Genomic DNA, 60,948 nt, shown 5'->3' on the forward strand with positions numbered 1-60,948 from the left:
TAATAACAGACGTAGAATTCAAGTCTAATCGGATGGTAATTATAATTATAATTTTTATTACATTGCACTTGCTCAGACAAACAACCTTTCATAAGATATGTAATAAACTGTTTTACAATGATGATCAAATTGAAGATCTAATAGGTGAAGCATGTGTTATCTTTTATGATAAGCATCGTAAAACTACAATTCTTCATTACAATTGTCACTTGTCACAATAAAAGTTAAGAAACCAGGAAAAATTAAATTCAAAGAGAAAATTATAAATAGTCAAGGAAACGAAACCAGAAAATACAATTTAGTTTTGAAAGAAAGTATACAACTTTAACCTTTCCATAATTAAAAGGTATACATTGAGAGCTTTGCTGTATCTATATTACATCAGATTTTGTCTCGATGTGTTTGTGAAAATGTAATACGGAAATATATGCAGTTTTTATAATTATTTTTACTAGTTTAACTTATACTTTGTATTTCATATTCGGATACTCTAATAGGGGTTTCAGTTCCCGTATTATTATTTATGTGTATAAAACAAAGTTAGACCTAACGTACTAAAGTTTTCAATGTGAAAGAAATACATTCAAAATCATAAAACAGGTGTCCTACTAAAATAGGCACTCGATTAGTAACTCGATAAAAAACCGAGGCGAGGTCGATGTTAACAATCATATTTACGAGGACACATCTGCTCTATTATCCTTTTGACAATGCGTTACTTGATTTATTATGGTATTTTTTAAAGGAAATAATAGAAAGTCACGAAGATTTGAAAGGTTTACTGTGTGCGTATTACCTTAAAACGCTCATGTTTTGGATATCAGAAGAATAAGATTTGTCTATCTGGACACCATGCAATATAATACCCTGCTTCAAGTTGTGCTTACGTAGACTTTTATACTGTATCAAATATTCAACACTGCTTCACTTTTTTAAACCCGATAATAATTTATTCTATTTACGAACAGAATAAGACGACCTTACTAAGTCTCCTTAAAGATGCATACAACGAAGATATCAAATGTTTCTCGTCATCCAAAACTTGAATGACTATCAAAAATACGTCACCGGAAATTTTGATAGATTCAGCATTATACCAGAAATTATCGAAATATTTTATAAATTATTCGTGTTAACGTTTATTATTCCATTTTAATTGTTATTTGAAATAATCTTTTTTTTTCTTTTTTTATATGTTATTTTTAATTGTTGTCTTATCAAATTATTGATTTTTGGTTGCTCACCACGAGAGGGTGCCATTGAAAGAAATTATTCTCGCTTAATCGGTTGTTAGATAGAATAGGTAGAATAAAAAAGGAACTTCTGAATCAGTGACAACTCTATGACATATTTTTCAATGAATCACCAGTAATGGTGATACAAGGCTGAAAAGACGTTTTGTAAATATAATTCGTCTAAATTATAGCCCAACCCAAAAATGTTACTAGATCTGTGAACTTGTTGATGCCATTTATTTTTCTCCTCCGGCCAGGAATCGAACTCATGCTTCTTAGATTATAGTGGCACCAAATCGCCTTGTAATATGCCCGACGCACTAGACCACTCGACCAATTAAGGTATCTCTATATATATTTTTATATGATATGAATAACAAAGCACTATATGTTTCACAAAGACACCATTTGCTTCTTGTGTAGTAACATTGGGTTACAATCGCTTACAACAGTAGTTGGACCTTTTCAGATTTAGCAATATCTGCTAATCAAACAAATTAACATTATCGTCGTTATATTTTTGTAGGCACGCACATCCATAAACAAAATGGAAGAGGATAGAAGAGAGTCGTTGCTGTTTTACAAATACTTATGTCACAAAATTGGAACACAAGTCGATGTAAGGACGAGAAGACTGAGTTTTATTATTTGCGATATCCACAACAACCCACTTAAACGTAATGCATTTAAATGTTTTCCCGAAATAAGCAGCGGAAGTAGAGCCGAAGGACTGAATTTGAGTGGAAGTGATGTTGACATAATGTTAATTGATAATCGTTTTGAAGTTTATGAATCCGAAAATGAAGCTGTACAAGGTCGGGAGGTAAACCTGATAATGGATACAGAAGATACACCACATTGTTTTTCAAAACTCCGTGTACTCACAAATTACAATCGTATAGAAGATAACAATGGTAGATTCAAACGTTTCCTACATTTTGAAGGACCTACGAGTCTATTATCAAGTGAAATGTACAAAGAGCATAACTTAAATAGGATAAGGCAAGTTGCACCAAGATTTGATACAATTCATGGTCCTTGTATATCAGACTATAATGAACGTTATGATTTTGCACATTGTCTTAAATGTGCCAAGTGGATATCTCTGGCACAACCATGGATCCATAGAACACGTGCAACATGGCCTAACGCTAAAAACATTGAAAAAATTATCAAGTGTGGCGTTTTATTTGTTCCAATTGGCTCCAAAGGATCTAGCATTGAAAACCTTCAATGGCGAATATCATTTTCCGTAGCAGAGAAAATTCTTATATTTTCATTCAACCACACCCAACTTTTATGCTATGCTCTGTTGAAGATCTTTCTAAAAGAAATAATAGACAGTCATGAAGATTTGAAAGGTATACTGTGTTCGTATTTCCTGAAAACGCTCATGTTTTGGATATCAGAAGAATACGATTTATCTATCTGGACACCATGCAATATAATACCCTGCTTCAAGTTGTGCTTACGTAGACTTTTATACTGTATCACATATTCAACATTGCTTCACTTTTTTATACCCGATAATAATTTATTCTATTTACGGTTCAACGAACAGAATAAGGCGACCTTACTTAATCTCCTTAAAGATGCATACAACCAAGGTATCAAATGTTTCTCGTCATCCAAAACTTTGAATAATTATCAAAAATACGTCACCGAAAATTATGATAGATTAAGCATTGTACCGGAAATAATGGAAATATTTTCAACTGCCATTGCTTCTTTAAACTACGGAAATATGTTCTGTCTACTGAGATATTTCCTATTTCATTCGAGAAGTTCTTTATCGAGAGATGTTTTTACTTTGTTTCTATCGCATGCGAGCAGCTGTGAATCACAGAATTTACAATTACACATCCATCATAATAAGCTTCAATACTTCACGTACAGACGTATCATCAGTCAACTATTGATAAGCGTGCATTCAGATGCTGTATCTGGGTGGCTGATATTAGCCTCTTTTTTCTACAACCAGAAAAAATACAAAGCGTCTACATTGCTAATAAATTATGTTTTATCGAAATGCACCGATGAAAAGGTAGAAGCTCCGAACGGTGTGTGGCTAGGTTTTAATAGGAACCAAAAGGTAATATTGAATTGGACAAAACACGAAAATCTCATAACTGTTCTAAAGGCATTTACAATACAAGAACTGAGATTTAGTGAAAATTCACAAATGATTCCAGTTGAACTGCAACCAATAATAAAGTGGAATAACAATATCATTATCCATCCAAAACCATTTGCACATTTTCTCAGTTTTTTATGCTATTATCATTTACATGACCGATCATCCTGCAGACGTTCTATGTATCATTTAAACCAAATAGTCGAAAATTGTAAATCTTTTCAGTCTTGTCGTATTGGCAATACTATTCAACTTAAATATTCTCAAGATAGTAGACATTTATCTTTTTGGGACATGTTTTTTACTGTGAAGTTTTTGGAAATTTCACATCAAATGATTGGCAAACCTCTCAGTAACATAGCACGACAGTATTCCAAAATATTTAAAAATACAACTGCATTGTTTGACAGTAATTAAACTACAACAAAAAATCCTGTTTCGAGGCCAGTTCCCGGGAGAACATTTCAGGGATTTAATGTTCATATTATATTGCATCATTTAAGTAATGAAAACAGGTTACTTTACAATACTAAATTCTGTGAAAATGGTAATCAAACAATAATTATAGCAACTGTTTATTTACAAGGAAATCCTCTATTTTAAAACATTATGATCACATAAAAGACAGAAGTAAAAGCTTTTGAGAGCTTTAAAAAGATATTTACTGCTTTTGATTTGTTAAAAGCTCCAACATATAACGCGCATATGACCTCATTTATATATGAGCAGATATATTGCTGAAAAGCCGTGAAATCAGATACACGTAAACTAAAAAAAAAAACCTAATTCTATGAAAATCTGTACACATAAAACAAAAACTTATACAACATTTTTATTTATATTGTACTTTTTATTATCTAAAACGTCGGTATCATAAAATGTACTTTTTATTATCTAAAACGTCGGTATCATAAAATGTACTTTTTCTGTACTTATTTCCTATTCAACTTTCTTTTTTGTATAATATACAAATAAGGAGATGAGGTATTATTGCCAATGAGACACCTTTTCACAAAGTTCTAATGAAGCGGATGTTATCAATTATAGGCAATTGTACTGGCTTTTTGGTTTCACTGGTCAGATTTATCCGTACTTATGTGAAAAAAACGGGGATTAATATTGCTTCTCCGTTTAGGAAATTTTACTTTTTAGGTAAATATTTAATTGTTTATGGATATTGAAAAAAATAACAGCATTATAAATATGAAAGCAAATATCTATATATGTTTTCAATTTTTGAACATATTCAAGTTTAACTTTTTAATATGATTAGTGTATGTATGTATGTCAATAATTGTTGTGTTCTCTATGGCGTTACGCGCGATGTTCGAACAGTTAACGTTTTTGCATGTTTTGTGAGTAAAACTGCCCTGCAGTTTGCGATTAAAGCAAAGATATCAATGTGCTGGATATAGATGTCCTTGTTCATTTATCACGTCAGCTTTGAGATTGGAAATGTGAGAAGAGAAAAGGCATAGAAAACATCAGAGAAAGGTATAAACAATATTACGAAATGAAAAAAAAGACAGAATGAATGCATTTAAACAAAAATGTCACAATTGCAGTTATTCCGAAACTTCCGCGGCCAAGAGAAAAAGGAAAGAAAGGCTGTATAAAGCTGATAAACGACTTTATGAAACTGAACGGAAGAAAAAAATATAGGAAAACTCAAAGAGGGCACTCCTTACAACACCGAAGAAAAGAGTAGAACGAACTTGATAAGTTTCAATCGGAAGTGTTTAATTACTTTTGTATAGATAATCTTGAATCATAAAAATGAAACAAAGAACATTTGAGAGATTAAAGCCGTATTTTGTCCGGTCAGCAAGACTAAATGATCGTGTTACGTGCTGTTGTCTCTACCACGTAGAATCCAGATCTTTGTTTCAAAAACAATGGAGTTTAGAAAAAAATATACGATTCTGAACAAAACTTGTACCCTGTTTATGAACACCTGTCTAATATTGCCGTTGCTACTCTATGTGATAAGGACCAAGTTAATATTTCTAACTCGAAGGCGCATTTAAATCGTGAATGTAGTAAATGTGGATATTCGTTAATATAATTTACGAACGAAGAGTTGAATGTTTCGAATGATGCTCCAAATCAATGTATCTTGGGAACGGTACGAATGTATCATTGTAAATTCTAAGAAAAAAATTAAATTTGTCAGAAAATGCACTGAACCGGGTGATATGTTTAATAACTTTAAAGACTTTTTAGACAAATTCGCTGGACATCAGTTTCGTGCACAGTGGAAAAATGCACAACTTAAATGTTTAAAAGAAAACTGATTGCCTAATCACTGTATTTTGATTCATGACTATTCCGAAAACTACGGTTGCAAGCCTGGATGAGAAACATATCCAATTGTTTACCCAAAAGTTTAAACCCTTGTCAAGGAAATTGAGATTCGATTTGATATGATGTAAAAGTTATTCACGAGTTTACTGACGGTCACAAAAATTACACAACTTATTATGATGTTAGGGACCGCGGTGGTCGCGTGTCTGAGGTACAATGTAGTTCATCTTAAAGTTCATGTTGCCTTTCGAAAGGGCAGAAATCCGTTTTTTAATCCGTAGTTGCGACGGATATTTGGACGCTTAGATTAAGACGCATAACATGCCATTGTTGACACATTGAAATGGTTACAAGAGTACATTGGGATATCTAGAATGCATTTAATCAAAAGCTAATAAATTGGTTCCTTATAAGATATGCAAAAGTATGAATATTGCGTTCCTAATTCTGCAATAATTACACGTTGGTTTTTTTCAAAACCAAAGGGAGTTAACTTTCCAAACCCGAACAACAGTGAAAATGCTGGTACATGGCATAAAATAAATGCTATACATTTTATTTATCAGACTGCCATTCATTACTTTTGAATGACACATCTGAATCATGAATCTTTGACTAACCAGAGAGGGTTGGTCGGACTTTTCGAATGACGATGTCTAAATTATAAGACATTGCTTCTCCAGATATATTTTTTATATATTATTTTCAAGTATGAGGAATTAATTGCACTACCATACGGGATTAATTTTAGTAGTTTGCACTGCGTACTTTTAAAAAAAAATATGTTGGTACTTTATTTAATTTGTCCTTCTTGTAACTAAATAACTGTCCGTGGACATTTTTAAAAGTAAATTATAAGGGTCATTACTTATTGTTGTAAATGTTTGGACTGATTACTTATATGTTAATCATGAATCATGTACATATACTTATTATATATCTTGATAATGTTGTGTTCGTTGTTTATAAATAAACTCATCTTTAATACCAGGATTGACATTTATATTTACGCCAGACGCGCGTTTCGTCTTCAAAAGACTCATCAGTGACGCTCGATTAAAAAAATGTAAAAAATGGCTAAACAAGGTTTAATCCACAAGTGTCTGCATAAGACAATGCTTGTACCCAGTCAGGAATACGACAGTTGTTTTTCAATTCGTTTTGTGTGTTTGAGTTTTTGATTTTGCCACTTGATTACGGAGTTTCCGGTATTGAATTTTCCTCGGAGTTTGGTATTATTGTTTGTTGAATTTTTTACTTTTTATAGATATAGGAAGATGTGGTATGAGTGCCGATAAGACAACTCTCCATCCAAACTACACATTTATTAAAGAAAATCATTATAGGTCAAGGTACGGTCTTCAACACGCCGCCTTGGCTTACACCGAACAACAAGCTATAAAGGGCCATAAACAAATACTAATGTACATTTCAAACGGGAAACCAACGTTCTAATCTATATAAAATACGAGAAACGAGTAGCACTTGTGAACGACATCAACAACCGTCAACTACTGAACATCATATTCCTGACTTAAGACAGGTGCAAACAATTACTTTTGTTTGTATGTCTTATTTTGATATTTGGAGAGCTCGGGTGGTCGATGTGATCGTTGTGTTATGCGGTCTTTTTCTAACTACCTTTTTTTATCTCTTTTTTGTATGAATTATTGAAATAATTGTAAACATGAAGCTCAAGATAAAGGAGATACGGGAATAAGTTAATTCGAAATCAACGCAATTCTAAAAGTAATGAATCATTTCCAATGATATCATTGCAATTGAGATATATCGGAGTGTACTTACTGGGTTTTGCTTAAGAAACAGTATTACTCCATAGCCTCGTGACAACCCATGCTAACGAAAATATATGTCATATAAATTTCTTGTTCAACTAGCATTTTTACACCACTGATAGGTGAATACTGTCCACTAGAAAAGTTGAAATAGGAATATTGTTTATTGGCATTGATTCTTTCTCCGTGTGGTTACATAAGTGATTAGGCGCATTTAAGTGCAGACATTGTTCAAATGATGGGCACTAAAGGTGGTATTGGAGTCTAAATTAAAAATTATAGAGTTTGTTTATACTTTGCCAAAACGTAGTATATATTGATATATGTTAAAAAATATAATAAAAATGATTATGTGATTAGAAGCTAAACTAAATGATAGAATTCTACAATAAAAAGAGAGCTTTTAGAAAATTTTGTTGAATATCTAAAGAAATGAAAGGATCACCGTGCATTTTCCAGCTAAATTACAAAATATCAAAATTCCATGTAGATTCCTTCAGGAAATGCACTTTTTCAGAGTCACATGCCCTTAAAATACCAATCTTAAAAATCAAGCAGAAATAATCAACACTTGTAAAAATATTAATATTTATAAGTTATAATCTTATAAAAATGTTCTTTTAAATGCAATTCACATAAGTTATCTGCATTCCTGCATCAAATTATGTTAACTTGATTGCAAATCTGGACCTTAGAGTCTCCGGATTTTTTTACAATCCAAGATGGCAAAAGACACCCATACCACCTGAAACGTTGTTCTTTACATCATCTAGTTAGTTTTAAGGGAGGTCTTTGTATAAAAATACTTCTGTTTTTTCTTGAGGTGAATACTGCAAACAAGTGTTATCAGATGAGGGAATTAGAAATCATAGATAATTCTTCAAGGTTAGTAAAATGGATTGTTTGCGTACAATGGCAGTGAAATTAATAAAACGAGGTAAAGCAGAACATATAGTGCAAACAGGTCTTGTTAAAAATTGTATTATCTTACCCTATATCTTAACTAAAATCAATAAGTATAAATATAAAAGTTTATATAGTCATAAGTAAAACACATTCGATAAATTATATGATAAAATACAGAAATCTTCCTTATAAAGGAAAATTCTTTTACACTTTATCTTGATAATGCACCAACATTCACATTTTAAACATTCATAAAATGTGAACAAATTAATAAATGAATAAAATTTTGTCTAGACTTTTAAACAAAAGACAAATAATTAAAACAGATGACTAGAAGTTTAGGCATGTTGATGATATTATGCAAGTTTTCTTTCATAATTCAAATGATATTAAAATGTATAAGCTGAGATCAATTTAACTATGCATCCATAATTTCAAATGAGACCTTTGTCTTATGTATGTACGTTATAATGGTGATGTCCTGATGAACTTTTTTCGTAATCACTTTAAAGTAATATCATTTGGCCTATTGCAAAAGTGTCTACGTTGAAATCCTTCCTCGTTTAAGTCAACACATGGCACACATCTTTCCCATACATACTTTCGGTGATCGAGCTTCAGATTTTCCACGCATTTGTTCTGAAAATAAATGTTAATAAATAATCAATTCAAACCCGTTTCTTCAAGGAAGAAAGAGAGTATAAAAGTATTATAGTCTAAAGAAATAGTGAAAATGTCTTTCTTAAATATCGCAAATCTAATAGTTGTATATAATTATATTTCAAAACATTATATCAGAAGTGTATCACAGAGTTCAATATTAAGATAAAGCAAGTATAAACTATTCCATATTTATATATGGACGCTAATAAACTTAAATCCACAGTTATCTACAAGCGAAAATTCAGGTTTAAATCATGAAAACTGGAAACTCGATGATCGGGGTATAAAATAAAATGAAATTTGTCAAGCATAAAGTTATTAAATAAAAACAAATGTGGTATGATTGCCAATGAGAAGACAACTCTCCACAAGAGACCAACATGACACAGAATGGTCACCGTACGGACTTCAACAATGAGCAAAGCACATACCGCATAGTCAGCTATAAATGCCCCGAAATGATAATGTAAAACAATTCAAACGAGAAAACTAACGGCCTTATTTATATTTAAAAAAAGGACGAAAACAAAAAGGTAGCACATAAACAGACGACAACCACTGAATTACAGGCTTCTGACTTGGGACAGGCACATACATACACAATGTGGCGGGGTTAAACATGTAAGCGGGATCCCAACCCTCTTCTAACCTGGGACAGTGGTATAACAGTACAACATAAGAACGAACTATAAAAATCAGTTGAAAAAGGCTTAACTCATCAGATGGAAAAAATTACAAGTGGCAATCAAGCTATTGCAGTAAGAAAAAATGCAGTATACTTCTCATGTGCCTCTAGAATTAAAAGTAAGTTTAATAGTTTTGAATATGAACCCCTGTAGAGTGATCAGAATTCAAATAAGTTTTGACATCTGCTACATATAGAAATTTTACCAAGATAATAACAAGATATATTTTTATACATGCTTTAAGGATACTATTCAAACACATTTCTTCCACATTATCATTAACGCATACAACTTCAAATGAATTTAATATATCAAAGGATATTTATATCCATTTTTTTGTTGTTTAAATATTATCATTCCTATAAATCACTGATCACTTTTTAGTGAAGATGAGAGCAGAATACAAGTGTTTCGACTTACCAGCTAAACCACGGCGATCTATGGCGACTAATGCTTCAAATAAAAGTTTTATTACGTTTTCATCTTTCCGCACTCCATGAAGCCAAATCATTAAAAGTCGAAAACCATGCTCTCTGTGACTATTTGTACCTACGAATGATAGATTAGATTTATAAGGAGAAAAAATCAATCGACAAAAGATATTTTTTATTGTATAACTTTTTTTACTAGTATAAAAATGGACTTTGGCGTAGAACCATGTCAGATCTGGATTAAATTCATATTAAAGAATAAATACACATTGTCCGTAAAGATAGATTAAAAAGTAAAATCACAAAAATACTGAACTCCGAGGAATATTCAATCGGAAAGTCCCTAATCACATGGCAATATCAAATGACAAAACACATCAAACGAATGGACAACTGTCATATTCTTGACTTGGTACAGGCATTTATAAATGTAGAAAATGGTGGATTGAACCTGATTTTATAGCGCTAAACCTCGCACTTGTCTGACAGTATTCATAAATCATTGAAAGTGAATATTTAAAAGTGACCAAACACAAAAAATGAATCAGTACCAGTGGGGAGTATTTATTTCCTTCTAGATATGTACAAGGCCTAAACGCCAGTTTTTTCTATAAACGTAGTAGGGTTGATATGTAAGGGAAACAATTGCAAAGTATTTATCAATTCAAGCAGCATATTCTGAACAAGTTTACGTACATTGTTTATTGTTTTATATTCAAATAAATGAATTGTATAGTTGGTTTTAATTCAACTGATTAGTGCTTTTATGGATTATATACTACTTATTGTTTAACTAATTTGATATCAAAAACCTGAACATCATAAAATGTTTTTTCATATTTTTTTGTCTTCTGTACATTTTCTTGATTTTTACAACAATTTTCATCAAAACTTGTGCACTTTTAAGGAAAATAACTAACAAGATATAAAATAAGGGGTCAACAATAAAAACAAACATGACCCTGACAAGATACATAACACCGTAGCATAAATAGAAATGGTTCAACATGATTTGAAATTATGCATACACTGATGAGACACAATGCGTTTATATTTTCATGTATGCATACACTTTAAAAATCATGAACCTAACTGTGTCATTTGCGATACCATTATTATTTAAAGACATACCAGTGTACTGGTGTTCAATACATCTTATATGATCTGAAGTGAACTTCCAGTGAACGGCCAATTTTTTCCAGTCGCCTGGTTTTAATTGTTTTGTAGCAAGTTTCCACAAAATGTCTTTCATTTGCGTTGATGATGGATGTTTTGGTGTCCTTAGGTACTGGTGTGGGTCAACATAGTCCAACTCCTGTTCCATGTATTCCTGTAAGAATATGATCTTAAAGTACTATGACTGTTATTTACTAGTTTACACAGCTCTTTAAATTTTAGTAATCTAAATTAAATGAACATAAAAATTAATTTTATATGTTTACTGAACAGGCACTTTACTATATGATCCTTATACAATTTATGCCTAGGTAGTTTGTTGTGTTTTGTTTTGTCCTTCAGGTATGGTTTAAAACAATAATTACAATTATGTGAAAACTTGGACAATTTACTCGCCCGCATGCCGATGAATATTTTAGACATGTTATTTTATATAATTTACTCATAACAGATCATTCGTTGTGTTCCTTTTAAGAATACGTGCAATGTCTTATAAATAGTTACTTAGTTTAAATAGAATTTAGGGAAATCGAAACTTGAAGTGTCAGATCTAATTAATGTTTAGAAACATTTTTTTGATAAAATGAAGAACAAAACCCACAAAAATCGGTAAAAGATGAATATTTTAAAATAAGGTAGAAGTACCATGCATGGTGATCATAGCAAATACATTTTTGATAGTAAACACAGTTTTAAATAAATACAAAGTTAGCCGACATTAGTTTACAAATGTTAAAAGCTCGTACATCGATGAAGAAAAGACAAATAAAAGTAACAAGTTACATTGGCTCCGAAAGGAACGAGATCATGTGCGTCAACATTGTTAATGTTATGCCATGCGTGCATCATCTGCCATACTCAACATTTCTTTAAAGAACACAAATCGTAATACAGAACAGACGACTCCACTTGTATCAAAAGATTTTAAAACCCGATATCGCTAATATGTTGTGAATAAATAAAGGCAACAGTAGTATACCGCTGTTCAAAACTCGTAAATCTATGGACAAAAAACAAAATCGGGGTAACAAACTAAAACTGAGGGAAACGCATTAAATATAAGAGGAGAACAACGACACAACATTAAAAACCCGATATCGCTAATATGTTGTGACACCGACACACGGTTTCAGACAACACTGAAGTATAAAATATTGGTAATAAAGAGTGTTTTGATTGCTTGCTTGCTTGATTGATTAGGTGTTTTTTTACGTTTTATGCGATTTTCAGTTCTATTTTCCGTGTTGGGACAGTCAGTTTATATTGGCAGAAGAAGCCGGGGTACTATGAGAGAACCACCGTCATTCGGGAGGGAAAAAAATGTTATCCTGGTCAACTCTGAAAAGAATTCAGCATGCCTAGTTCAAACAATAGCTTTCGTTCTGCTATACATGTAGCAACGAAAACATTCAAATTTGTAATATCTCTGAATTGACAGGGGAAAAAACCACAAAGGAAATATTAAGAGAAGAAAAAGCAGATACTAGTCTGGTATAAGGTTAAGTGTTGTTATATTCAAATGTTCTTACCAGAAAATCATTTTTTGAACTAGAGTTACCTACCGTTTATCATGTTCTCGAGAAATAAATATGTTTATGTAAAATATTTTTTAAGATCGATCATACTTAAAAAAAGAAATTAAAGCAAATATAGACAAAGGACCTAGTAAACAGAGTTAAATGCCCATTCTTGCCGTGAATGCAGATACTTCTTCTATAGATATTGGCCTTTTTTATAACTTAATAACTTAGCAAAAATATAGTTTGCATACAATCTTAAAAGAAGAAGTTCGTTCAATGATGAAATGATCTGAAATGTTGTGCAGTCAAATATTTTTAAAATGTACATTATGCATAGACTCGTCTCGTTTAAGATACCAAACTTAAGAACTGTATACGCCAGAAGCGCTTCTCGTCTAGTATTCAAATATTGTGACTATTTTTATTTATTATGTCTGTTTACTTTCACGCATCATAGTAAATATAACGGAATTTGATGAGACTGTCATCAAATTGAGAGGTTTAGCGCTATAAAACTAGGTTTAATCCACCATTTTCTACATTTGAAAATGCCTGTACCAAGTCAAGAATATGACAGTTCTTGTCCATTCGTTTTTGGTGTGTTTATGGACTTTCCGATTAGATTTTCCTCTGAGTTCAGTAGTTTTGTAATTTTACTTTTTTCTAGAATAGACTCATCAGTCAAATAAAGTACAAAGTTGAAGTGCATTGAGAACCCAAAATTCGAAGAGTTGTTGCAAAACAAAGGTAAGATTTACCTCGCAAATATCTTTAGTATTTCGAAAAAAACACAAAGTTTTGTAAACACTGATAATTCCTGTCAACATAGAATATAGCTTACAGCGGCTTGTGATACCTTCGGACATTATACTCTTTGAGGAAGAGAGAGAACGATGATACAATGAAACATAAAACTCGGGACTGATACCAAATATTGTCGAATTCTGGAATGGACCTTTTTGCAAAATTATCTGGAATCTCCCTCCAATTTATTTTTAAGTTTTTATCGCAGCATAGTGTTTAAAACAAACGGCCATATAATTATATGAAGTATGTAACGAACTAGGTAAACATAAAAAGTTTAACAAAATCAATTAAATTTCCATTTTGTTAAAAGTCATTTTGAAAATTTCTAATCACAACTTAAATTTTTTTCTTATTTAAGAAGTGTTAGAATATTAGCTATAACTGAAGACTCTATAAGAACACTATGCAAACAAAGAATGCTCACATTCAATTTTCAATAATTTCTTCAAATATTTAAAAATCAAAAGCTTACCCTTGTAACCGCATAGTATCTTTCAGCTTTGATTATCATATCTACAATCGCAACAAAACTTCCTCTAGATGCCAGTTGTAGCGGTGTTTTTCCGAGCTTTAAATTGAAGAAGAAATATTCAGTAAAAATTTATATATTTTAGTTTTTATTTCTTTCGTGTACTAATATTAAAATGATTGATTGTATGTTGCTCTTTTTTATGCATGTTGCGGAGGATGCTCATATGGGACTATATGTGATAGTAATTGAAGTTCTAAAAAGTCTGCCCTAGACTTGTCTTATACTTTAATCTATTAATACTAGATTACGTTTTTTCATTTCTTTTCTATTTGTTTGAAATTAGGAATTTTTTATCTGACACCAAACTATGAATTCGTTAAAAGCTGCTTTTTTATTGATGATTTTTTACAGTCATATCTAAATTCGTTTATAATTCGTTTTGAATAAGTAGTTTGTCCAATTGCTTTGACATACTACTTATCAATTGTATGTACATTCATCAGCATTATCGAGACAATATTTTAGATATAGTTGCTATTTGGTTGAATTCCTTTTTATTTTAAACGTGCTTATTCAACACCAATAACTTGTGGAAAAGGATTACCATTGTAATTGAGTCTTGCTTTTTCTCATCAATTGTTTTTATTTCAGACATTCCTTCATACGATTAAAATTACCTTTTCACGACGGGAAAGATTAGCACCACCAGCCAATAATACTTCAACAGATTCCTGAAACCCATTTTCTACAGCTACGTGTATTGCAGTTTGCTGTCGCTGTGAAGACAGAAAAAGAATCTATTACCTGATATTATGATACATAATTGATTCATAATATTGACCAGAAATCAATTTCTAAAAACAATGATACGAACTGAATATTCAACTACCAATGTAAAATACACAGCTGGGTTTATTAAATCATATCCATATGTGGTTAGATAGATTGTGGGAAACTGAGACTATTTCCTATTCATTTACTACTATGGTTTACCTAGCTGTAAATTAGCGTATTCATCCAATTATCTAATATGTAAGTCGAACTATTAGTGTGCGCATTCGGTCAGGAGTATTGCCATACAGTGTATTAATCTTTTTTTCTCCATTACTTTATGTATCGTTTTTGTTGTTATCGCGGTAAAGTTTAATATACTACTTAAAATCGCTAACAAGTAAAAACGGTATGTATACTAATAAAGTTACTATGTTGTGTCCTCTGTACTATTATTTGTCTGTTTGTCTTTTTATTTTTAGCCATGGCGTTGTCAGTTTGTTTTCAATCTATAAGTTTGACTGTCCCTCTTTTAAAAGTAACTGACACACATTAAGGTACTCTGTTAAATACGTTAAACAAAATTAGATAAATGTTAACTTTCTTTTTGTGCAGGCGCCATTTAGCATGCAGACTCATTTCTTTAGGTCAACGTTTTTTAATGTCATAACTTATGTGTTCGTGTTGTTCATTCTTTAGTTTTCTATGTTGTGTCGTGTGTGCTGTTGTTTGTTTGTCTTTTTCATTTTTAGCCATGGCGTTGTCAGTTTGTTTTAGATTTATGAGTTTGACTGTCCCTTTGGTATCTTTCGTCCCTCTTTTATGGTTCAAAGTATGTAAGTTATTTGCATCAAAAAAGATTTCGGTGATATTGCTGTGTCTTTTATTTTATCAATTCAATAAGTCAAGTAAGTGATACCCAAGGCATTACTTTATATTTCTAATAAATCATGCCATGTTAGTCTCATTTAAGAACGTCTGTATATATCTAAACTTGTAACGTTGTAAATGTCATATCAGTGACGTTGATCTGATTTCCGTCGTAAATTTGACTCCCGTTCTCTATAATGTATACTATAATTAAATTATGTACGAACAATTAACTATTTTCTCTTGTCAGAGGCATAGTTTCAGATGCGTCCATTTTGTCCTTGACATACTTACATTGTTAGCTATGTTGATGTCACAGTTAGCTTGGATCAATATTTCTATAATGTGGCGGAAATTTCCTAAAGTTGTCAAATGAAATGGAGTGTTTCCTTGCTAATGAAATAAATTACATACAAATTTAAGCAAAAATTTTGAAAAAACACTTTAAACGTACAGTGTTACTCTGAAATGTTAGAAATTGCAATACTATAAGTTTTAATTTTTAAATTGAATATATTTGAAAAAAAAATTCCGAACACGAATACCAACAGTATGTATACGATTTAGAAAAAAATATTTTGATAAATACAAAGTTTGAACCAATTAAGGAAATGTGCTGTATTTAAGAATGTGAAAAGAAGATATATCATTAATGAAAAGGTAATTGGTCTTCATACAAAACTTTACCACAGAGAACAATTATCATTGATATCGATCTATCAATATGTTTGCTAGAAATTATGAAGATAGACAATAACAAACGACGGAAACAAGGAGTTGCTTTACTTTTGTTTTATATTTATGGATTTATTTTATATTTTACACATCACGTACACTTTAAAGTACAAGTGAAGGTGATTTTATTTTCTTAAAATCGAATTATAAAATAATTTGTATCGTTTTAAAATACCTTTTACGAAACTTTGTTATATGATTCATATACAAACCATAAAGAAGATGAAGAAACGTAAAACAACTACGATTTCTTTTGAGTGTAAATTTATGTGTCAAACTGTTCTATTCAACGACGTACTTGGCCTTTTTAACTCTTTGATTCTAGCGTCACTGTTGGATTTTATGGACGGAACGTATGTCTGGCGTACACAATTTCAATCCTGGTATCTATGATAAGTTGAGTTATACTAACAAAATTCTGAGCGTCAATATAAGCACCATTTTTTTATTATGGTCATAACTACTTCGTCATGGCCATTTGTTGCTGCAAAATGTAATGGGGTCATTCCTTTCTGAAAAATCACAAATTTCGTGTTAAAATATATGTATTAAGGTATCACATGTAAGGGACTGAGAGAACATTATATTTATGTAAAATATGAAAACTGTTCTTTATTATCGATTGCATACATGTCTGCAATTACAAAATAGGCGGACGATTCCAAAAGGAAGAACAAAAACACATAAATTACATATATAAAATTGAGAAAGGAAATGGTGAATATGTCAAAGCGACAACCACCTGGCCATAGAGCAAACAACAGCCGAAGGCAACCAATGGGTCTTCAATGTAGCGAGAATTCCCGCACCCGTAGGTGTCCTTCAGCTGGCCCCTAAAATATGCATAATAGTACAGTGATAATGGACGTCATACTAAACTCCGAATTATACACAAGAAACTAAAATTTAAAATCATACAAGACTAACAAAGGCCAGAGGCTCCTGACTTGGGACAGGCGCAAAATTGCGGCGGGGTTAAACATGTTTATGAGATCTCAACCCTCCCCCTATACCTCTAGCCAATGTAGAAAAGTAAAAGAATAACAATACGCACATTAAAATTCAGTTCAAGAGAAGTCCGAGTCTGATGTCAAAAGATGTAATATATGTCGTTGTCAGTTTGTGTATGACTTTTAAGTTTGAATGTCTCTTCGGTATCTTTCAATGTTTTTTAAAAATATTTAGAAATTAAAAATAAAAACAAGCACTCTGGATGGGCATACTATTCAAATCTACTCAACTGTTGCCTTATCTATATAGATGCATTGTTTGTTGTGTAAGAATTGTTGGTTTTTTCTATATTGTTATCGTTAATTTCTAGAAGAATCAAATTATTCACTTTAAATATAACTTCATTATCTATACATACTATTGTTTCTGTGTCAGCACCAGCATTAAATTCCAATAATACATCAACAACGTCTGTATAACCATTATCTGCTGCTACATGTAAGGCGGTTTTTGTGCACAAAGATTACCTACACAGAGTCGATCATTTATAGCCTAAACCCACATATAAGTTTTAAGTAGAATCATTACAGCGTCTTTTCATCTCTGGGCAGTTACATAAAATAAATATAGCATACTTATATCTTCATTTAAGTAAAGGCCTTATATGGGTTGTCGCTAATGATTTTCCATTAAAGCTCATCAACAATACAAGGTTTCTAATTTGTTAAGCAAGACGAACTTTCGTCTACGTGAACTAAGTAGATACTAGCATTAAAAATATTTTCACTAGACGCACATATCGTGTTCAAAAGACTCATCACTGAACCTCGAATCAGAAGAATTACAAAGCCAAATAAATATGAAGATCAATACCCCTGGAAATAGAAAATTACAAAAGGTTGAACCAAATGTGCAGAGACTTTATTTGCCTCTTGTACGATAGTTAAATGACCATGTGTTTAAACAAGAATGATATGTTTCATAATATTGTTCTGAAGTGAAATGAAAAAAGCCGAAAAATAAAGGACCACCAAAAGCACATACTTTATCTATACCTTCAAAGTGAAAGGAAAGATTAGTTTAACAGAAACCAAGTTAAACGATATATGGTTGTCTAAACATAATTCAACATGAAAATCTCCGAAAGGTGATTTCTCATGGTCCTAAGTTTAGAGAACCTCAACACATCAATTGGAACCATAACTTCAAAATAATTATGGATTCCATTGAGGACTACGCCAGAGCATGGGCTTAGCGAGAAAAAGTTGAACTGGACACTTTGTCAGAATGGGTTAAAACTATCAGGTCTCTGATAAAACGTCGCATTCACAAGTTGAAAAACTGTGTAAACGATCGACCAAAGTCTGTTTTCAGAGACAAAGAGGCCATGAAATGTCTATCATCTCTTCATGATAAGTATGTTGTTGTTCCTGCGGACAAAGCTTCAAATAATATTGTCTTTGTATGTAAATCGTATTACTACGAATGTCTTGTAAAAGAATTGGGTATAAAGGAGAAATCAGGTAATCCCACATACAAAGACGTATCATTTGACAAGGATGAGATTTTAGCAAATCATAAGTCCTTCATGGCTTCAATAAACATTACATTGAACACCAAATCGGAGGACTTACCTTGTTTGTATTGGATACCAAAGCTTCATAAAATTCCGTACAAACAACGGTATACTGCTGGCTCATCTTCATGTTCCACTAAAGAATTGTCCATTAGATTGACTAAAATTCTGTCCGCAGTGAAAGAGTGTCTTCAGAAATACTGTGAAACTGTTTACTCGCGTAAAGGTATTAACCATATGTGGATTCTTAAAAATTCTAAAGAACTTTTAGACAATTTTAAATCTCAGTCTTTTTCTGAAATTAGTTCGATCAAATCTTTTGATTTTTCAACCCTGTATACCACCATTCCCCATGTTAAATTGAAAAATAGCCTTAAATAAATAATCCACAATGCCTTTCAACATAAAAATGGTAGCATACGCTATAAATTTATTACTTTGGGATTTCATAAGGCATATTTCGTTAATAGTGACAAACAAAAAGGTAAAACATGCTACACAGAAGAACAAGTGGTCAGTATGCTGAAGTTTCTTATCGACAACATATTTGTTGAGTTTGGAGGTAGACTTTTCCAACAAATTGTCGGCATTCCTATGGAAACAAACTGTGCGCCTCTTCTTGCCGACCTCTTCTTGTTTTTTTATGAATCGAAGTTCCTCCAGACACTTGTCAAAAACAAGAGTATCAAAGAAGCCATATTATTTAATTTCACTTTCAGATATATTGATGATGTTCTTTCCATAAACAATCCGAACTTTTCTGATTGGGTTCCATTGATATATCCCCCAGATCTAGAGATTAAAGAAACAACAGACACGGCTTCCTCCGCCTCATTTTTAGACCTATATCTCGAATTTGACTTACACAGTCATCTCAGTACCAGAATCTATGACAAACGAGACGATTTTAATTTTGAAATTATAAATTTCCCCCACCTTAGTAGCAATATACCAACTTCACCTGCATATGGGATATATATTTCCAAACTTATTCGATATTCAAGAGCTTGCAGCTCCAACTCAGACTTTGTAAAACGTCATCAGTGTCTGAGTAGAAAGTTGATGAACCAGGGGTATGTCAAAGAACGTCTCGTGCTTTTTCTAAAAAAAGTTCATCGGAAGGTACCAAGACCTTGTTGATAAATATTCCGTATCAACTTCACAAATAATACACGATGGTCTTGATGTATAAATTCTTCGTACTGATGTTGTTTATCATCTTAACAACGTGTTTTATAGTTCTTTCATTTGTCTTTGTTCTATTATTAATATTACTTTTACTGTCGAATGGTTTTATGTGATATCCGTTTGACGTGGCTCGGTACTTATACATCGCGTCAATGTGTTCGTATTGTCTTTCATATTTTGGTGGCGTGTTTTGTATATGCGACTTTTTGTGTTTCTTTGGTTCTTATAACGTGACTCTGTACTTTAAAAGATCCCGTCAGTATGATATTGTTCTATTTTATGTCATTATGATATATTTCTATTATGAATTACAAAATACGTTGAACAATAAACGTTAAAATCATTCAATCCAGTAGTGGAATTAACTATTTGTGGATTCTTATAAATTCTATATATAATTTTGGACTATTTTCAATCTCGGTCTATTTCTGAAATTCATTCTTACATACTTTTGATTTTTTAACCCTATATGCTAAAATTGCCTATGTAAATTTTAAAATTGTGTGTATGCACATTGAACGACAAATCTATGTGACATATAAAATTTTCTGACGTCAGGCACACAAATCAATGAATGTGTCTGTAGATAGATGTTTTTGTGTTCTGTTAAATTGTTCCTTTTAAAATTGTTATACGATGATGACTGATGTACCCATATTTTGACTGTTTTATTTATTGTGTCTGTTTAGTTAACGCATCAATGTAAATATAACGGAATTTGATGAGACTGTCATCAAAGTGAGAGGGTTAGCGCTATAAAACCAGGTTTAATCCACGATTTTCTACATTTGAAAATGCCTGTACCAAGTCAGGAATATGACAGTTCTTGTCCATTCGTTTTTTATGCGTTTTGTTATTTGATTTTGCCATGTGATTATGAACTTTCCGAATTGATTTTCCTCTAAGTTCAGTATTTTTGTGATTTTACTTTTTATAGTTTAGAGTACCAAACATTAAAGGGAACTTCTGATGTTCAGAGGAGCTCTTATTCTTTGATTTGGTATTATTATGATTGTAAACTATATACATATTTCTCTCTGTGTAGCGCACGGCCTTGTGTAGTTAATCCATTAATTCTCATGTTTTTGTATTGGTCATAACCCATAGCGCATTGAGAGGATTTCACGTTCCATTCGAATTCTAACAATGGATGTATTTATCACCCATTTATCATTTTTTAATCATTTCCTTATATTTTTAACATTGTCTTTTAAATCTTTTAAACTGAGATATATGGAATGTAAGAACTTGTTGACATTTGAGTGATTGCATGAAAGAACATCATCAATATATTTGAAAGTGGTCTATGAAAACTCTGTTTAAATTAGGTTTATTTCATTTGTGTGTGAGAAGCATATAATAAGGGACCGTTAAATATTTATCAGGAGGAACGACAAACACATTTTTATTCTTCAAAATATTAAAACTTGAAAAAAATTTCTGATTTGGAGTCTTTTATTTTGTTTCTCGTAGCAGTAATACATGTACAAAGCACATGTTTTCCTAATTATGCGTGTCATCAGTGGAGAAAATAAGTTAGATTGTGATAGCTTTTGTGCTGCACTTTTTAATAAAACTCTTTGACGGTATATAAAACGATTAATATAACATGCTGTGTTGAACAAAAGCTTTAATAAACTGTTTTCTGGTTGTTGTTTTTTAGGCTTTCATAAACGTTTTTCTCTTCTGATGACAACGCATGATTAGCATTGAGTAATCATTTATTGATCAAAAAGAGTAAGTGAGTGATTAAATTGACATTTCAACAATAATATCATGATGCAATTACAATCGATTATCACAAAGTCATTTAAAAGGCTGAGTAAAGTTCTCAAATTGAACCCGAATCAATAAATACGATACTTTTGGCATAACTGTGTTGGAACAAAATGCAATGTACGAAACTAAAAAACATGGCACAACATAAACGATTTTAGTAACATCTTTAATGTTACTAGCTTTTCTTTAACATTGTTTCACGAATGAGGTGTCCTAGCTTTTGCACATATCGCATGAACATTGCACTAACTGAAAGTTTTTTTCTTTCTGTTTACACATTGGTTCTTTTTGAATATTATTGGACCATATTTGACATAACATCTTCAACTTAAATTTCGTTAACAGATCCAAAATATTGGAAATGGAAGATTTGAACTCGAAATAATTTTACTCTGTAAAATCTTGTTTTGTGTTTGTACCTCGTACTGATCTTTTTAGATAAGCCAATTGCTAATGATTATTTTTTATTTTGTACTTATATTGTGCTGTTACACCACTGTCCTTAGGGGTTGTTGGGCACTCAACTCAACAGTATGCTTAACATGAGTTTTATATTATTGAGGCAAAAGTTTCCAGTTTGAAATTTTTTCACATTTTCATTTCGAGGCTTTTTGATATAGCCTACTATACGGTAATGGGTTTTCTCATTTGTGAAGGACGAATGGTGGTCTATCATTTCTTCAGTCCACTTTTGTTTAACTTTGGTGGATAGTTTTCTCGTTTTCAATCAAACTGTATCTCCTTTATATCTATTATCTTTTTTTTTTTTAATTGAAACATATTCTCCTAGGTTATTAGGTATTAGTTCAAGTATGGATTGCGAGAAAGACTATTAAGACTTTACCTATATTTTTCCCACCGTCATAGGTGATGTTTCGGAAAACATTTACCACAGGACTACAAGCAATGAACCAATCGTGTTTGATGGTATAAAGGGAAAACAAATTTTCGACAGACGGAGCTTTCAATCACAATTTGGCTAAGAGAAACGTACAAAGATAAAATTCATACACCTAGACAAAGATAGATAGCCACACACAAATTTGAGAGAAAACATACTTGTGTTTACGAATCCTTAACAAATTTTCAGTGAAAAATGATATAAAGATCATATTTTTTGTATCATACTTTATTCAAGTTTCTTGCCATGCTTATTTTGACCAAATATGCTGCTCTTAATAAAAAGCAATAAGAAAACTAAATAGATGTTACAAACTTTTATTTGGCGCATTTTACTTATATTAAATGACCAGAAAACATCGAATAATTTTCACCTAGAACATGTCCTGAAGGACGAGGTTGGATGATAGAGATGCGATCCCCTTTCTCCAATGCGAGTGTGGCTTGTAGAGATCCTGATGCAAATGGGTCTAATGCAGCATGGCCCCGTACAAGTCGATTGTTATTTTTTGCCAGGGTCAGTTCGAGCCATTCGTTGTTTCTATGACCAGAAACAAAACTCACTGCGAATTGGTACGTCCCTTTACGTGGAGCCGTAAACACTCCGGAATTTGCGTTGTATCCATTCCCGATGTTTGTTAAAATAGAATCAAATTTAACTACGCTGCCTGATTTTAATGCCACTTCTCTTGGAGTTAAGGTTGCAAGGAACGCCGGTTTTTCGGAGATTCCTCCTATAAAAGAATCATTCTATAATAATTTTAAGTATTTAAGTTTTAACTTATCTTATTAGATAATAGTGTTAAATTTGGGATGTTACCACTAATAATTTTACTAAAATAAGTGTATGGTTTACACAGTTACATCAAATTTTAGGCACTGCTGGAAATGTTATGGTGCACACATTGAAATAATAATTGATTCTTATTAAGTGGTACCATTGTATGCATGGAGATACACTTATCCATAGTTAAAGACTTATAAATTTTGATATGAATTCTAAACACATAATCAATTCAAAGATAATTTATGATTCACTCAACATATTTCTTTAACTTGGTTGTCTTTTCATTTTTTTAGATGAAATAGTGAAGTAAATTCTTTTTTACAAAAACAATGTTATTATGAAACTTAAAATAATGTTTGGTTACCTGTTTTTCCTCTTATTTATAAAATTAATAAATAAATCTTAGAAGATATACATTTGAAGTATAATTATTACACCAAGGGCGGAACAAATATTGGTTTAAGTATAACCTTCGATTTAGTGTATATATGTTAAATGAATATGTTTTCCATCTACGAAATTGACATTGGAAAGAGTTGTGGAATATATACCTGATTGACACGTTACTAGTATCTTCCTCATTAGATTCGTCAAATCTTCGAATTCGCCATTGTCTGAAATATATGACTTTATGAGTACGACATTGTTAGATAAAACTTCATGCACTTAGTATACTCAAGAGTTTAACATTGTATTTGCAAAATATATAAATTTTCTTTTAGGTCATACACATTTTTTTTTTTAATTTAAAGAAATTATTTACATTGCATTAGTTAAAATGTGAGTTTTGACCAGTTTAATTTTTGTGATATTATTGAAATCAAAGAGTAAAATAATTCCTTTTAGAACATGACAAAATTATTAATAAGCGATAAATAATGATATTAACTGAAAATAGTGTTATCGATTTTGAACTATTTTAACGTTCAGTTACAGGCCCATTGGGGACCAGAAATTTATTTTGCAGCAGATATTGAATTAGCCGTGACAATACATTTTTTCAATCAACAAATAGTGATTGCTAAATATGACAGCATATTTATTTCGATCGACTATATGTACTTTGTACTTTGCAGTGAGTACATCATGTGTTTACGCTTTTTATTCACACTGATAAAACAATAATTCGTGTCCACAAATAAATCATAAAAACGACAATTATTACATTACATGAAATGTTTTTGTAATAATAACAATAAAAATCGTTACATTTGCAATAAATTTAGGCAAACACTTACTTATTCCTGGGCAAGAGCTGTCAGCAGATAATGCATGCAATACAACCAACATAAGTAAGCTTAACTGTATACTCATTTTCTTTGGCTGGTCTGAAACTAAAGGATGCTTATTCGTAAGAGGTGACAACACTAAATTGAAAGAACATGTTCAAATGCAAGGCTACATATCCATTATTGGTTGCGTGATAAGATCATTTGATACGAGTAAATTATGTAACATGTGTAGCTCTGTTGCAATTTAAAGAATTCAGTTACAGGAAATGGTAAAAGTAATACTACACATATCCTTGTTGTAAGAAACATGAGTTGTTCTCGGTCAATTTTAAGAATTAAAATCAATGAACAAAAAATAAAACTACACACACACACACCAACAAGTTGTTTACCTGTATTAAAAATTCACGAATTTATTAAGAAGGTGCGTATGAATCATTGTGATTATAAAAAGAAGCAAGAAATGAGGGAATTGCATCAACTCTTTCAGGATCGGGATAGGGTACGTCAACAAGGAAAACGTTTCTGTTTACAAATTTTTGAATTTTTTGAAATACTAAGGCTTTTTTACCTCAGGCATAGATTACCTTAGCTGTATTTGGCAAAACTTTTAGGAATTTTGGTCCCCAATGCTCTTCAACTTCGTGCTTAATTTGGCCTTTTTAACTTTTTTGGATTCGAGCGTCACTGATGAGTCTTTTGTAGACGAAACGCGCGTCTTGCGTATATACTAAATTTAGTTCTGGTATCTATGATGAGTTTATTTGCATTATCTTATCATTTTTCGTATTTCCTGTCCATATCTATTTACTGAAAAATTGTATTATTTTCAATAAACAAATATGTATGTATTAAACTTCAGATTAATAGAAAACAAACACATATTTGTATGAAGAATAAGACCAAACAGGACCAAGATTGCTTACCTTGACTGAGTAAACGTCTTCTGCATTCAATTAATCACCCATCATGCAAATCCAAATTGAGATAATATGTTAATTTGAAATTTTAAACAATCGATTAATTAACTTTTCTTGTAAATTAAGATCTATGACCACGAAAAGATGTCTCTGGTAAGTTCAGTTATATTCAAACCGTATTTGGTGACCAGTTTATGATGGCTAGCGTTAAACTAAAGTTTATAGAAAAGCAAAGGATACGAGAAAATCAGTACATGCTCAATCAAAACAAAAACAACTCAAAGGAACAGCCCTTATATTGCAGTTTTTCATCTCGAATTCAGAGCGAGGCCTCAACACGGAGCAAAATAAAAATCACCTCACTGCAATTTAAAAACTGCTCCAGCTCCATTTTTGTCGATTTTATTTCTTTTATTTTCATTTAAGTTGAAAGGTTTGTTAACTGTTGTTAACAAAATTGTCCAATTACAATCAAGGTATACGAATAACTTTCAATCTTTGTTTAAGATAAATGAATAAAGATATTACGATTAAAGGAATGAAAATAAATAAGTATGAATTGTCCTGTAAAAGTATAACCTCCATCAAACGATGATAAATGGAAAATATCCGTCATGATTAATATTTGCACATCTTGCTTAGTTGTATTTGTATCTATTATATTTTAGTAGTTATATTTATGGAAAGAAATACTGTTAATTGGTTAGGATCCCGAAGGGTTCAATTGATAGTTCCGATATTCGTTTTTTGTTTGTTTGAGGGTGTAGATGTTGCACTGCTTGTCATTACCAACTTGTTTTTGCATCTAGAGTACAAAAAAACACCAAGTACATTTGATAAGATTCACTTGGTCCATGCACTTGATGGTGATTTGTGACCGAGATTGTATAGCCAGAAAGTAGTCAACATTGTTCTCGTGACTTACAAAAATCATTGATACAAGACCCATACATTTTCGTTTAGAATGTTTGGTTTTTTAATGCTCCTTGTATATGATGCGGCGTTTTAGCTGTTTCGATTCTTATGTAAACGAAATCTCATCTTGTTTACAACAATCATTATGTTTGTATCTTCAATATTTATTGACAATCATTCTACTATATTATGTAAAGTACAATATATTGTATTAGGTTGTTCAGATTAACATAGTAGTAGTGTCAAATCAATCCTAGATCACACATTAATACGTATTATTGATAATTCCTTCCTTTCATCAACGAGTAGACCTAGAAAAATATCCTATTATGATTTAAAGTAAAGTTTAGGTTTTTCAAGTTGAACAAAACGAAACAAATGTGTTGAAACTAAGTTGAAGACTCCCTTGATATATATTTGTTCATGTCTTTAGTTCAAGGTAATGCATATCGTTATAATTCAATTATTCCAAAAAACAAGTATTAAAATGAAGAAAAAAAAATGATGATCGTGGTTTCTATCATATGTATAAATAGATTTTACAACAGAAGCACTGCATTTTTTCTCTCTCTTTTTTAAATTTATTATGCTCTTGCACAAGAGATGCATTCAGTAAGTATATATAAGAAATACGTTATGTCAGATTGAATAAGTGTGTCAATTGTTGCAACTTTAATTAAATAAAAATGAAACTTAAGAAAATGGACTCATGCAGAAAAAAAGATCTATTTGCAACCAAAGTGTTCTTCTGACTGGTAGTTTTATGCGAGTGAATTATAGGTATATTATATATTATAAGTTAATATTCATCATACACTAAATCTATAAAGAAAACATATTTTTAACACCTGCACCACCTTGCCATCTATACAATATATTGTAAATTATGGACAAAAAAGAAATAAAAATGCATACACTTGTAATGATATCAATACTTTCAAATACACTATTTATAACTGATGAAAATAAATAATGAAAAGCATTTATAAATGTGAGAGTTTAAAGCAGAACGTTAAAAAGAATGACAGCGAAAATCTGTCATTTAAATTATGGTAGTATCGAACTCATTTAAAAGATAGTAGCTTCAATAACTGAGAAAATTAAAGTTGAAGATAACTCGACTTTCAACGATCACATAGTATATTTCCAAAAGTCCCGTGATATGTGGTAAAAATGTGAAATTTTAAAATAATTTAAATATAACAAAAATAAATGACATTCTTTTGTGCATTTGAATAAAGTAGTATTAATGTATTCGTATTATGTATATCTTTCCATGATGTAATGCCCATTTGATCTGTTTCTCTTAATCTTCAGTAGAATTGTAACGTTGACACGCGACGTTGTTTCTCTAAGTTAACGCTGTGTTCTGCTATATAAGAACTAGGTATTTAAAGAATTCTATTCACTCAAATTTCTTGGTCAATTTATAGCAACAAAAATCTTTTTCTTGTGGAACGGTTCACAAAAGAAATGACGACTCGTGTCGATAAATGTGTTTTTCTCTGTCTCATCATGCCAAGTTAAATCAGTCACTTTGTTGAAAGATAACTAATGCAACCAATGGTAATCAGTCACTTTGTTGAAAGATAACTAATGCAACCAATGGTAATCAGTCACTTTGTTGAAATATAACTAATGCAACCAATGGTAATCAGTCATTTTGTTGAAATATAACTAATGCAACTAATGGTAATCGGTCATTTTGTTGAAATATAACTAATGCAACTAATGGTAATCGGTCATTTTGATTCTTTCTTGATATACTTGGTAGTAGATCAGGAATGCTACTCGTTAATCATCTACAGAAAACTAAAATTAAATCAATGTATACGTATTAGTTGTGAGTGATTACCATCTAGCTCTAGTCTAGTGTTACAAATCCTTTATGGGTGGATTTTACATGTATAAATTAAATCGTATACTTAAAAAATCAAAATGAGGTTGTTTAACTTTGCCTTTTTATGCCTTTTTGTTACATTTGTTTTTTTTTTATAGTGATAGAGATGATAGCATAATATTGACTACTGTACCTCTATTTTTGACATTTTTACCTATTGTGTCTGTTTGTTTTGTTCAAGCATCGTTGTCAACATAATGAAATTTAATGCATACAAGTGATAGTTTTAGCAAGCCTTAAAACCGAGTACAATCCACCATTGTCTACAAAAGAAAATGCCTGTACCAAGTCAGGAATATGACAATTGTTATCCATTCGTTTGATGTGTTTGAGCTGTTGATTTTGCAATATAATTAGGGACTTTCCTTTTTGAATTCTCCTCGGAGTTCGGTATTTGTTTTTAACTTTACTTTATACTATATTAATCTAGTACTTATTTTTTTTCTAAATAAACCTATTTTTGATATTTAAGAATGTTAATGTTAGGATAAATCTACATTTTCTAATATCGCGGCTGATTTGAATTGTGAATATAAACAATAAAATAGACGTGTATAGAGTTTTCGGGTATCTAATTTAACTAAATTCTATAAGCAGACAAATTTTAAATTCCCTGATCTATCCCGTTGATAATTCATTAAAATGAAAGGATAACAATTGATAGGAAGTACTATGAAATTGTAAACGTAGTCGAGGTGGGGACCAACTGTAATTTGTACAAAAAGTGCTTGTTCAAATTACAATTTGTACAAAATTTTACCAAAATTCACTAATAACTTGAGCAATTATTTACATGTTATTTATTGATTTTGTGAATTATGGCATTGGTATTGGCAGAAAATCTTGTGTTTCTAAATTAAAATTTCTGACCGCTAGCTTTTGAACGCATTTTAAGTGCTTGACATAGCAAAAGTTGAATGTTATGAACCGTTGCTTCTTATAAAGATGTGTCTTTAGCAACTTCAATTGGATCTCTTGACAAATATCCTGTTAAAATTCAATGCAGTACCCCTATTCTCCAGATCAATAATTACACCTTACATTGCCTAAGGTATTTCGAGGATCAGTTGAGGCATAATCCACGACAGCAAGTTCTGATTATCTCCGTTTCGTTTTCTTGGTTCGAGATTCCGCTCAGATCTGTTGGCCAGACTGCACACCCTTTATAGCACGTATGATTGGTCTTGCAACATTAGTGTTACCCTGATTGTCAACAGGTCAATTTCTATTATATTACCATGATATTTACAAAGCATTTAATATATTGTGTCTTTGTGATGTTCTGATACGTTAATTATTTGGATAAACCTTCATTATAAGAACCTTCTTACCATTAAATTTCAAATCAAATGATTTATAACCACTTGAACACGTGCATATGAGAAACTTGTTTGTCTTTTCCTCGTATTTCTGTCAGCATCACGGATTCGTCAGTTTATCTCCGACTTTTGAATGCCTATTTAGTATCATCCGCGTTTTTTTTTTAATTACTATAATAAATGCAAATATTTTGACACATCAAATTTAGGAAAGTTTTACAGATTACAATGTTAGTACCAAAAAGTTGAACACTCAGATGATGATACTTTGTAAGTTTTTGTTATATTTATTTATAATTTAGTTAGATTCCGGACCATTTATTGCATATATACCTGAATAATGAAATAAGAATGAGGCCCTTTTATATCTCTCTCAAGTACTATTTATGTTTTATGGTTTAAGCTTTGCGTTGATGTGCCATTAATGCATATCAAGCTTTTCTTTCTAATCTTGTGCAATGACTGGTCGTTAACTAATCTTTTTAAGAGCTTTACACGTGGTACCTTTGTGGCAAAGTATGCTAAATTACTAAGTCCTTCTCCAGCCTCGTTAGTAGCTCGACAACGGTAATTACCATCGTCTGCCTCATTAAAACTATTGATGGTCAATGATGGACAATCAGCAGTTCCACCAGAATACTTGTCTGATGTAAGATCCACTGGTATTTCTAACTCATTTGTTATCCTTGTCCAAGTTATGATTTTTGGTAAAGGTGTCCCAGACATGCAACATACTATCGTTTGACTACATCCTTTCGCTACACGTTTTGCTTTAGGTTTAATCAGTATTTCAGGTTTTTCTGAAATGTGAAACAGTAAGACATTAGTGTTTAGATTACTTTTTCAATTCTATTATAAACTCGAGATGTCAAGTTGTGTCCATCGCATCGACCAGAGTGTGAAAAGTAAACTTAATTAAATAAAAAGAAATTGCTGCATTTAAGTTCAAATGTTAGTTAATTAAAAAAAAATGTGTAAGATAATTTTGAAAAATAAAACGTTCCTGCAATTATATCGAGACGTTTTTAAAAGATAAACTATGGCTTAGCCGTATGCTGATATTTGTATGTCAAAATGACAAACATTAAAGTAGCCCGTAGAAGCAAGATTTAAAGGGAAAATTGCCTAAATTACAATGATTTCATTTATGTTGTTTAAGTCCATATATTTTATAAAAGTAAACAAAACAATAATGAGATGACTCAATAGTGACGTAGGACATCATGAATAGACAAGAATATCAAATCTCGAAGAACATATATTTTGATTTTATGCATTTTATGAAATCAGTTGAATATCATATCTTTAGATTGATGGATTGGTGTTTGCTTTAGATAAAGCTGCAGCGGATCTGCCGAGGTTTTTTTGTAAACTAAAAGGAAAACTAAAGTTGAGAAAAAAACCAAATCAAATATATAGAGCAAACATTCAAACATTTTCCCGGATTTACACTTACCGTAGTATTTAAGAAATGAGATATTGCTGATTGCCTCTCCAACTTTGTTTGTAGCGGTACAGAAATATCTTCCTTCATCGGTAACATTGAAGTCGATAATAGTAAGCGATGGATAATCACCATATTCCTCTACATACTTGTCTAGAGAAAGATCAATTATAGTTTCTTCACCACTGATTTCCCTTTTCCATGAAATTCGAGGCTTTGGAATCCCAGAAACAAAACATTTCAAAGTTTGAGTTTTACCTCTAATAACATTTTCTTTGTCAGGCGTTATTCGGACAGTAGGTAATTCTACAAATCAAATATATTAATATCATACAGATCAATTGGATTTTAATATATTTTTTTTATTAAAAATAATATGTTAATGATAATGTCCAAAAGAAATGTCAAAATGATACGTACATGGTTAAGATGATTTTTACAGATACTTCAAAAAACAAAACTGTATAGAATCTTAATATGCTTACATTGCAAAAGGCAAATAATAATTGACATTATTCAAAAGTTGCTTAATTTCATAATTATCGACAAATATGTGTGACGTCTTCATTCAATTCACCACAGACGCACAGTTGAAAGGCTAAATCAAATAGGAAGCTAAAAATCCTTGATAACTAATAATTCAAACAAGTTGTTCAAAATATGTCTTAGCCAATCTGAGCCTAATAGTTGTAAACCATAGTTATTTCAATAACTCAATATTTGTAAATAGTAAAATAACATAGGATTTAACATATCAATAGTCAGCTTAATTTTAAAACATTATTATATACAAAGATTTCTTTTACAGGGCTAGAATTTTAATCTTTTGATCTATAAATAAAATTATATATTTGTAATACAACAAAAAAGTGGTAATCTGCATATGAAGAAACTTTTAGAATCATGACTTTTAGTAACTGCAGCAATGATAAATAAATAGCTGCGCCACGAGCGCATGATACGCCCTTCGTCTTGTGTGTTAAGTTTTATGCAATAATCATAAATAGTTTCTGAGATACTGCGCGACATGTGAAAACCCCCTTTTTTTGCAAAAAAATCAATAAATCTAAAATAAAATTTTTAATCATCACCAAAAATTAAACAGAGCTTTAGATTAATATAACTAAGAAGTTTGTAAAGTTTTAAGCAATAATTTTAAATCGTTTTTGAGATCCGGCGCGACATGTGAAAAAATCATACCCCTGTTTTAGTTATAAAGTCCCGTAACTCAAAAAGTTTAAAATCCTATTTTCACAAAAAAAGTATACAGATCGTTTGACCATCAATAGAAACAACTATGTTAAGTTTCGTGAAATTTGGATAAGCGGTTCTCAAGTTATGGTGCGACATGTGGACACCAGACAGACAGACGGACGCTGGACATTTGTATACCATAATACGTCCCGTCAAAATTTTGACGGGCGTATAAAAACATTAGCTACATTCTGGGTTATATAGACATAGTGAGGAAATATACAAACTGATATTTTTTCTCAATAATTTCTAATATCATTAAGTATAATGTTTTGAAGGATACAAAATAGGAAAAATGAACGTTCTAACGAAAGAGTTGCATACTTAATGGACCAATGTTAGTAGCCCAAATTAGGAAATACATTTAATAAGATGCAATATATGGAAGCTTACCGATGCATGTTAGACACGTTGCATTGCTTGTCTGTTCTCCTGCTATGTTTGTAGCTTTACATACATAAATTCCATCATCATTGGTATTGAAAAGCTTTATAGTTAGCGAAGGACAATCACATGTTCCTCCAAAGTACTTCTCTTTCAAAAGATCCAAAATTTTATATTCACCATTGACTAATTTCATCCATGTTATAACTGGTTTTGGAATTCCAAAAATATCACTATTTAAAGTATGATCTTCTCCCTTAACTACATCTTGCGTATATGAAGATACTTTTACTGTAGGTGGTGCTAGAAAAAACAACATGTCACTAATAGAAATTGATATACCATGACTTTAAGTTCATGTTTTTTAAAAGAGTTCTGATATATATATTTTAAAACATTTATCGTATCAGTATGTCTCAGGTACCCTTTTCAGTTACGTAATAATCCAAAGGCAGGTTTACCCGTGAACAATATTGTCTTGTTCGCTCTCCAACAATTATTTCAATTTATACTGATGACTTTAAAAACGCAACACTTGTTTTGTCAATTTTTTTTTCTATTTTCAAATAGGTAATTGTGTTAAAATAAAGGAATACAAGTAAAGTTTATTTATCTGGTAATTGTCTGTTAAAAAGTTTGCAGCTTAAAAATTGAAATGATGACGTCATTCTAACAGTTCAAATCACGTGGAATGTATTGAAACGCTGGGTTTTCCCTTATAAAAGGATGTGTCACCGTCGAAGGTAACGACATATTCCTATTAACGCCCAAGTTAATGTCAGAAAGGTTGATCAATTCTGTTGAGAATGTTTCAGTTCTGTTTTGTAACTTCTGATATTGCCTCTATCCCATGCATAATAGTGTGTCTTAGCTATTAAGTGGTTTAATTTTAGTGCTTCAAATGTTTTTCGGGAGTCGATGTTTTGGCATTTCGGTATACAGGAAACATTGTATTACTTTAACCAGTCTGCCATGACATTTATCGACTTGATGAGCAGTTGACGTTGAGGCTGTAAAAATGTCTCGCAAATGACGTTCCATAATCAAATGTTTTATTGCGTTGTCATTACATATTGATCTGGTCATGGCTGGACATTATCAAATTCTGTCTACCTGAACTATTGGTGTAAGGACAGTTAAACAAGTGAAATTGTCAAAACAGCTTATTCACGTATTCCTGCTTGCAATATTCGTATGACCTGATTCCATTGCTTAGTCTTGGCAATATGCAGGTGTAGCATTGTTTTATTTATTTAAATGTTGGTATGGATTGAAAGAAATGTTTGACGAAATAAAAAATCTTTAAAAGAATCAGTGATGGGTGTTAAGAAGTATAGTAAGCATGAATGGTAGTTCAATCGTGATTGAGAGAAAAATCACCAACATGTGTTGCGTTTCTAAGATTTCTCCATATACTTATGTGAATCGCAAATATAGTTTCGAAGTAATAACTAACGGGAAGACGATATTCTCGGAACTCATGTCAATCAATCATACTGTTAGAGATAAAGTTAAGGAAGTGTAGAACAATTGAAACACAGTCATATGAAACAACCGGTTGTGAGACAAGTACCTGTATTTCAAGCGGTTCTCTTTAAACGATAAACCTATGTTTATATAACATATACTATTTGAATTGATAGGCATGATTAATTTTTTCAATAGATGTTTAAGAGAATTATTGTGTTATAAATATGGGCACATAAAAGTCACAGTCCTTACGAGTTTTTGAGTCATTTTCACTGTAGCTCAGTTTTCTTTTAAATTTAATATACGTTTATGAATAAAGAGCAGGGCTATGAAATTATTCTGCCATAGTTCCAATAATCAAAGACAGAATACTCGTAATAAGATGGTAAATGGTCCTTAAAATGTTAACAATTAAAGTGAAGAATACCCGTAATGCGTTGCACCATTTGTGAATCTACAAGGCTAATATGTCAACAAAATAGAAACAGGACTTGTTTTTTAAACAAAAAGTATCATGTTCATCATGTCCTAATAACTTACCAATGAATGTAAGGTATGACTGGTTGCTAGTCCCTTCTCCTGCTTCGTTGACAGCTTTGCAAACGTACATTCCCTCATCACTTATTCCGAAACTCTTGATAATCAGTGATGGAGATTCGTCTGTTCCTCCGGAATACTTATATTGATCAATAGTAAGGTCTATTTTGATGTCCCCTTTCATCCACGTTATCACCGGTTTTGGGATTCCTGATATACTACATTCTAATCGTTGATCTGTACCTTTGACAACATGTTGTTCATCAGGATATACTTTTAATGTCGGCGGTTCTAAAGTAGCAACAATGTACTATTTCAAAATGTGTTGACGTCCGTTTTAACAATATAGTAAATGATAGAAGACAAATGATGATAATAATAAATAAACGATATATGTGATTCATGCTAAAATTATCACAAAGCGTTATTGTCTGCAAAAATAGAACTGTTCCAATTTAACTATTTCCATGATAACACGAATTTGATTCTACAAGGAAACCTTTCTGGATTTCGTCATGATATTATGGCGCTTAAACAATTTGCTTTAAAAAAAAGAATGATCCAAACATGAAAAAGAATACTAACCAATATATTGAAGAATTGATTCATTACTTAGTCCTTCTCCAGCCTCATTGGTAGCTCGACATATGTAAATTCCTTCATCGGTTTCTTTGAAACCGAAGATCGTCAATGATGGACAATCAACTGTTCCCCCAGAATAACCTTCTTGTGTGGTATCTATGTTTGTTTCTATATTTTGCTCCTTTGTTTTCCTTGTCCACCATACATTATTCGAAGAAGGCTTTCCAATTATTTTGCATTCAATTCTTTGAATGTGTCCTTTTATAACTTTTTTCTTTTTGGGTTGTATTTCAAGTTTAAGTTTCTCTTTAGTGAATAGTTAGGAATATGAAATAAAAAAGATATGTTTGATGGGATTTTTTTTAAAGTATTTAGCAAAAAGCAGCGTGTTTGTCACCATCGTAGCTGTTCTATAATGATAAAAAATATTAGACTAAGATGTTTTGAGTTAATCTCATTTGAACTGTTTTTTTCTTAGTTTGATCTTTTGTTGTGCTGTTTCGCTATTTTCCAGGCCTTTTATAGGTTCCCGTACATAATTGGTTTTCTCATTGTTGGAGCGCCGTACGGTTGCTATACCTTCTTCATAACCTCATTAGAAATCTGATGGATAATTGTCTCGTTGGCATTCATATCACATCTCCTATTTTTTTTTAAGTCGGGATGATTTAATAAACATATCTAATCTGAGTTAAAGTTATGATTATTTGAACTTTGTTATAACTGAATGCGTTCGTTAAACTTAGTAGCACTTGTAAAAATATATTTACCGATTTGTTTTGTTCAATGTATTGACATTTCCTACCTATATATATACAATGTATTGTTCGTTTTGACCGGACCCAATTCGGTAATGTATCGTACAACGTCTATCCGAATAATTCAGCGAATAATTCCGCTCTCAGGTGGTACAGAACGTCTTATATACTTGCATTGAAGTGAGAAGGATTTTTGCTCCGTGTTGAAGGTATCACTGTGACGTTGAGATGAATAACAATAATACAGGCGTATACAAATATTTGTACAAGTAATAACTTGTATAAAATATATGAACAAGTAATAACCTGTACAACATGTAGAATACATATATACATATAAGAAAAATAATAAAAGATAATAACATATATATCAAAATTAACACAATTATTCAAAAAATTGCTGAATTCGAACTGCTTTTCTAGTCGTACCTTCGATAGGAACACTAAATGCATTTGTTTTAAAAGACAATCATGTAAAAGAATCGAAATAGTTACGGAGTATTATGAAACAAAATGACATGGAAAATATTGCTAAAAATATCATTCAATTGAAGCTTTTAGTAAACTTAATTTTTTTTTTTTAAATAGACAGTTTACTGACAAAAATAATAACAAATCAGAATAGTTTGCCTTATATATTCTCACCTGGTGCTATCATTGTCAACAGTATCTTTTCTTCTTTTTCAGTGTTTATGTTTAACAGCAATCTGCTAATCAGGGATGTTAATACGTGATTAAGTTTATGTTCTTTTCTCATGATACTTTTTACTGTGTCAATTATAATACTCAAATCTACGATCGAATAATTTTTTATTTTCATCTCTGTATCTTCATTTGCCTGGTTTCTTTGTATTTCTCCAAATGTTTGCTGTATGTCTTTCTGATCCCATTGCTCGGGTACTTCCATTTGTAGAAGAAATGGAATTGTCTTTTTACCTGAAAAATGTTTAATACATAACTGTGCTTCTTGTTATCTCGGTCATGGTATATAATTTATTGAAAAATTGTGAAATATAAAAGGAAACAAATCTTTAAGTAACTATTATTTACCTTTTAGTAATTGGTATTTGGTACTGGGAATCCAAATTTGAATTACTATAGCGGGAACAATGTCGGGTGTTTGTTATTCTTTCACTTTAACTTTCACTATGGGTGCCACATGTGGAGCAAGATCTATTTACCCTTCAGGAGCTCCGGAGAACACACGGGTTCGTTTTGCTCGGTCTTTACTGCATGAAGAAGATAATGTACTGTCCGTTCTGACTTTGATTTATAGCAGCAGATGCTAATCATTCGTTCCCTGTTTGATAGCAACATTCACCCATTGAAGACAATTAAAGAATAAATACTCTCATTACATAACATTATTATAAATTAAGAGTTTTGCATAATTGTAGTAATTACTTTGTTAGCACATCTAAATAGTGTGTGAGAGAGTTAATCAGAAAACAACTTTACCCTGAAATTGTGATAATAATAAAGTTCCCTTTTTAAAAGATGTAACCTCTAAATTTTACCAATATACCGTACATGAGTTGAGTTGAGATACGATAGGTCTGTGTTTGATTTACACTATTTATTTATAATTAGACATAGTTTCATATCTAAAAAAAAACCATGGCTAGAACAATTTGTGTATAAATGAAAAAAATAATACATACCGTCCTCTGATGCCTCAATATATTCACATGTTAATAGATTCTTTAGCTCAACATTTCCATTTACGCAAATGTTTACCTTATTTACAAAGGTTTGTAATGCATCTATAAAATGTATTCGCTATATTATATAAATAATTTATAACAGATGATCAAAGTTTTTTTTAATTATTGGCATGCGTTTATCGAAATATCGTTTTGTTTATCCAACATTGCAACGTGTGCAAAGTTAATTTTTTTTCCGGCTGTATAACTTATTCCAAACTTTGCATATGCTGTTTCAAATCATGTAATTCTAATATTGCACCAGGTCGTCTTTTGTTTCTGACTATTGGTGTTGTCATTATGCTGAATCAATCGGATATTGGATGTCTTCTGATTGATACTTTAGTCTTATAAACATGATTTTTGTTTTAGTTGTCATTTGATTTGAACTAGCCGTCAATAACTCAAGTACTTTCAAATTTGCACTTGTTGTTTTTATGTAGCTCTGTATAAAGACCGTGTGACATCCGGGCTGTGTTTTCTTGTTTTCTGCTTTGTACCGATCTGATTAATTGAGACTTTCTTAGCTTATTTTTAAAGGTTGTTCATAAGTTGTATAGTTAAACCACTATCACAAGTTAGTAGAATAGTTGAAGGCCTACATTGATGCTTTACCACGCCACATTCTGTATCTGCCTGTCCCAAGTCAGGAGCCTGTAATTCATTAGTTGTTGTTTGTTGCTGTACACCACATTTTCATTTCGTTCATTGATTTTTCGTTTTAAATGTTTAAAATTTGTCATATCGAAATATTTTCTGGCTTACTACGCGGAATCTCGTTGCCCATTGTTGAAGACGTTATGATTACTATTGTCGATAGCTGCTTTGTCATTTTGTCTCTGGTGGAGATCTTCATCATCGGTACCGGTATCGATACCAGTACACATGCAAGATTTGAGCACGTGAATTTCACATGAATCTCACATGAAATTCACGTGACGAATTTCACGTGAGATTCACCTCAAACGAGCTTATACATGAATTTTTGAGATTGAGATTCACATGATTCTCACGTGAAAAATTTCACAAGAATTTCACGTGACTTTTCAAAAACAAAAAATTGGTATTTTTCATGATTTTTTTTTAAATTTGAAAATAAGATGTTGTTTGACTTACTTTATTTTAAAAATTTCATGTGAATTTCACGTGAACAAAATTCATGTGATTTTCATAAGAATTTCACGTGAATTTCACATGAGATTCATGTGGAACTCACATAAACTGATTTCACGTGAGTTGCACGTATAAGCTCGTTTGATTCACATGAATTAAATTCACGTGAAATTGATGTGAATGAAATTTGCCTGTGTATATAGCAGAAAAATGTTGAAAGACAACGTTAGGGAAACAGTTAATGTTTTTAGAATAAAAAAAAGAATACGTGATTTGAACGATAAACACACGACAAAAAAATATTTTGAGGTTTGCTATACATTTCGAATACAATTTTTTAGAAAAGATAAATATGTATGTTTGTTTCTTTCCAATTATCATTTATCTAAGTGATACAATTGTCGTTTTAAAGTAATACTCGCGTATGTTTATTTTCTTAAACTATCTAAAACATGCATGAACACGTTTATTTTGTATCTCTAAAATTGTACTATCTACAGAATATTTGAAAGAGACTGTATAAGTTTTCGGACGTTAAAAAAGAATGGAGAGCTTTTAAAGTATTCGTAAACTTGCCTCAGACGAATTCAATGATCAACAATATATCCAGTCTTTTTATACTTTATTATGAGCATACATGTTGTTATGTAAGTTACATTATTTTATTGATTGATTTCTTAATGCTATCATGTTTGATTGGTACTATTTTTTTTTGTTGTTTGTCATTTTCAATCGATTTCTTCTAATACATTTGTATCTAACAAAGATATTTGGCTATTAAACCATACTTCTTACCATAGCATATTTTTAGTGTATCTATGCAAGTTATATTACTAGTACAAAAGAAACTTGTTGCCTTAATCTGAAATTCGTAAGACTCTGTGAAAACCAACCAATTTCGTCTGTCACTGTTTCTGCACGTTCTTCAATAGTGTCTTCATCTAAAGGTTGCAAAACCTCTTGAAATCTTAGTAAAATTTGAGAAAATTCCTCCTGTTGTCGTTTCTTATCATATTGAGAAAAAAAACAAATATGATCATTAAAAATATTTATGTGGTTACGATATATTTAGTTTTTTAACATAAACGAATTATAAAATATAGTAATGGCAAACGTAACTACAGAACTATCAATTAACTTAAGCAAATAATATCAAATTGATCCATTTTCAAATCGTATAAACTTGTATTTTTGTAGTGTAAGGCAAATTTTCTGTTGATAATTAACCATGCCATACCATTTAAGTATGACTTTTGCAACTCAATATGTTTTTTACAAATGTAGAACAAAGTATGTACGATTGTGTTGATTGTTATATATAGAGACGATTTCCCTGTCAATTCAACCGACACGTGGTTCTTGAATGATCTTTATCATACATAATTAATATTAAAAACAGCTCTACATTCTGAACTAACACTTGCTGTATATAATACAACATCCGTGATCTTCTTAATTTAATAATTTTTTATGTGGCTTTTTAATGCTTGGTAGGGTTGCAGTTGTTTCAATCCATGATAAATAGAACAATAACAAGGTCTTGGTCTTTCATATTTTTAGATAAATCCAACTTATTAGAAAAAGAAGCAATACAATAAGGGAATTGTCAAGCCTAAGACTTCTAACTGCCAGTGATCTGGTGGTGTTTTCGGCGGAGTTAGCTAACTTCTTAAAAGCTGTATATCTTATATGGGGGAAGTTCTAGATGCTTCATACTTTGTATAGAGATGCCTTATGGTACACAGTTTCCGTCTGTCATATGTCCATTGCCCTTGTCTTATTTTCATGGTTCAGTTACTACTTCCAAAAAAAATAAGAATTTTGTAATGTTGATTTCTTTCTTATTATGAGTAATATGATTTGATTTCTTTCTTATTATGAGTAATATGATAACTATATTCAGTATGTGAGTACCTTGCAAAGTCCTTATGCCTATCAGACAGTTTTCATTTGACCTCGACCTGATTTCATGGATCAGTGAACAAGCTGTAGTTTCAATGGTCAAGTTCATTTAACAGATACTATAAACAATAGTTCCGCTACATTGATTGATGGAATGATTGTAAGTTGTTTATGTCCAACTGGCAGGTGTCATCTGACCTTCAACTCATTTTTATGGTTCAGTGGTCAAAGTTGAATTTTTGATTATTTTTTTTCGAATTCTTTATGCAATAGCCTAGGTCAACTATATTTGATTTATGAAAGTATTTTATGATGTACATGTCAGTCTCGCAGGTTTTTTTTTTACCTGACCTCATTTTTACGGTTCATTGGTCAGTGTAAAGAATTATGTGTTTTGGTTTGGTTTTCGTAAACTATAAGCATTAGGTCAACTATATGTGTTGTATGAAATGATCGTACGTTGTATGTGTCTGTTTTGCAGGTATCATCTGACCTTGGACTCATTTTGATGGTTCATTGGTCAATGTTAATTTGTCATGGTTAAGTTTGTTTCTTAGTTTCAAAAGCAATAGGTTAACTATATTCAAATAGTAGATTGATTGTAAGGTGCACATGTCTGTCTGGCATGTTTAATATGACCATGACCTCATTTTCATGGTTCATTAGTCAACGTTTATTTTTTCTTGGTTTATTCGGTTTCTTGGAAACTATAAGCAATAGGTAAACTATTTTAATATATTGATTTATTGTTAGGTGTATATGGCTTTTTTCTCGTTTGGTTTATCTGACCTAGGCCTAATTTTCTTGTTTCATAATTTCATGTGATACTTGTGGTAAAGTTTTATATTTTAGAACAAACAATCCATAATTTGTGAGACATGTCAGTGTGTACACTTTTGTTACAAAAAAAGGTATATTCTGTCAAATCAATACGTTTGTACAGTTTAAATATAAAATTGAGAACAGAAATGGGGTATATGTCAAAGAGACAACAGCCCAACTAAAGAGCAGACAACAGCCGAAAGCCACTAATGGATCTTCAACGCAGCGAGAAAATTCCGCACCCGGCGGTGGTCCCTAGCAGTCCACTTAATAAAATTGTGGACTAGTTCAGTAAAAATGAAGGTCACACTAAACTCCAAAACATACAAATGAACTGAATTTTTTTTTTAACAAAGGCCAGAGGCTCGTGACTTGGGACAGGCGCAAAATTGCGGCGGGGTTAAACATATGAAATTTCAACCCTCCCCTATACCTCTAGCAATACGTAGAGTAAAACTCAGTTTAAAAGCAGTCAAGTTTCCAGGATAATCTCTTTAAATACAAAGTGAAAACAATATAGCATATTAATATATTGCAATAAAAAATCATAATATCTAATTAAATTTGTAGATTTAGCTAACAAGGTCCTTATATATGTATAAAGTAACATTCGTTTTTAGTGGAAAATTGTTAAAACGTTGTATAAGCTACATTTAAAAATTGTTTGCTGGTCCCTCTCTGTGATTACCATTAGATAACGTTGGTTCATTTCCCAATTAATCTATCATCAAGGGAAGATAAATAATTCGATTTTCGTTCATAGTCTTTTTCAAAAATGATGAACGGTTCTTTATATTGGTATGTAATCCTTTTAAACGTTTCAAATTTATGAAATTATATTTGTACATCAATGTATTGATACACCAATAACAAAATCTAAAATATATTGAATTGATACATTTTGTAATTATTCAAAATTATATCAGAAACCTAAACTTAATTATAAAATAATGAACCTGTTAAGGGGAGAGAATACTCGCATAACTTTATCGAATTTGCACATAATACAACGGAATGTCACTCTTGCATACAAATGGCACATCAATATAATTAATTAACTGTTCAATCGTCCTCCACCTTCAATGATGATTCTTAATTATAAATATAACCAAAAGGGGTTGATCTATAGATAGTGAAGACCAATGAAAGTTAATCAACTGTAAAAATATTTCTTTGCAATTTTTTAAAACTTCCTCAGAAAAATGCTCGAGCCACTTGACTTTCATAGCTCAAAATTAAAGTTTTACACAATATTTGAATAAAGAAGTTAAAGATTATTCGCTTCTCAAAGTGTTAGACGCAAAAAAATCGTACTCTTGCACCATCCTACCGAAATAAGGATTTAATTAAGTCACGAACATTTCGACATTTCTTCGTATATTTTCATGAAAACCGGTTTTAACCAAATCACAAGTACGTGTTAAGATCCGCCTAAATACCTATTTTCCGTTATGATCAGGTAAAGTTGCTAAACAATTGACATTATAATTTCGATCTCAAAATAGTAAGCTCTTACCTCAAGTTCTGCGCACTTGTCTTTCCAGTAATCCTCACAGATCTGTTTTTGAGCTAAATTATCATTTGATATTCTTACAGTTCCTCTGATTTCATTTATCTGTTTAATGATGTTTTCTTTGAACTGTTTATCAGTTATGTATTGGAACATATATTCTGTTGAATCTTTAAGTATTTTCCATTTCTTTTCAAATGAATGATTTGATATAGATAAAGAGTCAGACTGGTGAAAGATGTAGTTTCTTGTTTCTCTAATTTCTTCATATTTTTTGTCAATTCCAAGATGTACATTCGCTTCTTCAATCGTTTTAATTATTGAACATAGTAGCGTTATGTCCACAGAATTAAGAGATATGGACGATTTCACTTTGTACGCGCACACACAACGTTGCTTCGGTTTCCCTTTAGGGTTCACATGTTTATGTACGAAACTGCTGCGGTCATACGTAAACAATTCTAATATTTGCTTCTCGGTTAAAACTGGGTTACATTTACATACGTTTGAAAAACCTTTTACCACAGCTTTTTTTTTATAATTTGGACATGACATACAGTTTTGTTTACAATTGCAACAAGGATGTCCCTCGTGTAAATGCAATATTTCATGAATGTGTTTCCCCAAATATATTTCAAATGTGTCACTTTTCAAAATACAAGACTCAAAATACTTCCTCGAAACATCTCCAGCTATTTTTACAACAAACGCTACGAGTCGATGGAAATTGTCTTCAAGATTTTGATAATCATCCTGATTAACTATAAATAAAGATAACAGCTATATAGCGCTTTTCAATAGTCATATTTCGATTAAGTGAAAACAAGTCCGTGGTACAAAAAAAAAACAGCGAAACAAACGAAATCATCTGAAAAAACGGATTTTTTCTTATAACAACTGCTACATTCCTGACTTGGTACAGGTCATTTAAAGAAAAGATGGCAGGTTGAACCAGGTTTTATGGATAGCCAACCCGTTTATATGAAAATGTGCACGATACCGCTTTAAAGACAACAATAATATTGTCACAGAAATACAGTACAAATACACAACTTGTTCGCTATGACCGTGTCTGTTGTGACGTTTTTGATTTTAACGAACGCAACCTATGTATTACTGGTAAATTATTAAACCAGGTATATCGTTACTATAAATTACTGAAAACCTTTACTAAATTTTTCCATAGATATAAAGATTTGGTTTTGAAGTTTGGATGTACTTGTAGAAAACTTATTTCAAACGGGATAGCACATCCTCATTTTTACGGCAATGTTGTTAACCGTGCCCGGAAATTTAGAAATGATCCATGTAAACTTGTCGCTCCTTTAAAAAACTTATTCTAAAAGGTTACCTATTCAACACCGTAATAAGATCATTGAATATCGTTTTTATTGGAACAAATATTGATTTTGTTATCAGTAGATAAAAAGCTAACTAAATTTTACTAGTATGTTATATATATACATATTCATGGATCTACAATCGGTCGATACCTGTAACTTAGCATTACACAAGGTCATGTTTTTCTCTGGCTGTTTATGATGTCTTTACACTAAATCCATTGGATGTTGGATGTGTACGGATTGATAGTTTAGTCTTAGATGCATGATTTTTTTATTAGTTGTTAGTGGCTTTGAACTAGCTGTCAGATAACTGCGAGTACTCTCAGCTTTTTCAACTGATTTTTATAGTTCGTTATTATGTTGTACTGTTATACCACTGTCCCAGGTTAGGGGAGGGTTGGGATCCCGCTAACATGTTTAACCCCGCCACATTATTTATGTATGTGCCTGTCCCAAGTCAGGAGCCTGTATATTCAGTTGTTGTCGTTTGTTTATGTGTTACATATTTGTTTTTCGTTCATTTTTTTTACATAAATGAGGCCGTTGGTTTTCTCGTTTGAATTGTTTTACATTGTCTTATCGGGGCCTTTTATAGCTAACTATGCGGTATGGGCTTTGCTCATTGTTGAAGGCCGTACGGTGACCTATAGTTGTTAATGTCTGTGTCATTTTGGTCTTTTGTGGATAGTTGTCTCATTGGCAATCATACCACATCTTCCTTTTTGTAAGAGCACTAATGATTGAAAAATTCATCACTAAATTACACGTAAACCAAAGGATCACAACGGACACCTCCTGTGACTTTTCACAAAATACTCCAAAAATGAAGTATAAACTGCACGTCATACGTATGAGTTAATGCCATAAAAAGTGACATATTTATGTGACGCTTTTATTTTCCCAGGTATATATCTAGAAATTAGAATATATTCGTTTTATAAATTTGTTGTCGTATTTGGCATTTTTTTTTTTTTGGAATTTTGGGTCAAAAATTTCTCGTTTGAATTCTTTTACATTGTCTTATCGGGGGCTTTTATAGCTGACTATACGGTATGAGCTTTGCTCATTGTTGAAGGCCATACGGTGACCTTAAATTGTTAATGTCTGTGTCATTTTGGTCTCTTGTGGACAGTTGTCTCATTGGCAATCATACCACATCTTCTTTTTTATATCTTTAAGTTTTTTCTTGTTTGGTTTTTCAACGGTTTTAATCTGAGCGTCACTGATATAGATGAAACGCGCTTCTGGCGTATAAAATACAAGCCTAGTACCTTTGATAACTATTTACACCACTAGGTCGATGACACTGCTGGTGGACGTTTCGTCCCCGAGGGTATCACCAGCCCAGTAGTCAGCCTTTCATTGTTGAGATGAATATCATTTACATGGTCCTTTGTTTAAATTTTCTGTTTGCAAAAGAATGATTTAGTCGAATTCTTAAGATTTTCTTATTCCGGGAAAAGATAGCCTTAGCGGTATTTGGCATAATTTTTGGGAACTTTGGGTCATCAATGCTCTTCAACTATTTACTTGTTTGGCTTTCTAACTCTTCTGATCGAGCCTCACTGGTGAGTCGTATGTAGAAGAAACGCGCCTCACGCGTATTATATGATAAGTCTGGTACCTTTGATAGCTATTATTGTACACATGTACAAGAATATGGAATTGGGATTGAGTTTGTTACGGTGATTTTTTAATATATTTTCTAACCTTGACAATAATGATAAAATGAAATTGTGTTTGTAGTGGTGTTATTATTTGTACTTTCTAACGTTGTCGTTTCTTTTTTCTAATAAATCAAATCTGTGTTAAAACATATAAATCCTATAATAGCGTTAAACTTAATTGAGAAATAATTGATCCAAGCTATACTTTATTGTAGTTTTAACATGGGTTGTTTTTATATTCCTGATTCATTTTTGCCCGAGCGAAAGCGAAGTCTAAAATACCACGAATAGTATGCCAACCCATGTTAAAATTACAATAAAGTAGTTTGCATCAATTATTTCGATTCTGATGAGGACAATTACATTAATTTGTTTATCTGATGTGTAAAAGTGTAGAGCGTTTGTTTAGGCTGTTCTATGAACACGTCATATAAGAATATCAAATAGTTGACATAGCTGATTATCATTCTTACTTTAACATACATGAATCAAATAAAAATGAAATAATCCACGACCGACACTCGACTAACCGAGAGATTGGTCGGTTAATCTATATTGAGTATGCGACTATATCGGCGGTTGGTCTGTTAATCGGGCTGGCTAAAGTCTGTTAATCATGTGTTATCGAGAAAATCATTGCAAGTTCATTGTATAACTTTTTTAAAATATTTTTATCATTAAAAATATTCATGTTTGACAAAACAATTCAATGTACTGAATACAGTGGTGTACTAATTTTTTTCTAGCTTCGATAAACATTCTATAAAATGAAAAGGCGGGTTACTCATCAATAAATTTATACACATTTTACACACACAAAATGTACACAAAATGGCACATTGGTTGAATTTACTTGCATGCAATATTTTGAACATCGAAGAAAGACAGGCATTATGTTTGTTAACCATAATAATATCATTGTGTGAAAAATCTTCAGAAAATCTGTATTTTGGTGACATTAATCAATTTTTATTTAAAACCTGGTCTGTTAATGGGTCGGATGTATAAAACTCGGTCTGTTATTTGGTCTGTTAAGAGTTATGAATGGCAATAAAAGTATAATTTTATTGCTACTATATGGGGTGTTGTAGGATCATGGGTAGGCTCAAGACGAGCGGTAAAAAAATACGGAAACAACACATGAACAATGAAACATAAAATATACGGAAACAACACATGAACAATGAACAATTTAGACAATAGAAAATGAAAATTGATAAAAATGTTTTCAAAAAGTGTAATATTAAAGTAATTTTAATTTCATCCAAGAATGGTCACATTTATCTTGTGGATTCTGTTCAAAAGTAATCTACATTGGTAACACGTATACAAATCAGAAATAAATGCGTAATGTAACTAAACATCAGTAAGTAAAATATATTGGGATGCTACAATATAAAGAATAGAGAAAGAATAAGAGTAAGATAAATAAAATGTAGAGAAAAGTGTCATAACAATTTAAAGAATACAGAAATAAACAACACCCCAAATCCGGACCCTCATGGTATACACGAAAATCTGGATGGAGACGCAGAATATAGAATACTAGATAAGGACAGTAAAGAGTGGTGAATTGCTAAAAAAGAGAGAAAAAACAATAATTGTTTAAGAATACAGACATGAAACACCCCTGGGTGTTGAAACAGTAACGGATTGCGATGTACTTAAATTGGTGACAAATGCTAGAAGTTTACATGCAGACAACTGCAGTTCTCCTCTACAATTATGTAGAAAGGAAATAAACGGAATACAATGAATTAAAACTTAAGATAACCAAATGTAGCTACATTCGCTCTTTTCCATTTACTTCTTTAGAATGATTTGTAAACAGCATATGATCAAGTAGTAGAAGAAAAGAAACAATTTGATGATACTGACGAATTAGGGTTTAACATCCAGTGACAAATATCATGTGCATATGAGAACGACAACACGTTATATGTATATATTGAACAATTGCTCCATCTTATTGTGCACTATACATATATTCTTATGTTGTATTGTTATACCACTCTCCCAGGTTAGGGGAGGGTTGGGGTCCCGCTAACATGTTTAAACCCAGCCACAGATTATGTATGTGTCTGTCCCAAGTCAGGAGCCTGTAATTCAGTGGTTGTCGTTTGTTTATGTGTTTCATTTTTGTTTTTCGTTCATTTTTTTTTTATATAAATAAGGCTGTTAGTTTTCTCGTTTGAATTGTTTTACATTGTCAGATCGGGGCCTTTTATAGCTAACTATGCGGTATGCGGCTTTGCTCATTGTTGAAAGCCGTACGGATACCTATAGTTGTTATTGTCTGTGTCATTTTTGTCTCTTGTGGACAGTTGTCTCATTGGCAATCATATCACATCGTATTTTTTATATGTATATCTATTTTTCTTTTTTCTTTTTGGGTTGCTTTCTTGTTACCTATTTCAACCACACTTGCATTGAAATGCATCAGTATTTAAAAAAAACACATATTATAGATTCTTTATCTACATATTCTTTGAGAACTTAAATAGTTCTTATTAATCTTTTTTTATATCATTGTTTGTATTGTATTATGAAAATTATTGATGTTGTAATGTTTATGCCCTTTGGGGCCCATAACAGGAAATAATTGAAAACGTTAATAATAAATGCATGCATATTCCAGCAGCCAATCTATTTCACGCTATATTGAAGTGACACACCCTTCAATAAAATGCAAAGAAAGCCAAAATAAAATGCTCTTACTAGAAGGATACTGTTTCACCGTATTGTCATTTTATTTACTGAAGAACATCTCATTCTTGGTACGTGGCCGGCCTATTGCGGGCTACCGCGTATGTGGTCGACCAATAGCGGGCTACCGCGGGTCTCGACGACCGCGGGTTACGTACGTGGTCGACCAACTTTTTCAATGGGAAAATATAAAGGAAGCAAAACTATTGTCGTGGCTAAATAACTCTTATCTGACAAAATTGTAATTGTCCAACCCATTAACAGACTTTATTCCCATACTTTTCACTAAAAGGTAGTATTATTCACGTTATAGTACATTTATGAAATACTTACTAATTTCAATCTATGTTTTACAACCAGAGTACTTTTCTGTGTCCTTTAAATGATATCTAAAATTGTTTGTTTCGTCTTTTATTAAAAAAAATTGCTGTGCGTATAAGCATAAATACTATATACCTGCGCGACGCCTTTTAGCTTTCATGAAAACTGTGCAGACTATAAATTGTTGTTACAGGTGGAAAATGTTCTATGATAGATATCATTTTGTCAGACACGTTTCTTTTTTTTTCATTTGGTTCTTATTATATGCCAAAAATCTGTATATTTAACAGAGTTTGACATTAAATTGTGCGTTTTACTCTTAACAGACGTATAACCAACCCGATTAACAGACCAACCACCCATATAGCCGCATACTCAATATAGATTAACCTACCAATATCTCGGTTAGCCGAGTGTCGACCGTGTAATTGCAATGTAGACAGTGTAGGTGTAAGACCGCTGAGTAAACAGACTTAAAAATTATCAAGAAAAGAAAAATAAAGAATACTAAAACTTGCTATTTACTTTATCGTGTTTACACATCAGTAATTATGTCTTTCCACTTTTCGTGGAAAGACCTTTTGTTTTTCTTCTTCTGATTATTTTTTTTTTCTTCTGCCGTCTGAGATGCTTTTTTGTCTTACAACATATCCAATTGATTTTTTGGCCAATGATGTTGTACAGTAATGGGGGTTTCAAAACTCACCCTATGTGACCGAACACTTTATCTTATAGGAGTTATCTCCCCACGTCCCTTTTTTCTTGTTATCGCTATATCTCTAAAACCATAAAAGATTTTAGCAAACTGTTTTCACCAAATTGTTTGTCTACTCTTGAGAATGATTTGGTTTATTTTGACTTGAGTGATTGAAAGACATCTTATGGGAGTTTTTTCCCTTTGAAAATTTAATATAGGCGATTTGTTGGATAAATTCATACGTTATAAGTCGTAGAGGCCTACAGTCTTTTGATATGAAATCCTTGGTCCATTTGAAGGAAATTGAGGTCAAGGTCAAAGGTCATGGTCATGTTCTAAATTTTGAATTTTGCTTGTTATCGTTATTCCACAGAAACTGTGACAGTAAATGATATGATGTGTTTGCCAAATAACTGTTTACAATAAGGCGCAACTTCAACCTATTTCAGTCAAAGTGTTTCTGTTAACCCTAATAGGAGTTTTCTCCCCTTATGTATTTGAAATCAGTATTTCTCCATAACCATACAAATGAATGACCTGGGGTCTTTTGATTTGAGATCACTGACCTATGACCTTGAAATTGAGGTCAAGGTCAAAGGTCAATTTGACGTTCTAGATTTTGACCTTTGCTAAACATTATTTTCTGTTTATACTAAAACAATTAAGTCTTCTGCATATACCTATTAATCTTTTTTTTTATAACAATTCGAAGAACCAAATTCCATCAACAAGGAGTGACATTTTCTAACATCGTTTTTTTAATTCCATTCTTATTATCGAGGTGGAAAGACCTTCAATTGTTCTCTGAAGAATTGGTTTTTAATTATGTGTTGCATTACTTATCATCTATAAACAGTAAAATATGTCTGTTTAAGTTAGGTTCACTTATATAGTGTAAATATACGTACGTATGTATGACAGATACATTCCATTACTTGATGCTATCCCAGCTTGGTTTGCAGCATAACAAACGTAAGTCCCTTCATCATCTTGTACAAAATTACTAACACAAAGTGACAATTTCCCGGCAGCATTTACTTCGTATTTTTCGCTTGATACATCAATTTCTTCAACGATTCCTTTTGATACTTTTAAGAAGTTTGTATGTGTGGGTTCACTCCCTTCAAAACTACATACGATGGTGTTTGGACTGGCTTTTATACAGTCCTTTTGTTTCGGTTCGCCTTTTAATCTTGGTTTCTCTAAATAAAAATTGATAGATTGTGACGTTTATATTTCGTTTCCTTCTTAAGTAGATTTACAAAATTATTTGACCGAAAGGCGTTTGCCATTAAAATAATCAGACAAGAATCATTTTGTTTTATGAATTACTTTCTATATCAATTCCAGTTCATTATTCAGTTCATTGTATATAATGGAGTGGCAAATCAAGAAAACGTCGTTTAGTTTAAGAGTTTAATGGACCATCATACTTGAAGATGGAAAATCCACATGGCATACTTCAAAAAAACTTTCTAGGATAATTTTTTCGATGGAAAATTACAAAAATTAAAAAACACCTTCAATTTATAATTTTTTGACTTTTTTGGAGTTTAAAGATGAATATGTTCATTTCCTAAATAACACAGAGATCAATAAATCTACTGTAAGGTATTTACATGAATTCACAGAAGAACACGCAGAAGAGTTATCTTCTTGTATTATAATTTCAAGCTTGTACAGATAATGTTGGTTTTAATGAGTTTATGGTAAATATGTGTAAACAGCAGGGGTTAATGCAGATTGAAAAAAACCAGCAATTTTGTTTCAAAAACCACGATATGTTGTACCAAAGGATCCATAAAAAGAAGATCCGAAGAAAAACCAACAATACCACCCCGAGAGTCGAACAATCTTACAACAGTCCTGACATCACTACATAGAAAGCTAAAGACTAAATAACACAAATCAAACCAAAACCGGTACTTTGTCTTTTGAAAGGTTATCAGAACAATTGTAGACATGCGACATTTACACTGGCCATATTGTTCATAGTACGTACAACAGAGAAGGAAAGTTAACAATGTTATCCCGATAGCATCTACAGGTAGTAAATTTAAGTTATTACCCGAACAAGTTTGTTAATATTCAGGATACGAGGCAGTCTTAACGATATCTCTTGTATTCTGTTTGATTTATATTGTTTATTTGTTTACTCATAATCGTTTATACATGACATGACTCGATGAATTGGTGTAAAAGAGGGACGGAAGATACCAGAGTGACAGTCAAACTCATAAATCGAAAATAAACTGACAACGCCATGGTAATAAATGAAAAAACAAAAAGACAAACAATAGTACATATGACACAACATAGAAAACTAAAGAATAAAAAAACACGAACCCCACCAAAAACTAGGGGTGATCTCAGGTGCTCCGGAAGGGTAAGCTGATCCTGCCCTACATGAAGCACCCGTCGTGTTGCTTATGTGATTACAAATCCGGTAAATAGTCTAATTCGGTATGTCACTTTCATGAAAGTGAAGGGGATTGTTGTTACGACGTAAGGAACATATCCGATATCATTTGTGAAACGGGTATTTCATAACGGTCAACCAACTCGTGATGGTGTCCTTAAAATTTACGAAGTGATGATTTCAACTTCTCCATTTTGAACACTTGGTTTAATACCTTCCTTGTGAGCAGCAGCCCTCTATCAAGAAAATCATGATGGGAAATGTAAGCACGGGAATATCGTATCAATTGGGAGATATATACACCGTATGCAGGGGCTGATGGAATGTTGCTACTTAGAAACTGCAAGGGGCAACTTTGTTACATGTACGTTATGACTGTATTGGTTTTACCATTATGTAAGGGACATAACCCCCATTTATGGTTTATAAAAAGCCTTTATTAGGCAAAACTCTTAAACAAAAGGTCCTTGACCCATAGGGTCTTTTGCAATGACATTGTGGAGCAATTACCTTGACAAAGGTCGAAAAGTCAAAGGTCAAGGTCATGTACTAAGAGGCAGATTATGTGATTTTGGCACTATTTAAAGAGTTTTATGTGTGTTTGAATTCCAACCAACCACTTAACAAACCAATCAATCAATCAATCAATCAATCAGTGCATGCATGTTTCCGTCTCATGTGTTTAATATGGGGTCCAAGATCTCATTTGTTTCTTTTCCGCTTGTTTCAAGAAACCTATCCAACGTGTTTAACCAACCATCCAACGAGTTTAATCAACCAATCAACGTGTTTAACCAACCAACCAATCAATCAATCAATCAGTGCATTTTCCGTCTCATGTGTTTAATATGGGGTCAAAGATCTCATTTGTTTCTTTTTCGCGTTTCAAGAAACCCTATACAACGCGTTTAACCAACCAACCAGCCAACCAACCAACCAACCAACCAACGTGTTTAATCAACCAATCAACATGTTCAACCAACCAACCAACTAACCAACCAGTCAATCAGTGCATGTTTCCATCTCATGTGTTTAATATGGAGTCTAAGATCTAATTTGTTTCTTTCTCGCTTGTTTCAAGAAACCCTATCCAACGTGTTTTACCAACCAACCAACGTGTTTAATCAAACAATCAACATGTTTTCCAACCAATCAATCAATCAATTAATCAATCAATCTATGCATGTTTCTGTTTCATGTATTTAATACGGGGTCCAATGTCTCATTTGGTTTTTTTTTCGCCTGTTTCAAGGGACCCTATCCCACGTGTTTAATTGATCAACCAACCAACCAACCAACCAATCAATCAATCAATCAACCAATCAATCATTGTATGCATGCTTCCGTTATGTGTGTTTAATACGGGGTCCAAGTTCTCATTTGGTTTTTTTTTCCGCTTGTTTCAAGAGACCTTATCTCAAGTGTTTAAGTTATAAACCAACCAACCAACCAACCAATCAATCAATCAATCAATAAATATGTTTGACAGTTTATTTATTACAGTATGTTTAAAACAATATGGAAAGAAAAAACTCTCAATTATTCAATATTTTGAATTTTAATATTGTTCTTTCATCTCTTCTGAAAAAAAAATCCACATGTACTCTGAAACTACAAGTCCAATCGACCCCACAATTTGCAGTCAGCAGGGCATACATGTACTAAAGGTTCATAAAACAACATGGTGCAGATATCTCTCAAGACTTTTCCTAGAGACAAAAAAAAAGGCAATGCCGTAAAAATCGCTTGCTAGGTCCGTAAATCTCAGTGAAATCCTACAATAAAACGTCTGTTCCTAGATAAAAATACAAATCTATGTTACTAGCTGCTGCTGAAAAATGTACATTGTATGAAAATAATCGATAAACGTGTTTTAAAGTTACACCGGATCAATAGAATCCAAAGCATGCACTGCTCGTGAACTGTGATCGAAACGTCAATTTTCTACAATGACAAAAGAAATACATTGTGTGTATTCCGTCGTTAGACATGTTGCGTCTTCAACGTCCCCACCTAAAAAGAAATAAAAAGACGAAGTTTTCTGTTAATATAAACCCGCGTCACGTGATGTCTCCTCAATGTGTTCAATAAAATTCTCAGTAATATGCTCTATTTGGCTTCTAATCTTTATGCGAAAAATAAAAAAAAAAGATCTAGGAAAATCGTAAATTTGATGGCCTTTTTATTCCCACTTTTCTAGAACAAAGTCATATTAGTGCACGATTGTTTCGGTATACACAAGTCAGTTGTTAAATACTGTTTATTGACGTTAAGAATGTCACCTTCGCTCGAAAGGTTAGTGTACTTATTATAATAGCTTAAATGCTCACCAATAAATTGTAGATTTGAGGATCCACTCTTCTTTAGTCCTACATCGTTTTCTACTTCGCATATGTAAATTCCTTCATCCTCCAGAGAAAATTCGTGTATGGTAAGCGATGGCTTTTCTGATTGCCCTACTGAATACTTTTCAGATTCGACTGACAAACGAGTGGCATGACTATTGACATTTCGTTTTACAAACCACGATATGTTTGTTGTTGTAGTATCATCGGGTAAATTGTAGATATTGCAAATAATAGTCAAACTGGTGCCAGCGGAAACAGTTTTGCAATCTGGTTGTAAGGCTATTGACCATTTATCTGCAAAGATATTTTGGATTTATTCACATTTTGGTAATGATAGCTAGCGTTATAGTTGCGAAAAAAAAATATTTATAGAGCAAAATGTATGTGAAGAGAAAAAATATTTCGAAATATTTACCTTATGCCTTTAAAAATAATCTTTTCGGTTGGTCATCTAGGTGATTTTTCAAGTTTATTTTTTGCATTTCGGTATTTAAATTCAGTACAATTTATTACATAATAACTTGACTGTCACTAATACTACATATTCTCATTTATTACTATACTCTTTATTAATATATACAACATTGAACAGTTTAGTTTAATAAAACAAATTGTAATTTGGTCAGAATTTTGAATAAATTGCATAAGGTGAAGAGCAACACTTGCAGATAAGTTTCAGCACCACAATACAGATTTTAAGTCTTTTATTAGATAAAAGAAAACTATTTGAAAAAATAATAAAAACTACGATGTCTATTTCATGCTTCCGGGGCGCTTTTTCTGGATCTATCTTCAACGCTGTGCTTGAAGAAGTTTAAACCTTAGTTTTTAATAACTCAAAATTCATTTACGGACAATTTTAGAAAAGTTTGTTATAAATCATGTTAGTACCGAGTCACCGACTACTGAGATGATAATACCAACGTGGACTGATAGTCCATCAGCAAAGGTATCGACCCAGTGCTGTATACAAATGAAAGCAACACGTTATAAATTGCATGCGTCCGAAGCGCCATTCTTGTTTTTTTCTTCATCGGGAAGGCTGAAAGTCGAATATTTGAAGGCCTAAGATGTACATAAACCAAACAAATTGAAGAGCTATGGAATATTTAAAATAACCTTAAAATAGCCAAATCCATATAAGTTCAAGTTTACCTGAGGGTGTTGAAACCTTAGTTTCTAATCATTTCAAAATTTATTGACGGATATTTGAAGAAAGGTTTGTAATAAATCATATCAGGACCGAAATACTGACTACTTAGCAGACTGAACGGATAGTATCTATGGGGAATGATGGTCCACAAGCACAGGTATTGATCTAGCGTTATAGAAGAAAGGTTTTTTAAAGCACAACTTATATTTAATTCATGATTAGAAATGTTTTAAACAGAATTATAAGATAGCCGATACTTTAAATTTCTGAAATTTTTAACTCTTCTTTTCATACAATATCATACAATTCTATGGTATATCCGTTTGGTGACACTGATACGTGATCAGGATGCAATTTCAATTGAAACGGCAATTATCCTTATCACACTAATAAAATGACCTTATGCAATTTAAAAAGTAAGCTCCGCATGAAATAATTTTGGTAATATATTTGCACATTCAGAAAAAATGTTAAATTGGAAAATTGAATGTTGAAGGTTTAGCAAAAGCCGATTGAAAGATTGTATATCTAATTTGATGAGCATATGTTTGAAGGCATAAATCTGGACACAAAGGTTTTTTTTTAGCGTTGCGTTAAGAATCATGAACATACCACTTTAGAGGCATTTAAACAAATACCAAAATTGTTTTAAATGCAAATAATCATTTGTGTACAGTACCTCGAGTAAATCCTTTAGGGAAAACCAATGGTGAATGTTGGAAACACTTAATTCAAAGTTTTGACACTCCATATCATAAATATTTGACTGAGACATTGAAATTTATATAGGAATCGAATTTACGTACGTTAAGAGTAAGTCTTTGTTCAATTCTTATTTTAAGAAACAAGCAACTAAATTAAATAAAACATTCCTTGGTTTTTGGGAACATTTCACTACAAAACAATGTAGTATTTGAAATTAATCTTTATAATGTCATTGTAGAGTTGTTTAAAGATTATGTTTCCAACCGTAAGTACAGTTTGATCATAGTACTTAAAGATAATTTTGATAAAAATTATAAAATTATTAAGTGCCAGTCTTTGTAAGAATCAGGCAATTTAGGTAAAAATCAAAACATGATCAGAAAAAACCCACTGAGCTAATCATTCTATTTAATACTAATCATCATCCTGAGTTAAAAATAATTGGTCTTTCGTTTGTGTGTGTCTGTAATATCAAATAACTTGGTTAGAAAATTGGTTAGAATGATAGCAAATTACAGAGTTATCTCCCCTTATTCGTTAATTTCTAGTGCATTTCAACCAAATTGTATCTTGTATTACCAGAACGGAAAACAGAAATGAATGTTATTTTTGTGCATAACTACATTTTATGAACTGAAATCAATGTCAAATTGGGTGGTTTTTTTTGGGTCATGTTTTCACCATTGCCTGATTCATAGGCAGACTGGCACTTAAACAGCCAAAAAAAACATAAGATACAGTTGAGATACAACACTATAAAATATTTTTTCTCTGAACTAACTATTTGAATTATTGTTTATAAGCCAATGGGAGTTAGGAGTAACAGTGAAATTCTGACAAAAAAACGTAACGTAAAGAAATCCCGTATTATAGTTGTACTTTGAGATTCATGTATTCATGTTTAGTATGACGCCCATTATCACTGAACTACTATCTATTTTTGATTAGGGGCTAGCTGAATCACGCCTCCAGGTGCGGAAGTTTCTCGCTGCATTGCAGACGCAATTGGTGTCCTTCGGCTGTTGTCTGCTCTTTGGTTTGGTTATTATTTCTTTGACACATTCCCAATTTTCATTCTTAATTTCAACTTAACTTGGATCTCAAATATATATAGTGTAAGTGTGTCTTTGAAAATGAATACATTTAAAGGATACAAATTGCAATAAATCTCTAATTTGAAAGTCTTGTCGTGTGAGTGTTTGTTAATTTCAAATATTGATAAATGTGTTATTTTTACTTTCCCCCTTTCATTTCGGTTTTCCTTACTTTGAATTTGAATAAGAATTTTGAAATTGTATGTTGATAATTTCAACGTAAAATGACGAGTTTTAATATCTGCAATTACACAAGTTTTCGTTTCTTGAGTTAAATGGAAGTATCACGATGTCATAGTTTTTCTTAAGTTGAATCCGCAAATAAATATAATGCCGACTTTGCGACTATAAAATAACTTTGGATCTTCCTTCTAATATTCTGGTACTGCATTGTTTGCAATAACATCTATATGATCTGATTTTTTGTCCATGAAATCTCGGTGAATGTGTTTCAAAGTACCTATGTTCTTTTGACAGGAAAAACATGTTTTACCTAATGTAGCAAATAATGACTTAAAAATGCAATAATAATCTGAATTATCTCGTCCTTTTAATGATACGTTCAGTAACAGGTGGTTTTCTATAAGGCAGTCCAACAGTGCAGAGTTCTTAGTTTAGTTGTTACAGTCCAAGATGAAGAAATTTAAAAATTGTTTGTACACATATGGAAATATTATGCGAAAATAAAGATGCTTTACATTGTCATATTGAAAAAGAACAATGCTTTTATTCACTGTTTATTTAGGATTTTCTTGTTCTTGAACCGATTCGTTTCCCAAGCGAACTTCAACAACAAATGTAAATAAACGTTTTGAGTTTTAAATTCAATCATTAATAAAAATTAAAAAAATAAAAACTAACCTGAACATCTATTGTTTCTTTGAATTTCCTGATGCCACCACATGTCTCTCATGGATAGAGCAACCACGATTAACATCAAAACTAGTAGTATGATGTCATTATTAATCAAGACCATACAGGTGATGATTGTACAAACAGCTATTTGCAACCACGTGCTCGATAACATTATTTTACTATTTACGGTTTCATCTAAAATCAAACCAATGCATTTTTTTGTTTTATCTAGTAAGGACAAATTCTGTCAAGAAAATTAATAAAGGCGAAACAGTTATTACAAAAGAAGAAAGATACATGTATATGACACGATACTTTCATAATAACCACGCGGAAAATTCAAAACAGATAGTTCATTAACATACTAGTATGGCAAGATCATAAGTTTATACACATCAAACGTATGGAAAACAAATTTCATACTCTTGACTTGAACAGGTAATTCCTCATGTAGAAAATGGTGAATTGAACCTGGTTTTATGGCTAGTTAAACCTCTCACTTGTATAGCTATTGGGTAAAATACTATTATATTGAGCAAAAACAAGCAAACGAAAAGGTACAAAATTAATGTAAAATATAATGGAGCAGCAGTCAGCATTGTGTTATTGTCCTAATCATTATAAAACAAACAACTTTGTCAACAAAGGCAAACAAAATGAAGGTAAAACAACATTGGTTTGTTAATGGAATTGTACATTTTGATATATCTTTAAAGATAATTATAGTTAATATTTTGGTAATCGTTGATCCCTTAGATTTTTTAAATTTGATAAAAGTATCTATACAAAATTATCACAATACTCCTCTTGAAAACTATTTAAAAGCACCGTATCTAACGTTAAATTGCTTGTCAACCTATTGAAAGAATATTGTCAAAATAAGCTAATAATAGTTTTCTAGTATCAGATTGACTTAATTATGATGTTATTATTTTGAACTAGTCAATCTCTGATCAGTATTCTAAAAATATTCGAATACAGTATTGACGCACCTTGTAAACGGTTAAACCAGTATCTGATTCTAAACAAAGATATGAGTGCACACATATTCCATAATGTCCATGTACCAAAAAATCACCATTTTTAGTATGAACCAAGATTAAGGTTATGTAAGTATTCGCCAACCACTTGTTTTGAAAAAATCAATTAAAATATTAGAATACGTTTGTTACAAATGAAATATAAACTTCCATCGTTTTTTAAAACACATCATGTTTTGTCTGATTAGCAAATATTAACAGGTAAAGGCAATCCGTTTGAGATTAAATTGATTTAATAATAATCAATGGAAGATATGAAATAGTTACAGACAACTGTTATAATAACAATTGAACTTCTAGAAGTCACCAGAGAGCTTAAACCCAATTTTAGATTTACAAGGAATTTAAAGACCTTATCGTAGTGAACCTAGTATTATTTAACATAAAAACCCTTAAATTCACACTCAAATGAAATGCTGTTACAAAGTTATATTACCTATGTTGATATTTACAATATTATTTTACTGACCGTGTTTGGTTGTTTATGAACATATATCCTACTGAGAATATTATGTAAAGTATTTCGAATATAACTGGTATATCAATATCACAATCGTAGTAATGCGATAAACATTATTTAAATAACTAGACAATACATAATTGGTCTTTCCTAAATACTAGATATAATTCTTGTCGGAAAATATATTAGTGTAATTGCGTTGATATTTGAAAGGGAATATTGATGCTTTATAGTGACGATATGATAAGTGTATTTGTAATTTATTTTTTCTTCTCTTTTAAAAATTAGATAAAACTATATCATACATATCCAATGCTTTTGATTTCAATGTCACTAATGGTTCGTAATGTTTTGTAAACAAAACGCAGTCTAGTACATGTGTAGTCAGCAATTCTATGTTGGAACTCCCATCGATATGGTCATAACTAGGTATTCTTACCAACTGTTTTATGAAAATTTGGTTTTGTTCTGATTATCATTTTTTCCCGCCTCTTTTAATTCTTGAAGAAAAAACAATTAATTCGCAAGATTTCGCTAAGATATTTGTTATATAATATCGACCAGTTTCAACGCTTTCCAACTAACACCGTTCATCCCAACACATTTCTTGTAAGAGTTATCTCCCTAAAACAGTTTCTTCTTGTCATGTTACTCCTTCACAGCCGTAAGAAACCCAACAAAATATTTT

The 60,948-nt window shown here is 31.6% G+C and overlaps 3 protein-coding genes across 3 annotated transcripts; all 3 read right to left on the bottom strand.

The window, feature by feature from the left end:
- Positions 1-8,803: 8,803 nt before the first annotated feature.
- On the bottom strand, positions 8,804-16,477 carry LOC139521362 (ankyrin repeat and death domain-containing protein 1A-like). The gene is made up of 7 exons (XM_071314841.1): positions 16,454-16,477; positions 16,066-16,164; positions 14,808-14,906; positions 14,131-14,226; positions 11,287-11,485; positions 10,145-10,273; positions 8,804-9,014 (listed from the first exon to the last, which is right to left on the bottom strand). Exons 1-7 carry the CDS (start codon positions 16,475-16,477, stop codon positions 8,944-8,946), a joined length of 717 nt encoding a protein of 238 aa, XP_071170942.1. The 3' UTR covers positions 8,804-8,943.
- A 6,725-nt stretch (positions 16,478-23,202) lies between these two features.
- On the bottom strand, positions 23,203-25,121 carry LOC139519603 (cerebellin-2-like). Its single transcript, XM_071311783.1, has 3 exons — positions 24,926-25,121; positions 24,239-24,301; positions 23,203-23,634 (listed from the first exon to the last, which is right to left on the bottom strand). The coding sequence occupies exons 1-3, from the start codon at positions 24,999-25,001 to the stop codon at positions 23,237-23,239; spliced, it is 537 nt and encodes a 178-aa protein (XP_071167884.1). The 5' UTR covers positions 25,002-25,121; the 3' UTR covers positions 23,203-23,236.
- A 3,095-nt stretch (positions 25,122-28,216) lies between these two features.
- Positions 28,217-60,351, bottom strand: LOC139519602 (uncharacterized). The gene is made up of 14 exons (XM_071311782.1): positions 60,270-60,351; positions 58,767-58,955; positions 54,936-55,247; positions 51,095-51,388; positions 43,459-44,213; positions 40,112-40,223; positions 38,064-38,165; positions 37,048-37,338; positions 35,648-35,950; positions 35,066-35,353; positions 33,065-33,358; positions 31,430-31,723; positions 30,478-30,773; positions 28,217-28,566 (listed from the first exon to the last, which is right to left on the bottom strand). Exons 2-14 carry the CDS (start codon positions 58,930-58,932, stop codon positions 28,549-28,551), a joined length of 3,525 nt encoding a protein of 1,174 aa, XP_071167883.1. The 5' UTR covers positions 58,933-58,955; positions 60,270-60,351; the 3' UTR covers positions 28,217-28,548.
- Positions 60,352-60,948: the final 597 nt, after the last annotated feature.

The sequence above is a fragment of the Mytilus edulis genome, chromosome 4 (genome assembly GCF_963676685.1).
Source record: "Mytilus edulis chromosome 4, xbMytEdul2.2, whole genome shotgun sequence".
NCBI classification, from domain to species: domain Eukaryota; kingdom Metazoa; phylum Mollusca; class Bivalvia; order Mytilida; family Mytilidae; genus Mytilus; species Mytilus edulis.

Bases quoted from the DNA above. Each gene is read 5' to 3' on its own strand.
- LOC139519602 (XM_071311782.1), bottom strand. From the start codon at position 58,932: ATGTTATCGAGCACGTGGTTGCAAATAGCTGTTTGTACAATCATCACC. The intron at 55,248-58,766 runs GTTAGTTTTTAT...ATATCTTTGCAG, and splicing joins AAGAAACAATAGATGTTCAG to ATAAATGGTCAATAGCCTTA. The intron at 30,774-31,429 runs GTAAGTGTAAAT...TTCACATTTCAG, and splicing joins CTCATTTCTTAAATACTACG to AAAAACCTGAAATACTGATT.
- LOC139519603 (XM_071311783.1), bottom strand. From the start codon at position 25,001: ATGAGTATACAGTTAAGCTTACTTATGTTGGTTGTATTGCATGCATTA. The intron at 24,302-24,925 runs GTAAGTGTTTGC...CATATATTTCAG, and splicing joins CAGCTCTTGCCCAGGAATAA to ACAATGGCGAATTCGAAGAT. The intron at 23,635-24,238 runs GTATATATTCCA...ATTCTTTTATAG, and splicing joins ACTAGTAACGTGTCAATCAG to GAGGAATCTCCGAAAAACCG.
- LOC139521362 (XM_071314841.1), bottom strand. From the start codon at position 16,477: ATGATAATTGTTCTCTGTGGTAAA. The intron at 16,165-16,453 runs GTTTTGTATGAA...TTATTTCATTAG, and splicing joins TAATTGTTCTCTGTGGTAAA to CAAGGAAACACTCCATTTCA. The intron at 10,274-11,286 runs GTATGTCTTTAA...TATCATTCGTAG, and splicing joins TATTGAACACCAGTACACTG to GTACAAATAGTCACAGAGAG.